The following is a 72,089-nucleotide window of genomic DNA, read 5'->3' as shown; positions in this document are numbered from 1 at the left end:
AGGATGGTGTTGAGGTGGATATGACACATTTAACAGGACAGGTCATGACAGCCCTCAGTGGCACTGTTTTGAACTTCAGCAATAAGGAGGAAAATGACCCCGACAAGAGGGAACTGCTTTGTGTTGTTGCTGACCATATGAAGATGCTTGAAGCTTGTAAAAGTCCTGAGGAGATGCTAAAACAAGGAGAGAGCAACCTCAATATCAAAGGTGCCAAATCTAGTCTTCGTCTGTCAACACAAAGTATGGACAGACTACTCACTGAGGAGTTTCAGACCAAGGCCACTGAATCGATCCGGGAGATCGTTAAAAGATTCAGGGGTTGTACATCATGTTGTTCTGGCACTACATCATCTTGTCCAACTCCTAGGATAGGTGAGATCAGAGACCTTATGATTGACCCTGAGGCCTCTGAGTTGGTAAGTACCTTTGTTTCAGACATGGACAATCTTACCCAGTCTATCAGGGCATCCTGCTCCCTTGCACAGAGTGAGCAGATCCTTCTTGAAAACCATCAAAGTAAGATCTGGTCTTACACTGTTGGTTGTTACTACGACATGAAAAATACGCTGAAGAGGCTTCTTACCTGTCCAGAAAAAGGGGATCTCGCAAGTACATTTGTGGAGAGCACAAAATATTCTTTCACAATGGTTCCAACTTTGTGCCTGGACGTCGGTCATTCCAGTAATGGTGAGGCTGACACATCAGACTCCATTTCTTGTAAACCACTTTTAATAACCCCCTCATCTATGAATGAACAAAAAGGACAAAGTGAGACCCCAAAACCTCTCTTGGCTCAAAAAAAGTATTTGCAAGACCAAGTCCTCCTTGACACCACAAAAGCGATTGCCAGCCAGGTTCTTGTCTTGTATAAGACTGAGGTGATGGAGAAGTTCTCATCTTCTGTTGGAGAGTGTGATTCTGAAGAGTCTCTGGAGGCCATTCTATTTGTGGATGGCATCATGTCTGACTTGAATGATTTCACCAGTTCTTGTTCCGCTTCACCATCTGAGTTGCTAGACAGTGAACAATGTCTCTCCCATCTCACTTTTCCACTTGGTCTGCAGGACAGCACCACCAACAGTGAATCTACCCAGAGTCTTCCAGTTATAAATATGAAGAAACTCTCCAGTGTGTCTTTCCAGACAAAGGCTAGAAAGGCAGTGAGTGAAGCTCTGAGATCTGTCAACCCTTTTACAAACAGCTTACTGGGAGACTCTGAAGCGTCTAAATTACTGGACACTTTTGTAACAGATGTGGAGACTATTGTTCAGTCCATGCAGGCACATCACTCTGAAAATGTCAGAATTTCAAAAGTGAGCACCCTTTCTGCTGCTCGTATTATATATCATAGATTTCGAGAAATGCTGAGGCGGTTTCTCACTCCCTGCCAAGACTCTGTAAAGGTCATCGATGGTGTTACACCAATACATGATGAGACTCTCAAACAGGCTCCTAGTGAAAGTTTAGATTCTCAGGTGACTTGTAATAGTGATTCTCCTGAAATCCAAGCGGACCTTCAAACCTGTACCAAGGAAGTCATTAGTCAGATCCTCACTGTGTATCACTCTGAGGAATCCATGGATGAATGCCTCTCTAGCCTAAAAGGAGATACAGAAGACATGTCCAAGCTTTTGGATGCCGTTGTTTCTCAGATTGACGTCCTTGCCGCCTCCAAATCATATTTATATGTTGATGACTATGCTGTCAATACACAGGACAATTTGCATGGTGAGATCAACAATGATGAAGAGGAAGCATCCTCTAGAAGTCTTAAATCCACAGCCTTTGACAAATTATGTACTGATGAGTTTCAAACTAAAGCCTCACATTTGGCTGGTGGAATCCTTCAATCAGGGTTGATTGGCATTGTAAATACCAGCCTTGATGGTAGAAGTGCAGACATTTGTACAGAGTCCAGTAATGATGGTGATGATAGAGATTTCAAAATCCTTCAGAACCGTGGAACTCCACCTGTGTTCACCTCTTCTCTGCACACCAATTCTGCAGCATCCAACATCGTCATAAGCATCACTAAAGACCTTAATAGCTTCACCCAGATGACTAAAATGTCTGATGCTTCAGTGTCTGGCCAGTTAGAGAGATCCCTGTCAGCTTCAACCCTTCCTGTCAGTGTTCACAACGGGGTCAATGTGAAAGGAAAGATCATTTGGCCAGGCACTGTTAACCTGTTCAACAATGTGTTCATCAAGGTCAAGGATTTTTTTGCCCAGCAACAACCGGTACTCCTAGACAATGTGGTTGAGGCCCCCAAACATGCCGAATCCATATGCAGAACAGCTACTTCTACACAAATGACTTACAATGAACATGAAGGCAGCCAGACCAGCATGGTAAATTATTCCAAAGCCTTAATTAGTCAGACTCTGATGACAATCCAGAGGAGAGTGTCTATGTCAGAGAGGATGAGCACCTCAGAGAAAGCCCTCTTGACTCGTTCCATCGTGGGCTCCATGTTGGAGGATGTTGACATGGTGAGAAGTGATGGACACGAGATACACCGGCCATCCTCCTCAAAGTCCTCCCTGTCCATCACCTCTGCCATGACCAGAGGGTCCCAGAGTGATTTGACAAATTCTCTTCCAGGCACTCCAGTCCCCAATGAGTGGCCTGTTGAAATCTATTGTCCTATCATTAGGAGTTCGGTCATTGATATGAGTGACTCCTCAACTCATTCACAAGGGTCAACAAATTACACAAGGCAAACCATCTCTGCCATAGTTGACACTGTTATGGAGGTCATTCCAAGAGAAGATACGGAACACATAGCCACTGCAGATGATGTCACTTCTTTTACAAGAAGACTTGCGAGACTCAGCCCCAGGGACGGTCTTCAGAACTTCTCACATGAGCTCACTGACAAAGTTTATGAGCTCATAAAAAGTCACAACACCCCCCAGGCTCTTTTTGTGCCAGCTGGCAAGAGCGTGTCTGACTCTATTCTTTTGAAGCTGAAGACAGGATTGAATGCTTCTGAAGAATCCAGGGAGTTTCCATCTGACCTTGTGTACTCCTTTGCTACGGAGTCAATAAAACGTCTGCTACAGCAGATTGTCGTCTGGCTTCCTCCACCATCACAAGGATCCGATTTCTGCCAAACTATCATCTCTGATGGTTCTCTGCAGGAAACAAGTTGGCTTATGCCGAGCTCTTCTGCCATCTCCATTAGTTCCTCACAGGTTTACTTTGACACAAAGAGCCTTTTCACCAATATAATGGTCAATCAGGTCATGGATACCTGTTCTGTGGCCTCCAATTCATCAGAAGAATTATCAGAGTTGATGAACATAATCAATGGGTTGTCCCCAACTGATGCTGGAACACTTGACTCTGACAGACCGGCTCTCATGACCACTAGCCGTCAGTCTAGTTCCAAATCATTGCCTAGACCCTCTCTGTCTGGCAGCAGCACACACAACGGTGGAACTGTGGATATTCAAGTTTTAGGAGAGGTGGAATCCAAGATGGACAACAAAGATCTGGAGATGTCTAGTGTCTCTGTGCATCCATCAACTCCATCAGCCATGGACTCTGATACACATGCATCATTTGACTCCACTAGCAATGACGACACCTCTTTGGTACTTTTACTGATTGTTAGATTGCTGTCAATGATCACCCCTGTCACATTACTGGAATCCTCTGACATTGGTGAAACATCAAGAGTTCTCACAAAGAGGATTCTGTCTGAGTTCTGTGGCACCTCAGGCCTTGAACCAACTCAAGCCTACCCCCAGAATCTGAAAATCAAAAAGATTTTCAAGGCAGTCTACAAGGGGCTTCTTCAAGAATTTGGGTCAGAGAAGATGCTCCAGGTTGCAATGAAGTCAACGGATTATGCATTTGACGATGCCCTGGTCAAATCACTAACTAGGGAACTACTAGCTAAATGCAATGAGGCTAGCTCTTCACCTCCCTCCATGACACAGTTGTCATCACACAATGTACTTGGCAGTGACGAGGTAGGTAATTCTGGGCTTCCAACAACTTGTAGAAAGGAAAAGAAGAGAGGAAGATTCAGCGCTCTCTGTGGACTCAACCCAAAGGTACATATGTCATCAAAATACACATTTTTAAGATTATTTTTATTCATTACGTACAGTATGATGGTAAACACTGATACTCTTTGTGTGCAATTTCTCCTACTGTATAAATGACTGTTTGTTACCCAGTGTACAAAGAAGGTCAACAAGAAGAGCCACTGCACTCCAACACCTTCCCAGAACCAGACCCCTGCCGTCAGTGAAAAAGGTAAGTCAATACACTCAAATGTGTACTGAACAAAAATATAAACGCAACATGCAACAATTTCAAAGATTTTATTGAGTTACAGTTCATATATGGAAATCAGTCAATTGAAATACGTTCATTAGGCCCTTATCTATGGATTTCACATGACTGGGAATACAGATATGCATCTGTTCGTCACAGATACCTTAAAAAAAGGTAGGGGCGTGGATCAGAAAACCAGTCAGTATCTGGTGTGACCACCATTTTCCTCATGCAGCGTGACACTTCTCTTTCGCATAGAGTTGATCAGGCTGTTGATTGTGGCCTATGGAATGTTGTCCCACTCCTCTTCAATAGCTGTGCGAAGTTGTTGAATATTGGTGGGAACTGGAACACGCTGTTGTACACGTCAATCCAGAGCATCACAAACATGCTAAATGGGTGACATGTCTGGTGAGTATGCAGGCCTTTCGACATGGGGCCATGCATTACCATGCTGAAACATGAGGTGATGGCGGCGGATGAATGGCACGACAATGGGCCTAAGGATCTCGTGACGGTATCTCTGTGCATTCAAATTGCCATTGATAAAATGCAATTGTATTCGTTGTCCGTAGATTATGCCTGCCCACACCATAACCCTACAGCCAACACGACGCCATATACGTGGTCTGTGGTTGTGAGGCCTGTTGGACATACTGCCAAATTCTCTAAAACGACATTGAAGGCAGCTTATGGTAAAGAAATAAACATCCAATTCTCTGGCCACAGCTCTGGTGGACATTTCTGCAGTCAGCATGCCAATTGCACGCTCCCTCAAAAGAAGTCAACCAGCATTTTTCCTTGCTCCTATTTCTGAGACAGAGACAGAGTTGCGTTGTGTGGTGTGACAAAACTGCACATTTTAGCGTGGCCTTTTATTGCCTCCAGCACGAGTTGCACCTTTGTAATGATCATGCTTTTTAACCCACAAGAGTCTACGCCCTGTCTGGGCCGAGGGGTTTGTATCGGCCTTACTGCTATTTGCCCATACAAACGCATTGAATAACAGATTCACTACATGGAACTGAAGTGTCTGTCCTAAATCTGAGAGATATAAGAAAGTTGACGAAAAATATATATATATTTATTTATATGTATATATATTTTTTGCATGTTTTTATCCCCTTCTTTTTGGCACTAAACAGTCTAAGCCCTGGGGTGGCCTATGTAACACTTCTGCGTTAAATAGGCGGATTGAGACTGCTAGGCTACCTGCTGCCCGACATTTGTAAATTATGTAGAATATTACAATTTAAATAATAATAATGCAATACTAATTCTTCACACTAACTAACAGTTAAAGAAAATGTTATGTTTACATTTTACCCCCAGCAATTGTCAATGATCAACAATCCTGCCGAACAGAGAGTGTATGCTCCACCAAGAAGAAACCAAGGAAGCGTTCGCTCATTTCCAGGATGTTTTCAGCTATAGGCAAAGCCTTGTCCAGTCCCTTTACTTCCTGCTATAAAAAGAAGAGCACCTAATCTATATTTCAAAATAAATATTTGAAATTAACATAATTGCATTAATTCTTCATGTTGAGTGTTTTTCATTATATATTATTGGATGATATAAAGTGTAGTAGTAGTAGAAGTTGTATAGTTGACTATAGTTGACTATATACATACATTAAAAAATAATAAGAATAGTGTGCACTTCTAGGTACAGTTGAAGTCTGATGTTTACATACACCTTAGCCAAATACATTTAAACTCAGTTTTTCACAATTCCTGATATTTAATCCTAGTAAAAAATCCCTGTCTTAGGTCAGTTAGAATCATAACTTTATTTTAAGAATGTGAAATGTCAGAATAATACTAGAGATAATTATTTATTTCAGCTTTTATTTCTTTCATCACGTTCCCAGTGGGTCAGAAGTTTACATACACTCAATTAGTATTTGGTAGCATTGCCTTTAAATTGTTTAACTTGGGTCAAACGTTTCGGTTGGTCTTCCACAAGCTTCCCACAATAAGTTTACTGAATTTTGGCCCATTCCTCCTGACAGAGCTGGTGTAACTGAGTCAGGTTTGTAGGCCTCCTTGCTCGCACACGCCTTTTCAGTTCTGCCCACACATTTTCTATAGGATTGAAGTCAGGGCTTTGTGATGGCCACTCCAATACCTTGACTTTGTTGTCCTTAAGTCATTTTGCCACAACTTTGGAAGTATACTTGGGGTTATTGTCCATTTGGAATACCCACTTGCGACCAAGCCTTAACTTCCTGACTGATGTCTTGAGATGTTGCCAATATATCCACATCATTTTTGAGGATATCACATCAAATAAAACTATAAATAATGTTATCTAGGCCTCCCGGATGGCGCATAAGGGTACTGCAGCGCCAGCTGTGCCATCAGATGTTAGGCTCTGTCGTAACCGGCCGCGAATATATAGGGAGGGCCGGTACATCGCGCACCAGCGACTCCTGTGGCGGGCTTTACGCCAGCCAAGGTGGCCAGGTATCCGGCGCACGGATGTGCGCTGTGTTAAAGAAGCAGCGGCTTGGTTGGTTGTGTATAAAACGGGAGTTGTATGAGACAAGATAGTAGCTACTACAACAATTGGATACTACTAAGGGGTAAAATTCAAAAAAATAAATAAATAAATAATCTTATCCTTTACAATTTTAGGGGGTAAGTCAAGTGACAACGAGACATAAACCAATCTGGATAACCCTTCAGCTTTGGATAATAATACTCAACCGTATAACGAAATATCTCTCATCAACCAGAGGTTCAATTAGTTAAAGTTCAATTCAGTCCTTTGTTTTTCATCCTTGCATATAACCATTTCAATATAAGTAACCTTATCTTTAATTGGGATACCAAATACTTCCTGTAAAACACAATCCTTGAATGGAAATAAGACTGACTTACTGATATTCATTTTCAAACCCGAAACTAAGGAAAAGTCTTCAATACAGGAAACTGCTTTATAAACCTCATTCCTGTCTCTTAAAAATATTACGATTCGCCTAGCATTAATAGAAAAAACAGAAATGGACATTTACTATCACAGTGACTAGATGAAGAATATTAAACTTGTATACGTTCACATGAACCAGGGTCTCACAAAAAGAAAAGTTCTTACTAGTTGCAAATAAAAACAGTCCTTTGCACCACGCAAGTGGGTGACCTAAATTATATATATATATATATATATATATATATGCAATTGCAAATAACATTGTACCATAAATTAGTAAAAACGAATAGCCATCAAGCTAACATTAAGTGTCAGTGCGAATTTCCCTGCCATAAAATAAATATATATATAAAAAAAGTTTGGCTCACACAAACAATGCTCTTTCCTCAAGAAATATAAAGTTTTATCAGATGCAAATAAAACTCAGTCCTGCACAACTCACTTGATAAATCCAGCCACAGACGATTCTGAGCTTCTTTGTCAAATGCTGTCAGATCCTCCTTGAACCTTCTTTAAATAGTCATTTTTCCATGTCATGTCCCTCACTGTCCTGGAGATGAATCTCATGATCACTGGTCGTGGTGGCTGGTTGTTTTCCCCATCTCTCAGCCTACCCAGGCGGTGCACTACATCCAGAGAACCTGCAACAACATTTCGCTCCTCCTATTGCCCTGCAAATGTCCTTCACTCTTGCTTTGATGTTCTCGTCAGATTTTTCTGCTATTCCATAAATTTGAAGATTCCATCTCCGACTATACCGCTCCTGCTTTGCAACCTGAATGTTCAATGTTGCGTTTTGCTGCTTCAGAGTTTTTACTTCCTCAGCACTGAAATCAATCGATTTCTTCAGGTTAACGATACTGACAGTGTTCTTTTACACCAAATTCATGATGTTATCTGTACTCTCTTTGATTTTAGCCGTGAGGATGCGGACGATGTTGTCCTGTAGCTGGCTCATTGATGGTTCACTTCTCAGCTTCTTTGGAAGTTGCTCCTTGGTTGGGGTATTCGGGTATGAATCGCATTCACCCCCCTTTTTTACACTGCAAGCATATGAGTGAGTTTCAACAATGCCTCTTTTCTCCTTGGAAGTTTCAACATCCATTATCTCAGCAACAGTTTGGTCATGTCCTGATTACATGCTACTAGCTATGAAGACGTTAGCAGGCTAACTTAACGGCACACGCTGAAACGTTTCGATAGCTAGCTTGTTCGTTGGAAATCGTCAAAAATATGTCAATGGTTTGAATAATTACAAAATTATTCATTGTATGGTTAGATATCATTTTTGTGAAAATAACAAATTGCAACTGCAGTCTAAAACTATAAACTTTGTGAGAAAACCCAAAAATTGTTCCTCAGCTAGAAATGTTCCACCCTCTCATGTCGCCATCTTGACCATGTCACTGATTTCATGGAGCTCTCCTGCACATCATTTACTTCACAAAATCCCGCAAATGTGAAAGCGCCAGAAAGAAACATTGCGAGATTGTAAATATGTGTGAAAGTCAGAGATTTGAAAGCAGACGCTTTCATCAAAAGCGATGTACAGTAATGCGTACATACATTTGACTTTTGAGTGGCCCAGGGAAATTAGACTTTTTCAAGCTTTTCTAAGCAATTTTTGTATCTCTTTCTTTGTAATACTGTATGTATTCAATCATTTCGAATTGATCACTTCCCACTGGGCACATACATCAATTCAATGTTTATTCCACGTTGGTTTAACGTAATTTAATTGAAATTACATGGATATTCTGTCACAGGTCATTTTGTAATCTGCAGTCAATTTAATTATGTTTTCATGTGCCATGATTCTGACATTTCACATATGGTCCTCATAGGATTAGGCTACATAATTACAGTGGTGCAGTAAATGTAATCTCAATTCAATACGAGATGCATATACTGTACATATAGCCATTATAGCTATTAAACCCATGTTCAGTGACTGTAATCTGTGACGCAAGTGGCCTAATATGTTTGTGACGTTCCATGGAACCCACAGTGTTGTTTAAAACTAGATTCTGATTGGCTTGCAGGTCATTCTACAGTGTAAATTATAAATGAAAACGTGCTTTTATATCAGTGTTACAGATTCACATTACTGAACGTGTCTCAACCCGTACCGCGCTTTTATCTGCCTAAAGGTATCTTCACGCACGACTGGATAGGCCTTTTGGATACGCTTGTCCAAGGTAAGGATATGCGTCAAGCTATAGCCTACTTTTAATGTTTTAGTTCCGAACTCAAATTACTCCAGTCAAGTGATTCATCATAAAAGTGAGTTGTTTTGACTGAGCAGTCCAATGACCAATGCTGTTTTTGGACTATGAGACCCTCGGCTATATACTATGATGAGCCAATAACATGCATAGATTGTGCATTAGGCATTGCACAAGTTAGTGTCTAGGTCAGAATATAAAGTTGCTACTTCCGTCAACTCAAGTTACTCAAGTCAAGTGATTAATCGTAAGAGTTAGTTGTTTTGACTGTCAAAACAAATAACTTTGATGGAATATTCCAAATTACAATGGCAATTATTCATCACAAATTCACAATATTACTTGTATTTCAATGATTCATCCAGGCCCAAGACATAAAGTCTCCTGAAAGCTGTGTAGCAATCATTCCATTGCTGACCCATAGGATGGTAATCACATACATGATTGGCTTCATCTAGAGTCATGGATACCTTTCATGTGAGTACTCACACACAATATTTTTTTTACATACCTCAGAAGGAAGATACCTCAATATCTGGAAGCACTGTCTCGTGTACAATTGCTAATGCTATCTCTGAAATGTCTAGCAAAATGTTGACTTGATCGTTTCATCAAGACCTTCTCATCACAAGTTGAAACTAGTGGTCAACATTGGGACAATGCAGCCATAAATAACATGGACCAATATTTTCATGGAGGTAAGCACTATACTTCTGATGGGTTTAAAGATTGTATTACATTATCTTACCATAGATATTTTTCCTCTAATTTGGCTCCCGTTCCTCCAACAGTGAGCATGACCTGCCAGCAGAGCTCACTGGAGCAGGGAGACATGCCGTCATCCTTTTGGCGCCTGACAAAGTACACTTTTTCTCTTCTAAATAACACTACAGTAACATCTTCTGCACAAAGTTACATTCCTAATTAGATTGGTGTTAAGTGAGAACGAATCCTAAAGATGGTCCAATGGGCATGGTTTGAAGCCTCTCGTCATCTCAGTGTGTTGAACCACCTGATTTCTTGCAGGCTTGAGATTCAGATCCTGCTGAATGATGTTAAGCATTCGATTAACCACATGCAGGGGACGCTGAACACCATGCAGGGGCAGTGTATTGAGTTGCAGACTGCCATGTCTAAGGTAGTGTCAGATGAGTCTCAGATACAGAAGAATAAGTCTATGATGGTATGGTGATAATGATTGAGATGGTGATTATAATAATGATGACTAGCGGTACCCCACCCTAAGGGCAGTAAATCATTGGATCTGATTAATTAAATTCAATGCAATTCAATCTTTGAGGAGTGCAACCATAGAAATACAATGACTTTACACTAATAATAAGCTATTGTCAACTTGCCGTCTATGCTTATCTTGCTCATTGCTCACTGTCAATTGCTGACTGTTACCCTATGAGTGCAACTATTATTGATTTCTCACAGAAAAATTATTTGGTTGCAAATGTACCTGGGGCCATGTAAATAATTGTTAGGCTACTCATTTTGAATCCACCGGTGGCAACTTGTGTGACCATAAAAGTCTGTGCGACTTGGCACAGTAAAATAATTTGGTTACTGACCTGCCCTACATCATTGAAGGCCCTTCAAGTCGAACTAGGAAATTCTGACATACTAACTCGTCATGCAATGACTAACTCGTCATGGAAAGTTTCCCACTTGTGAAGTATTAGAATCAACCAGTAGGAAGCTCTACGCTAATAACGTACATTCATTTTAACTCTGAGGTTCCAAGTTTCCGATGACATGTGAATGCGTCAATAATTCTGTTGGTAATTTTGAATGTTCAGTCAGTGAGCATTATGTGTAATTATCCTACATACTTACATCAAATACTTTATGATAGCATCATCTCCTGTAGTAGCAGTGCCATTCCAAACACAATAAATGTAAAAATGAACAAAGATACAAAATATTGCTAAAGTGAAGAAAATCAGCTCAAAAGTGTAGGAGGAAATGCCCCTGCAGCAGGGAGGCTTACGGTATTATAATATATTGTAGATAACATTAATATAATTTGTGTATTTACAGTATCAGTACACATACAAATGAAAGTATATGCTAGGGAATGATCTACACTGAGTGAACAAAACATTAAGAACACCTTCCTTTTGAGGTCCCCCCCTTAGTGGTGGACCATTGTTGATACTCAGGGAAAACTGTTGAGCTGAAAAACCCAACAGCTTCTGGCACCTACTACCATACTCTGTTCAAAGGGACTTAAATGTTTGGTCTTGCCCATTCACCCTCTGAATGACACACATACACAATCCATGTCTCAATTGTCTAAAAGTCCATCTTTAACCTGTCTCCTCCCCTTCATCTACACTGAGAAGAAGATTTAACAATTAACATCAATAAGGGATTATAGCTTTCACCTGATTAGTCTGTGTCACAGAAAGAGAAGGTGTTCTTAATAATGTTTAATACACTCAGTGTACTATGTGTCAATGATGCTATAGATTCCAAGTGGTTGATTTTTTAGGGAATGACTATATGCTCTATTTTATACCTGCAGATCATCACAGCAGCTGATGTTGCTGTACAGAGGAAGGAGATCCTCCGAGCATCAGGCCTCATCCCTGAACAAAAGGAGTTGATCCTCCTCATGGCCAGTGTCACTGCGCAGAGGAAGGGAATCGTCCCAATGTCCAGCGTCCCTGCACACAGGGAGGGGTTCCTCCTCACAGCCAGTGTCCCTGTGAAGAATGGAAACAATCATCCACAACCACCTCCCATCATCCCCATGGTGGCACCACTGTGGAAATGGGATGGTGGAGCGTGTACTCCACCTGTGGATTTCTATTCCAAGAGAAGAGGTCACTTAAACGTACCTAATTAGTAAAGAAATTACCATTGTGATAGCGTGATGATGTGACTATTTTATGCAGAAATAGTTTGGCGATTGGTCACATTTGTAAGCCCTCACATAATATGCAGGGAATTGTTGATTTTGCAACCAAAACAATGCGATGGCAGAGTACTGGAGTAAACTCCCAGTAATCCCCGTGACTGCGTGTAGGTTAAGATTGGGTTGTAACAGAGTATCAGAGCGAGACGTTCCTACCTGTCAGCTAGTAATTGTTCTGTGTGGTGACATGATCAGAGTGGCCTGACTTCTTCCACTTATTACAGATGTCCGACTTAGATATGTTGAGCATCCTGCTATGATGTCCATTACCAAGCCGGAACACTCCGAGGCCAACCCTCAGTGCCAGACTGGCAGCCGGCCGGCCGGTGGCTGGGTCTTTGGGAGTGGAAGAGTTAATAAGAAGGAGGTTCATCTACCTGAGGACAAAGACAGATCTGTAAGGAACTGGTTATTAACACTATATTCTATGTAGAGACAATTGAGTGGATTAAAATTGGTACAAATTGTGGCTTGCTTCATATTGCTAATATCTTCTTCCTCAGATTGTCTGGGATCCAACTCTGCACAGATGGGTTAACAAAACTGAGCCCAAGGCTGAGGTACACACTTAAATTCAATGAAATTAAAAACAGTGAACAACCATTGTATTTCAACTGTGATAATATTACTAACAATTTGGAAAATGTGTTTTACAGAACAAGTGTGTACAACCACCTCCACGAATGGGGACATATGGATATCAGGAGAACACTGGCAGTGTCCCCAAAGGAGTGAATCCTTACTCTATGAAAGCAAGTGAATATTGCTTTAGAATACATGTGGTTTAACCAAGACCGTGTCAGCCGATCATAGATGTCCCTGGTGGTCTCCTGCTAACACCTTTCCCACTACCAGCAGGTCTATGGGGCAGCAGATACCCTACAATGCATTACAATGATGGGACCAACTCAAAGCCTCAAAGCCGTGGGCCTGGACTGCTTCCTAGACAGCTCTCTGGCTTGCTCCCTCCTTCACACTTTGACCTCATGGCACCAATGGTTGTACCACCTGACACTCTACCCTACTGAGGTATGACTCTGGAAAATCCTTCCAAATTGTATCCATTCATCATTAAATGAGATTTTACTTTAACATAGCAAATGACTGAAGTAGCAAGGATGTTATCTAATTTGTATTTTTGTCCAACAGGCCATTTGCCCAGATTGGATTTGCAATACATAGATTTTTTCAGCATTAAAAAACTTCAGCATTAAAAATGTATTAAAAGATGATCTTTCAATTAATCTCTCCTTTGTGTCCTCATGTTCATTAATTTGATGTGTTATATCATCATTTACAATGCTTATTGCTTCTGCATTGCTTTACGTTACAGAAAAGTATATACACTGCTCAAAAAAATAAAGGAAACACTAAAATAACACATCCTAGATCTGAATGAATGAAATATTCTTATTAAATACTTTTTTCTTTACATAGTTGAATGTGCTGACAACAAAATCACACAAAAATTATCAATGGAAATCTAATTTATCAACCCATGGAGGTCTGGATTTGGAGTCACACTCAAAATTAAAGTGGAAAACCACACTACAGGCTGATCCAACTTTGATGTAATGTCCTTAAAACAAGTCAAAATGAGGCTCAGTAGTGTGTGTGGCCTCCACGTGCCTGTATGACCTCCCTACAACACCTGGGCATGCTCCTGATGAGATGGCGGATGGTCTCCTGAGGGATCTCCTCCCAGACCTTGACTAAAGCACCCGCCAACTCCTGGACAGTCTGTGGTGGATGGAGCGAGACATGATGTCCCAGATGTGCTCAATTGGATTCAGGTCTGGGGAACGGGTGGGCCAGTCCATAGCATCAATGCCTTCCTCTTGGAACTGCTGACACACTCCAGCCACATGAGGTCTATCATTGTCTTGCATTAGGAGGAACCCAGGGCCAACCACACCAGCATATGGTCTCACAAGGGGTCTGAGGATCTCATCTCGGTACCTAATGGCAGTCAGGCTACCTCTGGCGAGCACATGGAGGGCTGTGCGGCCCTCCAAAGAAATGCCACCCCACACCATGACTGACCCACCGCCAAACCGGTCATGCTGGAGGATGTTGCAGGCAGCAGAACGTTCTCCACGGCGTCTCCAGACTGTCACGTCTGTCACATGTGCTCAGTGTGAACCTGCTTTCATCTGTGAAGAGCACAGGGCACCAGTGGCGAATTTGCCAATCTTGGTGTTCTCTGGCAAATGCCAAACATACTGCACGGTGTTGGGCTGCAAGCTGTGGACGTCATACCCCCCTCATGGAGTCTGTTTCTGACCGTTTGAGCAGACGCATGCACATTTGTGGCCTGCTGGAGGTCATTTTGCAGGGCTCTGGCAGTGCTCCTCCTTGCACAAAGGCGGAGGTAGCGTTCCTGCTGCTGGGTTGTTGCCCTCCTACGGCCTCCTCCACGTCTCCTGATGTACCGGCCTGTCTCCTGGTAGCGTCTCCATGCTCTGGACACTACGTTGACAGACACAGCAAACCTTCTTGCCACAGCTCGCATTGATGTTCCATCCTGGATGAGCTGCACTACCTGAGCCACTTGTGTGGGTTGTAGACTCCGTCTCATGCTACCACTAGAGTGAAAGCACCGCCAGCATTCAAAAGTGACCAAAACATCAGCCAGGAAGCATAGGAACTGAGAAGTGGTCTGTGGTCCCCACCTGCAGAACCACTCCTTTATTGGGGGTGTCTTGCTAATTGCCTATAATTTCCACCTGTTGTCTATTCCATTTGTACAACAGCATGTGAAATCAGCTGTGTCAATCAGTGTTGCTTCCTAAGTGGACAGTTTGATTTCACAGAAGTGTGATTGACTTGGAGTTACATTGTGTTGTTTAAGTGTTCCCTTTTTTTTTTTGAGCAGTGTATATATTATATATATATATATATATATATATATATATACACAGTGCCTTGCGAAAGTATTCAGCCCCCTTGAACTTTGAGACCTTTTGCCACATTTCAGGCTTCAAACATAAAGATATAAAACTGTATTTTTTTGTGAAGAATCTACAACAAGTGGGACACAATCATGAAGTGGAACGACATTTATTGGATATTTCAAACTTTTTTAACAAATCAAAAACTGAAAAATTGGGCGTGCAAAATTATTCAGCCCCGTTACTTTCAGTGCAGCAAACTCTCTCCAGAAGTTCAGTGAGGATCTCTGAATGATCCAATGTTGACCTAAATGACTAATGATGATAAATACAATCCACCTGTGTGTAATCAAGTCTCCGTATAAATGCACCTGCACTGTGATAGTCTCAGAGGTCCGTTAAAAGCGCAGAGAGCATCATGAAGAACAAGGAACACACCAGGCAGGTCCGAGATACTGTTGTGAAGAAGTTTAAAGCCGGATTTGGATACAAAAAGATTTCCCAAGCTTTAAACATCCCAAGGAGCACTGTGCAAGCGATAATATTGAAATGGAAGGAGTATCAGACCACTGCAAATCTACCAAGACCTGGCCGTTCCTCTAAACTTTCAGCTCATACAAGGAGAAGACTGATCAGAGATGCAGCCAAGAGGCCCATGATCACTCTGGATGAACTGCAGAGATCTACAGCTGAGGTGGGAGACTCTGTCCATAGGACAACAATCAGTCGTATATTGCACAAATCTGGCCTTTATGGAAGAGTGGCAAGAAGAAAGCCATTTCTTAAAGATATCCATAAAAAGTGTTGTTTAAAGTTTGCCACAAGCCACCTGGGAGACACACCAAACATGTGGAAGAAGGTGCTCTGGTCAGATGAAACCAAAATTGAACTTTTTGGCAACAATGCAAAACGTTATGTTTGGCGTAAAAGCAACACAGCTCATCACCTTGAACACACCATCCCCACTGTCAAACATGGTGGTGGCAGCATCATGGTTTGGGCCTGCTTTTCTTCAGCAGGGACAGGGAAGATGGTTAAAATTGATGGGAAGATGGATGGAGCCAAATACAGGACCATTCTGGAAGAAAACCTAAAGGAGTCTGCAAAAGACCTGAGACTGGGACGGAGATTTGTCTTCCAACAAGACAATGATCCAAAACATAAAGCAAAATCTACAATGGAATGGTTCAAAAATAAACATATCCAGGTGTTAGAATGGCCAAGTCAAAGTCCAGACCTGAATCCAATCGAGAATCTGTGGAAAGAACTGAAAACTGCTGTTCACAAATGCTCTCCATCCAACCTCACTGAGCTCGAGCTGTTTTGCAAGGAGGAATGGGAAAAAATGTCAGTCTCTCGATGTGCAAAACTGATAGAGACATACCCCAAGCGACTTACAGCTGTAATCGCAGCAAAAGGTGGCGCTACAAAGTATTAACTTAAGGGGGCTGAATAATTTTGCACGCCCAATTTTTCAGTTTTTGATTTGTTAAAAAAGTTTGAAATATCCAATAAATGTTGTTCCACTTCATGATTGTGTCCCACTTGTTGTTGATTCTTCACAAAAAAATACAGTTTTCTATCTTTATGTTTGAAGCCTGAAATGTGGCAAAAGGTCGCAAAGTTCAAGGGGGCCGAATACTTTCGCAAGGCACTGTAAGTAGTGTATGAGACAAAGTCTGAAGAAAATTAACAAAATGCTATATTGAAATTAATGTGTGTACAAAACAGCACTGGTCATCTCATTGGATATACTCACACTGGACAAAAATTTGAACGCAGCATTTAAGATATTGGTTTCATGAGCTGAAATAAAAGATTCCGTAATTTTTCGTTGGCACAATAAGTTTATTTCTCTCAAATTTTGTGCACAAATTTGTTTACATTACTGTTAGCGAGCATTTCTCCTTTGCCAAGATAATCTATCCAATCGGACAGGTGTGTCATATCAAGAAGCTAATTAATCAGCATGATCATTACACAGGTGCACCTTGTGCTGGGGACAATAAAAGGCCACTCTAAAATGTGCAGTTTTGTGACACAACACAATTCCACAGATGTCTCAAGTTTTGAGGGAGCGCGCAGTTGGCATGCTGACTGCAGGAATGTCCACCAGAGCTGTTGCCCAATAATTTGATGTTAATTTTTCTATTATAAGCCGCCTCCAACATTAATTTAGAGAATTTGGCAGTACGTCCAACCGGCCTCACAACCGCAGACCACGTGTACGGCGTTGTGAATTGTTGGCAACTTGAATGCAGAGATACCGTGACGAGATCCTGAGTCTCATTGTCATGCCATTCATCTGCAGCAATCACCTCATGTTTCAGCCTGATAATGCACGGCCCCATGTCGCAAGGATCTGTACACAATTCTGCTGAAAATGTCCAACTCCTTCCATGGCCTGCATATTCACCAGATATGTCACCCATTCAGCATGTTTGGGATGCTCTGGATCGACGTGTACAACAGCGTATTCCAGTTCCCACCAACATCCAGCAACTTCGCACAGCCATTGAAGGGGTAGGACAACATTCCAAGGGCCACAATCGACAGTCTGATCAACTCTATGCGAAGGAGATGTGTCGCGCTTTATGAGGAAAATGGTGGTCACACCAGATACGGCTTGGTTTTCTGACCAACAGATGCATATCTGTATTCCCAGTCATGTGAAATCATAGATTGAATTTATTTCAATTGACTTATTTCCTTATTGTAAACTCAGTAAAATCTTTGAAATTGTTGCAAGTGGCATTTATATTTTTATTCACTATGAAAGAAAACTGCATACCCAACAGGTAAAGAACAATGATCACACAAATAAAGTAACAAATGAATCAGTCATGTACATGGTGTAACTTGCATAGCAATTCTCAAAATCACTTCTCATATTCCTTAGGAACAAACACAAATAAGTTCATTTTAAGAACTTCACGTTTAAAACAATATAATTGTACAATTTGTACAAAGCACACATACACGGTCAGAAATCATAGTTTTCATATTGACACAAAATAACAGAATGACGTCTCAATCACAAGACCCATTCAGATGCATTTCTTTAAGAAACAAACTTGTATAAGATGCTTATACAGTATATCATGTATCTACAGAACATCCCACAAGATGTCACTGATTCCACTGTTAGCCAGAGAAACACAGTGTTACTGAGTAACACATCTCTTACGTCCAATGAGCCGCTGCATTGTTGAGAGATGGCAAATTAAGGCAGCTACAGAAACCACTCTTCAGACACTGGTCAATTTCATTACACGAGTCCAGTGCCATTGAAGTGCAGGCTATTTACTGTCTCTATCCAATTTTCTGTCCTTCTGGTATCTCTTTCCAAAAGCATCAGTCACACCTTCACCATTGAGTTTTCATGCGTCCCGAACTCAACTTCTTGAGAGTCTCTGACCTAACAGTTCACCAGTACCAGGCTAAGGCGAAAGGTAACAGTTGTCTCTGATATCTTTACCTCTGAAGGAAATACAAATTTCCTTCAGAGGTTAGGCTCAGGGTTAGCCATACTCTGTGGCAGGGGGACCTCTCACTAGATTATAGTATCCGGCCATTGCCCCCAAGTCGATGTACAGGGATCCCTTTCTCCTCAGGTGGGCAGAGTCCTCAGGCTCAGAGTACAATGAGGATTCTGTGAAGAGAAAGAGAATAGTTGTTGTATTAATAGGTGCCCTCATATGCACATTTTTGAGTGTGTACTCTGTCATTTGAATATCAGAGAAACATGCACTTTAAAACATCTCAGATGTACAGTTTATTAGCATATCCCTAAAAGTCCCTACCCTGTGAGGAACAGTATATAAAACAGTTTATTTTAGGGAACAACAATGATAGAGAACAGTAAAATATAGAAGTCCCTACCCTGTGTGGTGTCAGGCTGCTGGCTATGCTGCCTCAGTAGAGGGTGGGAGGCCTCCACCAGGGCTGAGTCTAGGCTCCAGCAGCGTGGCTGTTCCTCTCTGGGAGGGTTGATGGCCTCGTCCCTCAGGAGCTTGGCTGCAGAGCTGCGCTTGGCAGGGTTCCTATCCAGGGCTGTCTCTAGGAAGGACCGCATGACATCACTGCAGTCCTCCGCTATGTCCTCCAGGGGAGGGGCCTGCTTGTGGATCTGAGGGGAGAGAGGAGGATATGGTCAGAGGTCTGAAGTAATACCTCCAGGTAAGGTGAGTTTAGATGGATGGGCGTTTGCACTTTTGGGACTATTCCATTGCGCCAGGCAAGTTCAATCAAGCACAGCTAAAGTATTTGAAGAAAAACAACTGATCGAATCTACTCCTCGATGCTTTCTTCCAATCTTGTTAAATACATTTTCTGGTAGGGTGAAACTAATAGTTATCCTGCATTGAATCTGCACCTCTATGCTATCTGATGGCTCCATCTATTGAGTGTAATATCTTGTAAAATAAGTTTGGTGTACAAGAAAGGGCATCCCTGAAGAATGAGGAAGTAAGTCCTTCCTTAAAGCAGAGATGACTAACGCTTCAAAAAGAGAAACAGGACATATTCAAATCAGGAACATGATCATGGAAAAACACTGTTAAAAGTAAAAACGGAACTGCTGTACTGAGACCGAGGGAGTAAACTACTAACGTGTCATAGACAGAGGCTGACTCCCAAATGGCAACTTATTCCCAACATAGTGCACTACTTTGACCAGGGCCCATAAGACTTTGGTCAAAGGTAGTGCACTATAATAGGGAATAGGGTGCCATTTAGGATGAAGACAAAGTCACGATAAGGGACCTGCCTCTCGTGACATTTGAGAAAAAAAATCCTGTTGCAAGAATCTAGGTCTATGCCGTGGAAATCTGTACAGGGTCATGGAAAAAATGTGACTTTTAGGTGGGTGCAGCAAAACAGGTGTTAATGACATTCTACTAGGTATAGTCCACTTTGCCTCTGACCTACCTCTATCATAAACAGTTTGTTTGATCTTCAGTGAATGTCAAACTGCATTTGTCTGTTTCAAGGAATAACTGGCCACAAACAAGCGAGGGGTTTACCCTCCTTCGGCCCCGTCAGTGAAGCAAGAGGAAGGCCTGTAAGTTCACCATTCACTCGTCTATACACTTCATCCATCCACTTTTCGTTAATACTTGGTGGAGTTGTCACTGATTATGTCCCATGCAAAAACAGCTTCGGCTTCACAGCTCCATATGTGTTCTGTCAATTTCCATGCATCTATTGGAAGTGTACAGAAGTCATTTGTGAACTGTCAGGATATGCTTACTATGTAGAGGTAGGATGGGTAGGGAGGGAGATAGGTAGGGTGGTACTTACTTTGTAGAGGTAGGATGGGTAGGGAGGGAGATAGGTAGGGTGGTACTTACTATGTAGAGGTAGGATGAGTAGGGAGGGAGATAGGTAGGGTGGTACTTACTATGTAGAGGTAGGATGGGTAGGGAGGGAGATAGGTAGGGTGGTACTTACTATGTAGAGGTAGGATGGGTAGGCGGTGCGTGGGTATCTCCTGACCCAGGGTGGGCTGCCAGTCTGCATATGGATGATGGTGGTGCCCAGGCTGTAGATATCTGTCTTGGTGTTGTGTCCTCGACAAAGAACCACCTCCGGGCTCATATACATCTGGGGAAGAAAACACAAGACAACTGTTACTCACAGGGTCAACGGCATAATCCCAATTGTAGAAGAAGAAAATAAGTGTTTGGAAAGTACACATATTTTTCTTTATCAAATGTCATTTTTTGTTATGTCGTCATGAAGCCAGTGATAATAATAACAATCACAACATGAAAAAAGCAAAGAGAAGAGTTTTCTCTGATAATGCACAGTGTCTCTATGACTATGTAATAATACAGGAACCCTAAGAGCAGCTGGCCTTATGTTAGGCTCTGTACTGTATAGCTAATATGGTACTTGTGGTATGGTCTGTCAACTGGAATTTCCAGCAGCCTCAGCAGCTCCACTCCTTTGGCTAGCTGTCTGTTTGGTAGCCCTTTCCCTCCCTGTTATTAATGCTGTGCTGGGTGTCTAGCTCTCTGCTCTGGGACTTTCCCACTCTGTCACCAAGGGTATAGGTTACCACAGAGGGTAGTGGAGTGAATTGGGAAAATATAGATGAGGCAATCACTATGATCTTTCTTAAGACCCTCCCTCTCCTGATCCTCCTGATCCTCCTGTTCCTAACTACATTTGAATCTGAAAGTGCTACTGTTCAAAGGCATTCAACCTTAAACACTGTACATTTTGTAGCCTATGCAGACTTTTGTAGCCTATGTAAAACTCTGTAGCCTATACATTACACACAAAAAACAATAGTCCACCGTACAAGATCTCTGTCACGTCCTGACCTTAGTTCCTTTTTTTATGTCTCTATTTTAGGTTGGTCAGGGCGTGAGTTGGGGTGGGCATTCTGTTTTGTTCTATGTTTGTATTTCCATGCGTTTGGCCTGGTATGGTTCCCAATCAGAGGCAGCTGTCAATCGTTGTCTCTGATTGAGAACCATACTTAGGCAGCCTGTTTTTCCACTATGATTTGTGGGTAGTTATTTTCTGTGTCTGTGTTTCACCATACAGAGCAGTTTCGGTTTTCATTTATTTTCTCTTGTTTTCTGTGTTCAGTTATATTTCATTAAAATATATTATGGTCACTTACCACGCTGTGCATTGGTCCGATCTCTCATATTCCCATTCAGAGGAAGAATGTGATGATTTCATTGCACCTTTTTTTGACTGAGACACTGTGAGAGGAGCACTGACTTGTCTTCTGAATAAATCATTATCAGACTGTGCTGAGGCATTGCGTGATCTCAATCCCAAAACTAGAAACAGCATTTTTATCTTCTAGTTAAACACACTTATTTAACTTATCATGGAGTAACCGGAGTAGGATGGGTCTTCCAATTCATTGCTCTTGTTGTTTGTCATGTCATAGGTCATCATGGTTCGGGTCAATTCCATTTCAATTCAGAAACCGAAATTCCAATTTAAAAAAATGTTGATTGACTGAATTGAAAACGAATTGACCCCAAACCTCTAGGTCATGGCATAGACCCGAGGGTGTATTTTGTTGTCATGTCATAGGCCTGAGGGTGAAAAAAAAAGCAGAATCACTCACCTCTGTGCCTCGTAGATCCCTAGGGGTGTATACCTGCTCTGTCATCTGTACCGTCAGGCCAAAATCTACCAGAACCGCTTTGTCTGACATCAGGACGATGTTGCTGGCTGAAGAGAGAGGGGGAGGGAGGGAGAGTGAGATTCACCATAAAAGCTGCTTAGTTCAGCCATCTCATACATAGCTAAAGAATCTTTGTTGCAAGATACAGTATAGTCTCAGAACCCAGAACCAAATATAGTGTGGACTAACTAGCTACTGTTATTAGTCAATCCCGAAAGATTAGATACAGCACTACCTTCAAAGGTCAATACTTATTCTATGTGATGAGAACTGTAAATACATTCAAAGGAAATGAGAAGTACATTAGAGGGAGCTCCGTGGTTTCTTAAGGTGTCAGCGGCTGAGTTTCCTATGAAGCCGTTTCTTTAAACTGCGGTCTACTCTAAAGCCCTTTCCTGGTTACATTTGTAAAGTAGGTGGTGTAAAGTGTAAACATGTAAAGTGGCTGATGACAGTCACAGGCCCCAAACACACTAGCGTGCGTGCATGTGTAGACATACCTGGGTTCCATTTCTGCTGTATTTGGGGCTAGAATTTGAGAAACCCTAGGTTTCTAAACCCTGGTAAAAGTAGAGGCTGTATGCCTTACTCTTCTTCTCCCTCTTACGCGTACTCTTACGCTAGTCTCTGTCTACTAATGTGTGTTTTTCAACAGTTTGTTTTGAGCTCTTACTCACGTTTGATGTCGTGGTGGATGACATTGTGAGAGTGTAGGTACTCCAAGCCCCGGAGGACTTGCTTGGTGACCCAGATTATCTCAAACTCCCTCATGGGCCCACAGCTGTCCAGTTTCTCCAGAACCGACCCTCCCTCGCCGGCTTCCATGAACAGGTGGATGTTTTGGTCCCAGAGGAGAGCACCATAGAGCTCTGCAATGTTCTCGTGACGGAACCGTGCCTGGATCTCCACATCGGCTGGTTTGAAGTGTTCCATGGGGATCTAGGAGCATGGATATAACCATTAAGGCACAAAGTCTTTAGGACGTCAACTTTCCAATGACTATTGAATAACCAGACCAGGAAGCCACTCTCATCATGTGTAACTATTTGTGGGCTGACATAATATCAATGCTATCCTCACCCCAGGTGAATACCAGCAGGCCTAATCATTAAGCTCAAAATGAAAACATAGATATCAAATGAGAACTTTAGCGGGGAAAACATGTGTTAATGGTGATATTCTATAATGCCGTTTGATTCTTTCCCACTGCATTTGTTATTGTCTAAAACCAGAGCTGTTACTGTGGGGGGTTTCTGCTGAGTTTCCTGTGGGGTAGGCAGCCAAATACTTTCAGTTTCCATCCATATGCAATGCTGGCTTTTTTGTGTCACAGTGAAAACAATGATCTTCTTGCATAGTGTTGTTGCAAGTTTCAAAGTGTCTGTATGCAAACTGACTTGACATGCGACATGATGCTTTGACATGGGTTTTTGTCCTAACGAACTGGTTGCTTCGAGAAATGTATTCTGCAAAAACATGCCAGACATTCCAGCACGGGGCTCATTGACTCACCCGTTTGCATGCCATTCTCTTCCTGGTTATGGCATCCTGGGCCAAGTGGACTTTCCCAAAAGAGCCCTTTGGAACATGGCCGCCGGAGCCAGGAGTCTTATAGGTCCACTTCCATGGAAACAGTAACACATCTGAATCGATGCGATAGTGACCCTTCTTCAGCCCCATGTGTTTCTGCACGTAGTGAAATACAGTGTGAGAGGTGCTTCTGACCCAGTAAAGGCAGTTAAAACCTTGTACAAAGAAGTATACTCTTCTTAACTCTACCCATGATCAGACAAACACAGAAAGAGACACACACATGCAGTGTCAATTCTAACACTAGGAGTCCCTTTGTGAGTAGAATCCATCAACATAGTCTGCTCAAAAGACTAACCAATGTCCTGAAGTCTCACCTTGTTCAGTAACACACCCATCTCCTCTGGCAGGTGCTGCAATACTTCTGGCTGCATGTTAGAGATCTGGTTGACAAAAGAGAGCAAGTCCGCCACCGTCCCGTACCTTACCCTGCCACCACTGTTCCTCTGCTGTGTCCCCTGGGACCCTCCTGTCACTTCGCCCCACGAATGATCCACTGTCTCCTCGTTCTCGTCCATCTCCTCCTGAGAGAGACCCTCCGCAAACGACGCCCCCGCCTCTTTTTCCTCTTCCGTGGTGTGGTAGAGATGTTCCACCACGTCGATGATGTCCTCTATGTTCATGTGAGCCAGCAGGAGTTCTATTCCAGCATTGTCATATTTGTAATCCATCTTGTTGGATTCACTGCTCCAAAATGGTTTCTGAAATGGAAAGTTGAGATTCCATGATGGAAAGATCCTTTGATATTCTGATCCTGGTACAGCTTGTTGGGGAAGCAGAGCAAAGGGGGGGGGGGGGGGGGGGGGGGGAATCTAATCTATAGATGAACCCAGATAAAGGTAATTTCACAATTAGTTGGGAAGCCTCTGGTGAAATTGCACCCTCATGTTAGGGACTTCAGAAGCCTTAATAAAGTGATAAAAATAACAGGCTAAATTTCCACTTCTCCTAAATCACATGATGTGTTCTCATTGTAACCAAGTGAAGAAGTGCAACTAAATAAATTGACACGTTTTGGAAAAATAAGGTTGCAAGCAAATAAGGCGAATCAGGATTAGTTTATAAAAGCGTAATATCAATATGATTACCTGAGTCTTTGTAATAACTTAGGATCAGGTCTGACTGTGCTCACTCCATTCTTGCGTCTGTATGCAGTCAACTCTATTGCTCATTGAAGCCTACGGACCCTCACCAGTGAGGAAGTTGTCAACAGAGGAAGTCCATATCAGTCTCCGTGTGCAGGTGTGGTACTGTATTAATGAAAAACTATGCGAATGCTGTGAGTGTTATAGTCATAGGGTTCCTTTGTAGTTCCGTTTTTCTTTTTCATTCTCCTTAATTTCCCCGTAATATTTGTTTTCCATAGGCGAACGTATTCAGGTGAAGGAAGCTCAGAGAAAGACTTGTGGTTCATCAGATTCAATAGAATAGTTCGGTATATTCCAATGGTGTGAAACTGCAGCCAGCAATTCGGGGCGTTCCTGCTGCATGTGGGCAGTCTTTCATCATACTCCAGTCCAGCTGGTTAAGCTAGCACCCAGTGTCCTTCGCTCCCGACAACTAAAAAGCTTCCTTTACCGTCGTTTACAGAACTGGGGGAAACCAGTGCCCAACAAGCGGGACGATGGACACTGTCTAACGTACTTGTGTATGGCTAGCTATCTACCGTTTGCGCCCCGGCGGGGTTAATCAGTTGCTGGCATCCAACATTATTGTGCATTAATTCCCACATACAGGAACGTAATTTAACCCTTCTCCGATTTTTCAACCCTTGCGCTCTATGTGCGTCAATAACAATACTGTGTTTCGCAATGTCTCGTGTTGTTGAAGTTCAATAACAGTTATGTGAGAAATTACTTAAGTGATAGAAGTGTAGAGAAATTACGTAAGTGATAGAAGTGTAATGAAACTAAACGCAGGTGGTTGCATTACAGAGAGCAAACAAAGTCATTTCAATACAAACAATTAAATTGATCAGTTTGGTATTGCACATGAGTAAAAACCCAATATTAATATTACAGCTGACTGAGCCTTCTTAGTTCTGTTTGAGCCGTCTCTGAACAGGGGGAACACGCATATGCGCTTTAATGCCACTCAGGGCATCAATGGCGTACTCCTTTGGCGTGTAGGTTATGTATGAGAGGAAGCGGTAGCCTCTCAAAACGCTTCCAATAACTAGATTCATGCTTTCAAAGAAAGATCGGAACTAGTACTGCTGCCAGGAAGACCAATGTACTCAAAAAGAAACATGAAATCGGTAGGTTTTTCATCCAACGATTAGACGCATCCTGTAAGTAACATGAGCTAGCCATTCATTGTAGGTAACGTTAGCTAGCTAGCTGGCAGTTGCCCCAAGACTACTGCAGTTCAAGCTCCCTGCCACTTGTTAATTTATGTAGTTTAGCTGATCATGCTCAACATTAAAGGCATAGGGGCCACAAAGTTGTGGCAAGTAGCTCGCGAAAACACCATACTAGCATGGCATCTGTGTAGTTAGCTAGATGGATTAGGCCTACATTTCCATGTCAAAGACGGAAGTGTCGGTCTGTTTTTATTTATTTTAGAACCAAAGGAGGGAGACAAATATTTTTACACATTACAAGAAGAGAGGATAGAGCAGGCAGAGAGATCTGTCCTAATCAGCTGCCCTGCTAAAACCAACAACAAAAAGTTACTGAAGTATTTATCCAGACATGGAAATATCAACACATTTTATATAAGCTATGTAAGTATTTCAGTTGTGCTAAGATATGAATCTACAAATCAACACGAATGTATGGAAACAAAAGCAATGCTGTCTGTATGTAACTACAGTATGATGGGAAATAGCATATCCAAAAATAACTGAACATAATTAAATTAATTGAAAATATTGTATTGTTAAGGGAGTAATTTATAAGGAGGTCTATCTTTTCTCCTACACAATGTGGGAATTACCACCCCCTCTCAATACTAAACTGTGACCTAATGATATTGTCTAAAGTCTTAACAAAAAAGACTAGAACGCTTTATAAGCAACCCGGTTTACCCTGATCAGGTTGGCTTTTTCCAACACCGGTACGGCGCTGATAGCAAACAAATAAAAGTATATAAAAGGGGCTATGAGGACCTGCCAAACCCCTGCCATAGCTCTGTCCCTGGATGCTGAGAATGCATTTGATAGGGTGGAGTGGGGTTTCCTTTTTAAAGCCCTGGAGTCCGATGGATTTAGCCCCCACTTTATATGATGGATCAAAACCCTGTATTCCGGGGGCCAGTGCCACAGTTACCACCAATGGAACTATTTCTAAGCAATTCAGGCTCCATACAGCCTGAATTGCAGGTGTCATAATACCCATAAAACCTAGCGGTCAAACAGGGAAATGGTTCCAATCGTTTTCCCACCATCTATCAAATAAAACTCCTGGAGTGTATAGAGTGAACCTTGGAGTAATATCATCTGACTCCAGGCCGTGAAGAGAATATGGGAAATAGACTTGGACTGCGATATCACCAAGGCAGAATGGAATGAGGTTTTCGGCAGATGTCTCTAAAGCTAACGCAATCGAAAACGATACACCTTTACCATTCGACTCCTAGTAAGCTTCACAGGGTCGGTCTGAAGCCCACAGACGCCTGCTGCTGGAGATGTTCGTCTGTAGAGGGGACTTATGGTATGGGATTGTGAAAAAAATCGGGAGGTTTTGGACTGAACAGTCACAAAAACAAGTGTAACCCTGGCCCTAGCAGTTGCCAAAAAACAGCTTTTCTGAAAATGGAAGGAAGGGGCTACATCAAATATACTGTATACAGCTGGACTAATCGACCATATAATGTGTACATAATTTTAAGAACGCTTGCAAAGTATATTTTATATATTTATGAACACATTCTGCTAAATGTGCAAAAATGTGTACGATTATGTAAGAACAACAATCTATAATGTCAATTGTCCTCAATATTATTTATTGTATTCTTTTTTCATCTGTGTCTGAAACAAAAAATAAAATGTAACTAACATAAAAAAAAGCTCTATCTTTAATGTTTATTGAAAGGAGGTTTTCAAAGATAACTGGTGGAGTTTACCAGCAAGGAGAGCCTCACTTCACTACATGAAATGACCATCATCCCCAGCCAGTCTGCCAGTCAGTGCCAACCACAGACAACCATCCCCATCAACGACCTCATACAGAGACTGTCCAAAGAGGACAGTGTAAGTCGACATGGACTCGTTTCTAAAATACTAGGCTGTCTGAAGTTGTCTAACTGACTAAATTAAGATTGCTAGAATGCAGATTAAGATAGCAACATATATGATGTCCCTGGGAACACACATAGGTACAATGTCAGCTTTAGTGCTAATTTAGGTAACAAACATTTATACCAAGACAAAGTTGAATATAAATTATAGAGATTTCAAGAGATCCCTTGCTTTAAGCACAAATATTGTTCATTCCAATGAGAACGCTGTGTCTGTCTTCTCTTTATCTCAGACCAACAAATCACCTCCCTTACAGAGACATACCAGCTAACAGAAGAGAATGTCTGCGCTTCCTGGTCTGCTCGCTGCTGAACGACATAGCTGCTGCATATTTCCCAGAATGCAACATTCTGCCCTCCTCCATGAACGGCTTCCGGAAGCTGGGCTGTGAACTAGACATGTTTCACGACCTGGATTACATCAATGGAAGGAATCTTAAGGTGAGGATGGGGATGGAGGAACCACATCAGGGTCATGTTCAGTAGGGCACAACGTAGCAAAAGGTCTTGCAACGGAAAACAAAAACAGTTTTGTTATTGAAATAAGTCCAGGTAGGAATCTAAAGGAGAAGGACATTTTAACCCTTTTTTTACAAGGGGTGGGCAACATTGATGGGGGTGGTGGCCACAGAAAATCTGAACTCATCATGAGGGGCCACAGTCAGAGCCAGCCCTAGTCTTTTGGGGGCCGTAAGTGAAGCAGAACATTTTAGCGGCCCCCCTCTTGACAGTGGAGAGAGTTAAGTTAATATCCTACAATTCTTGGTCACTGATAAGCGCCTAAATTGGAACTTACTGGCTATACTGTAACATACTGTATATATAACGTCCCTTTATAGCGCTGTATGGGATTCAACTGACACCTGTTCAAAACGTGTGTACCATGCACAACAAAAATGTGCTACTTTTGGAAATATTTTTGTTGTCTTGAGTGAGGATGAGACATGAAGGATGAGACGTTGAAGATTATAATAAATACCGCTTTGATGCTGTAAAAGCAAACCACAGGCCCATCAGTCCAAATGTGCATTTGAAAACTGTCATTTAACAATATCAACAATTATGATCGCTATGTTTGATGTACAGTTACAAGGATGACACGCATCTGTCTGAAGAGCCTTGTGAAAGCCTAACACTGTAAAATTGTTTTTTATAACGTAGCTGGTAATACAGCAAGCTTTCAAATGATGCTCATCTGATCCAGATTTCCATTTTATAATGGAGAGTTTTTGGATTGCATAAACAACAACAGTAATTTTGTGATGGTTTGGCAGGGATGTGTTCCAAACAAAAAAACGACAAGTGTGCTTGCTTCAGTTCCTCACATGCAAAGCACCTTATTGTTGAAGGCCCTTTCCTTGAGTCATAAACGTGCATGGAAATGACTTAGGAACTGTGCACAGTTTGGAGAGGCGTGTGGCCACTTGGAGACACCAGTTAGACCTCTCATTCAAACCCTTGTAATATTTTTTTCTTACGTTACACCTACCCCAAAATTACCATGAATATTCGTATTATATTACTGAATAAATCCAGAGTATTTTCAGATTTCGTTATTGACAAATGCACATAACATAACAGTGTAATGTTTGGATTACACATAACAGTGTAATGTTTGGATTCAGTCTTGTCGGGTGAACTGTTGTCACCTTTGGTCTGATCATTTCCTAAGTGTTCTCTTTCAATTGCTACCATGGTCATGCATATGTTTTTATAGTTCTCCTGTTAGAAACATTTCAATTTGTCCCAACCCATATTTGACAATTTCCACAAGTGTGAAGGGTTAAGATAGAATCACTTTAGGGGTGTTTCCCAAGAGCTTCATAGCACTGATCATATGGACAATATATGCCTAGTACTACAAAGCTTTCAGGAAACTCACTCCAAGGGGTCTCTTCCTTTAATTACCAATTTTGACCTAGGGTTGTTTTCATATCATAAAACAGCTGTTGAGAGATTGGTCTCGTGTTTCTGCTGCATACACTCTCCTTTTAATTACATGTCCTTTTGTTTACATCTTTACAAGAACTCCTGTACGAGAGGAGATCAAGCAACTTGTTAAACCAGACCCCTACTGTCACTCTGTTGTTGTGCTGTAGAACATTTGTTCAGAGAGGGAGACGGGTGGGGGGGGGGACTCCCTATAGAAAATGTGTTTACCTTGACGTAGTGTGGGAAAGCCCACTGAGCCTGAGGTCCTTATCAGTCTCTCTCTCTCTCTCTCTCTCTCTCTCTCTCTCTCTCTCGCTCGCTCGCTCGCTCGCTCGCTGGGTAAACAACAGGCTGATAAAAAAAAGAGGTGACAGATGCACGCAGTGCTACAAATCACCACTTCCTCTTCTGTAGACAAGGCTGTTCAGTAGAAATGTAAGACCCTCGTGTATGAAGAGCTCTTGCAGAGCTTGTCAAAGTTGTATCTTTTCTATGTGAATGTTGAGTGTCACTCTGACTTCCAAAAATGTACTCAAAGGCCTAGGAGATTGAAAGATGCAGGGTTATGCACTTTCGTGTACGGGCACGTGCAACTGTTTGCATCTATACGCCGTCGACAATAATTTTACAGCCTTGGCCCACCATCTTCACTCGCATACTCACTGTGATCCTATGCATTTAGAGCCTATGTTTCTGTAATTAAAAATGCTGTTCAATAAATGGTCTTAATCCCATCTGCCCGGCCAAAAGCAGGTACCAGACGACAAAGAGGTCTGCGTCTGAGCGGGCGGCGACCCAGAGTATCCTGTCTGTGATTGGGGAGTGTGTAGACCAGTTTGGGAACTGGCTGTGTCGGGAGGCAGAATATCCTCAACGCTCGCTGTCCCCTGGTCCGCTTCACCCACCAACCATTAGGGTTCCAATGTGACCTCACAGCCAACAATAGGTAAGACAATGACACACATATGGACTTGTTTCCACAGATACACACATGCTGACAGACACGCACGCATGCATGGTAGCACGCAGACACACACACACACACACACACACACACACACACACACACACACACACACACACACACACACACACACACACACACACACACACACACACACACACACACACACACACACATTGAAGAGTCACTGAGCAAACTCCTTTATTGGTGTAATCCGTCTCAAATACATCATCAGTATGATTAAATCAGAAAGCCTTCTATAAAGCTTGACCTGTTCCTGTTAAACAATTGTGAATCATTAAAGCAGATCATTAAATCCTACAAACATACTTCTGCCTGCCTAGTTCTATATAAACGGACCAATTTGTTAGGATTTTGAATTGTTGAAGTTGTTTAAAGTTCACCTGTCCACATAACTAATAGTCACCGTTTAAATGTCAGTTGCTGTTTGTCATTTTGCTCTAATGCTTCATAGAAACTCTGTTGCCTTTCAAAACCTACTGGTGTTGCACAAAGCAAACTGAAACTCGAGTTGCGTAGAAGGAGAGAGAGCAGGAGAGAGAGGGAGAGAGCGCAGAAGATCGATGGGTCATGTGTTTCACTTCTTCTTTCCTTGGCCCTAAGGGTTTCTGTGGTCTCTAAAGTTAGCCTGAGAGTGAAGCAGCCAGATACACACACCTGCTAATGATTAGAAACAAACACATCCACGCCTCAGTTTGTAATGAAATCGAGTAGGGTAGAGTGGAGACACCCTGACTGTGTGTTTATGTTAAAAACATTGAAGAGTATGGTTATACACAGTTTATCATCCTTGCAAAACAGAGGGATATTTTGGAAGTGAGAATTACGATGTCCAGCTAAATGTTGCCCCCTGGTGGATAGTGTGTGCCACTGACTTTTTCATTTTCTCTGCTCCTACCTAGCATGTTATAAATGTTCAATTCAAAAGTCCCAGACAGTATCAAGTCTCTCAGATAATGAGGGTATTCTGCTTTAATATCCTATATGTTGTCTTGACTACCATTATTTGTGTATCATCATCATATTAAATGCTTAGGAATGGTGATAGAAATGAATGTGTCAGAAAGATCAATTTAAAAATCCCAGATAGTATCAAGTGTTTCAGCTACAGTGAATGCGTACTGCACTGTGTCTTGACTGTCATTCTGTATGTGTCCACAGGGTGGCGATGAAGAGCTCTGAGTTTCTGTACCTGTATGGGCGGCTGGATCGGCGGGTGCGTTGCTTGGTGTTCAGTGTTCAGTGCTGGGCCTGGGCCCACAGTATCACCAGCTCTATGCCTGGATCACCAATTTCTCTCTCACTGTCATGGTCCTGTTCTTCCTGCAAAGGAGGACTGTTCCTATACTTCTCACCCTGGACCACCTCAAGGAACTAGCAGGTAGAAGCACACACCCACACCCACAAGCAAGCCCATACTGCCCACCATGGACTGCCTCAAAGCAGGTAGCGAAAAATGGAGCACTGAGCAGCAACTTATTTTAACAAAAGTCTATACTATAAGTATCATCTCAAAGAGCTGGCAGGTAGTCGTCTTGCATTGCTACACATCCTAGTTTTATTCAGAAATTTGGAAATTGATGTTCAGCCGGTAGCAATGGACCACTGAGCGAGTGGCAATTGGGTTATTAAATTATTATTTATTGAATAGATCGGATTGCTGATCCTAATTGGCAACAAAAATATCTGTGTTGGTGTAGTCCAGTCATGCTTCTCTTCCCACCGCTCGTACTCCTGCTTCCCTTGTCACCTTGGCTCTCAAATAATTGCATTCCAAAAGCAATCTATCCCCCCTCCATCTTAGCACAGACATAGACACTATCCCAGGCATCATAGGGCCTTCATCACAATAAAGGCCCTATCACTCTGGCAGAGGGCTTTGACCCTCCCAGCACTATTTAACCTTGTGCACACACACACACACACAACCAATCTCTTCTACTACCCTCGGCTGACATGGTCAAGGATTCTGATCAGGACTCTCACTTTTTCTCCCTCTCTCTCGCTCTCTTTTCTCCATGATGAACTGTATTGACTCCCTCTATTAGAGCTGGGACGATAAGTTGAAAATGATCCAGAGCGATCACTTATCGCAAGAATTTTGCTCATATTGTTCATTTTTGATAAGTAATCTATACTACAGAAATGTGTTTGAATTGCCTGCGATAAGTTTGAAATGAAATAAGTTTGATAATATCGGCGATTCGTAATGGCACAATTGATGGCTACAACCATAAAACTAAACTCAGCAAAAAAAGAAACGGCCCTTTTTCAGGACCCTGTCTTTCAAAGATATTTCGTAAAAATCCAAATAACGTCACAGATCTTCATTGTAAAGGCTTTAAACACTGTTTCCCATGCTTGCTCAATGAACCATAAACAATGAATGAACATGCACCTGTGGAACGGTTGTTAAGACCCTAACAGCTTACAGACGGTAGGCAATTAAGGTCACAGTTATGAAAACTTAGGACACGAAAGAGGCCTTTCTACTGACTCTGAAAAACACCAAAAGAAAGATGCCCAGGGTCCCTGCTCATCTGCGTGAAGGAGGCATGGACTGCAAATTTGGCCAGGGCAATAAATTGCAATGTCCATACTGTGAGACGCCTAAGACAGCGCTACAGGGAGACAGGACGGACAGCTGATCGTCCTCGCAGTGGCAGACCACGTATAACAACACCTGCACAGGATCGGTATATCCGAACATCACACCTTCGGGACAGGTACAGAATGGCAACAACAACTGCCCGAGTTACACCAGGAATGCACAATCCCTCCATGAGTGCTCAGACTGTCCGCAATAGGCTGAGAGAGGCTGTACTGGGGGCTTGTAGGCCTGTTGTAAGGCAGGTCCTCACCAGACATCACCGGCAACAACGTTGCCTATGGGCACAAACCCACCGTCGCTGGACCAGACAGGACTGGCAAAAAGTGCTCTTCACTGAAGAGTCTCGGTTTTTCTCACCAGGGGTGATGGGCGGATTCGCATTTATCGTCGAAGGAATGAGCGTTACACTGAGGCCTGTACTCTGGAGCGGGATCAATTTGGAGGTGGAGGGTCTGTCATGGTCTGGGAAGGTATGTCGCAGCATCATCGGACTGAGCTTGTTGTCATTGCAGGCAATCTCATTGCTGTGCGTTACAGGGAAGTCATCCTCCTCCCTCATGTGGTACCCTTCCTGCAGGCTCATCCTGATATGGCCCTCCAGCATGACATTGCTACCAGCCATACTGCTCGTTCTGTGCGTGATTTCCTGCAAAACAGGAATGTCAGTGTTCTGCCATGGCCAGCGAAGAGCCCGGATCTCAATCCAATTGAGTACGTCTGGGACCTGTTGGATCGGAATGGGAAGGACTAGGGCCATTCCACCCAGAAATGTCCGGGAACTTGCGGGTGCCTTGGTGGAAGAGTTGGGTAACATCTCACAGCAAGAACTGGCAAATCTGGTGCAGTCCATGAGGAGGAGCTGCACTGCAGTACTTAATGCAGCTGGTGGCCACACCAGATACTGACTGTTACTTTTGATTTTGACCCCCACCTTTGTTCAGGGACACATTATTCAATTTCTGTTAGTCACATGTCTGTGGAACTTGTTCAGTTTATGTCTCAGTTGTTGAATCTTATGTTCATTCAAATATTTACACGTTAAGTTGGCTGAAAATAAACGCAGTTGACAGCGAGAGGACGTTGTAGTAGCAGTTTAAAACCTGTTAGGGATAGGGGGCAGCATTTTCACTTTGGATGAATTGCGTGCCCATAGTGAACTGCATCCTACTCTGTCCTAGATGCTAATATATGCATATTATTATTACTATTGGATAGAAAACACTCTGAAGTTTCTAAAACTGTTTGAATTATGTCTGTGAGTATAACAGAACTCATAGGGCAGGCAAATTTCCAAACAGGAAGTGGAAATTCTGGCGCTGGTCGAATTCAAGTCATCGCCTATTCACATCCAAACAAGATATGGATATGTTCGCATTTCCTACGCCTTCCACTAGATGTCAACAGTCAGTAGAACGTGGAATGAAGCCTCTAGTGTGATGTGGGCCCGGATGGGAGGGGATTGAGTCAGTGGTCTGTCAGAATGGCAGTTCCTGGTTGCGCACATTACTGTTGATCTCGCCTGCGTTCCATGACTCTGTAGACAAAAAGGAATGCTCCGGTTGGAACGTTATTGGATATATATGATAATAGCATCCTGAAGATTGATTCTCTACTTAGTTTGACCAGTTTATTCGACCTGGAATATAACTTTTTGAAGTTTTCGTCCGAGTTCGCCTGGACCAGCACCAGCTTTTGGACATGTGAACTAACAGTGCTAGCAAAAGTAGCTTATTGGACACTAGTAATGGACATTATGGAACAAAACAACGATTTATTGTGGAACTAGGACTCCTTGCACTGCATTCTGATGAAAGATCATCAAAGGTAAGGGAATATTTATGATGTAATTTCGTATTTCTGTTGACTCCAACATGGCGGAGAAATATATTTACGTCTTAGCGCCGTTTTAGATTATTGCATGGTATGCTTTTTTCATAACGTTTAAAAAAAATCTGACACAGCAGATGCATTAAGAACCAGTGTATCTTTAATTATATGTAAAACATGAATCTTCGTCAAAGTTTATGATGAGTATTTCTGTTATCTGGCGTAGCTCTCTGTAATTACTCCTGATATTTTGGAGGCATTTCTGAACATGGCATCTGTCATGTATTGTCATGTTGTGTCTCTGTCCTTTCCTTTCACCCTGTCTCCCTCTGCTGGTCGTATTAGGTTACCTTTTCTCCCCCGCTTTCCCCCAGCTGTTCCTTGTCTCCTCCTGACTACCTCGTCACCCCGTTTCCCACCTGTTCCCTTTTTCCCTCTGATTAGTCCCCTATATCTCTCTCTGTTTTTGTTCCTGTCCTTGTCGGATTCTTGTTTGTTGTGTTTCATGCCTGAGCCAGACTATCGTCATGTTTGCTGTAACCTTGTCCTGTCCTGTCGGAATCTGCCGGTCTATCTGAGCCTACCTATGTTTGGTTATTAAAGAAGCTCTGTTTAAGTTAGTTCGCTTTTGGGTCCTCATTCACTCACCGTAACAGAAGAATCCGACCAAGAATGGACCCAGCGACTTCGGATCCTCTCCACTCAGCCGTCGAGATCCAGGGAGCGATGCTAGGCAGACACGAGCAGGAATTGTCTGCTGCTCGACATGCCGTTGAGACCCTGGCCACCCAAGTCTCCAACCTCACAGAACAGGTTCACCATCTCCGCCTCGATCCACCGGCCACTTCCAGGGCTTTCGAATCTCCGGAGCCCAGAATCAATAACCCGCCGTGTTACTCTGGGGAGCCCACTGAATGCCGCTCGTTCCTCACCCAGTGTGATATTGTGTTTTCTCTCCAGCCCAACACTTACGCCAGGAGCACTGCTCGTGTCGCCTACGTCATATCTCTCCTTACTGGACGGGCTCGTGAGTGGGGCACGGCAATCTGGGAGGCAAGGGCTGAGTGTACTAACCAGTATCAGGACTTTAAGGAGGAGATGATACGGGTTTTTGATCGATCTGTTTTTGGGGAGGAGGCTTCCAGGGCCCTGGCTTCCCTATGTCAAGGCAATCGATCCATAACAGACTACTCTATTGAGTTTCGCACTCTTGCTGCCTCCAGTGGCTGGAACGAGCCGGCTTTGCTCGCTCGTCTTCTGGAGGGTCTCCGCGCAGAGGTAAAGGATGAGATTCTCTCCCGGGAGGTTCCTTCCAGCGTGGATTCCTTGATTGAACTCGCCATTCGCATTGAGCGACGGGTTGATCTTCGTCACCGAGCTCGTGGAAAGGAGCTCGCGTTCTCCGTTGCCCCCCTCTCCGCATCACTACCATCTTCCTCTGCCGGCTCGGGAGCTGAGCCTATGCAGCTGGGAGGTATCCGCATCTCGACTAAGGAGAGGGAACGGAGAATCACCAACCGCCTCTGTCTCTATTGCGGTTCTGCTGGTCATTTTGTCACTTCATGTCCAGTAAAAGCCAGAGCTCATCAGTAAGCGGAGGGCTACTGGTGAGCGCTACTACTCCTGTCTCTCCTTCAAGATCCTGTACTACCTTGTCGGTCCATCTACGCTGGACCGGTTCGTCAGCTTCCTGCAGTGCCTTAATAGACTCTGGGGCGGAGGGCTGTTTTATGGACGAGACCTGGGCTCGGGAACATGACATTCCTCTCAGACAGTTAAGGGAGTCCACGGCCTTGTTCGCCCTGGATGGTAGTCCTCTCCCCAGGATTCAGCGTGAGACGCTACCTTTAACCCTCACTGTTTCTGGTAATCATAGCGAAACCATTTCTTTTTTGATTTTTCGTTCACCTTTTACACCTGTTGTTTTGGGCCATCCCTGGCTAGTTTGTCATAATCCTTCCATTAATTGGTCTAGTAATTCTATCCTCTCCTGGAACGTCTCTTGTCATGTGAAATGTTTAATGTCTGCTATCCCTCCTGTTTCCTCTGTCTCTTCTTCACAGGAGGAGCCTGGTGATTTGACAGGGGTGCCGGAGGAATATCACGATCTGCGCACGGTGTTCAGTCGGTCCAGGGCCACCTCTCTTCCTCCACACCGGTCGTATGATTGTAGTATTGATCTCCTTCCGGGAACCACTCCCCCCCGGGGTAGACTATACCCTCTGTCGGCTCCCGAACGTAAGGCTCTCGAGGATTATTTGTCTGTAGCTCTTGACGCCGGTACCATAGTCCCCTCCTCCTCTCCCGCCGGAGCGGGGTTTTTTTTTTTGTCAAGAAGAAGGACGGGTCTCTGCGCCCCTGCATAGATTATCGAGGGCTGAATGACATAACAGTTAAGAATCGTTATCCGCTTCCTCTTATGTCTTCAGCCTTCGAGATCCTGCAGGGAGCCAGGTTTTTCACTAAGTTGGACCTTCGTAACGCTTACCATCTCGTGCGCATCAGGGAGGGGGACGAGTGGAAGACGGCGTTTAACACTCCGTTAGGGCACTTTGAATACCGGGTTCTTCCTTTCGGCCTCGCTAACGCTCCAGCTGTCTTTCAGGCATTAGTCAATGATGTCCTGAGAGACATGCTGAACATCTTTGTTTTCGTTTACCTTGACGATATCCTGATTTTTTCACCGTCACTCCAGATTCATCTTCAGCACGTTCGACGTGTCCTCCAGCGCCTTTTAGAGAATTGTCTTTTTGTGAAGGCTGAGAAGTGCACTTTTCATGCCTCCTCCGTCACATTTCTCGGTTCTGTTATTTCCGCTGAAGGCATTAAGATGGATCCCGCTAAGGTCCAAGCTGTCATTGATTGGCCCGCCCCTAAGTCACGCGTCGAGCTGCAGCGCTTTCTCGGCTTCGCGAACTTCTATCGTCGTTTCATCCGTAATTTCGGTCAGGTGGCAGCTCCTCTCACAGCCCTTACTTCTGTCAAGACGTGCTTTAAGTGGTCCGTTTCCGCCCAGGGAGCTTTTGATCTCCTCAAGAATCGTTTTACATCCGCTCCTATCCTTGTTACACCTGACGTCTCTAGACAGTTCGTTGTCGAGGTTGACGCGTCAGAGGTGGGCGTGGGAGCCATTCTTTCTCAGCGCTCCCTCTCTGACGACAAGGTCCACCCATGCGCGTATTTTTCTCATCGCCTGTCCCCGTCGGAACGTAACTATGATGTGGGAAACCGCGAACTGCTCGCCATCCGGTTAGCCCTAGGCGAATGGCGACAGTGGTTGGAGGGGGCGACCGTTCCTTTTGTCGTTTGGACTGACCATAGGAACCTTGAGTACATCCGTTCTGCCAAACGACTTAATGCGCATCAGGCGCGTTGGGCGCTGTTTTTCGCTCGTTTCGAGTTCGTGATTTCTTATCGTCCGGGCTCTAAGAACACCAAGCCTGATGCTTTATCTCGTCTCTTCAGTTCTTCAGTAGCCTCCACTGACCCCGAGGGGATTCTCCCTGAGGGGCGTGTTGTCGGGTTGACTGTCTGGGGAATTGAGAGGCAGGTAAAGCAAGCGCTCACTCACACTCCGTCGCCGCGCGCTTGTCCTAGGAACCTTCTTTTCGTTCCCGTTCCTACTCGTCTGGCCGTTCTTCAGTGGGCTCACTCTGCCAAGTTAGCCGGCCACCCTGGCGTTCGGGGTACGCTTGCTTCCATTCGCCAGCGTTTTTGGTGGCCCACCCGGGAGCATGACACGCGTCGTTTCGTGGCTGCTTGTTCGGTCTGCGCGCAGACTAAGTCCGGTAACTCCCCTCCTGCCGGCCGTCTCAGGCCGCTTCCCATTCCCTCTCGACCGTGGTCTCACATCGCCTTAGATTTTGTCACCGGACTGCCTTCGTCAGCGGGGAAGACTGTTATTCTTACGGTTGTCGATAGGTTCTCTAAGGCGGCTCATTTCATTCCCCTTGCTAAGCTTCCTTCTGCTAAAGAGACGGCACAAATCATCATCGAGAATGTTTTCAGAATTCATGGCCTTCCGTCAGACGTCGTTTCGGACAGAGGTCCGCAATTCACGTCTCAATTTTGGAGGGAGTTTTGCCGTTTGATTGGGGCTTCCGTCAGTCTCTCTTCCGGCTTTCACCCCCAGTCTAACGGTCAAGCAGAACGGGCCAATCAGACTATTGGTCGCATCTTACGCAGTCTTTCTTTTCGCAACCCTGCGTCTTGGTCAGAGCAGCTCCCCTGGGCAGAATACGCCCACAACTCGCTTCCTTCGTCTGCGACCGGGCTATCTCCTTTTCAGAGTAGCCTCGGGTACCAGCCTCCGCTGTTCTCATCTCAGTTCGCCGAGTCCAGCGTCCCCTCCGCTCAGGCTTTTGTCCAACGTTGCGAGCGCACCTGGAAGAGGGTCAGGTCTGCACTTTGCCGTTATAGGACGCAGACTGTGAGGGCTGCTAATAAGCGTAGAACTAAGAGTCCTAGATATTGTCGCGGTCAGAGAGTTTGGCTCTCCACTCAGAACCTTCCCCTTAAGACGGCTTCTCGCAAGTTGACCCCGCGGTTCATTGGTCCGTTCCGTATTTCTCGGGTCATTAATCCTGTCGCAGTTCGACTTCTTCTTCCGCGATACCTTCGTCGCGTCCACCCGGTCTTCCATGTCTCCTGTATTAAGCCCGTTCTTCGCGCCCCCGCTCGTCTTCCCCCCCCCCCCCCCCATCCTTGTCGAGGGCGCACCCATCTACAGGGTCCGCAGGATTTTGGACATGCGTCCTCGGGGCCGTGGTCACCAGTACCTCGTTGATTGGGAGGGGTACGGTCCTGAGGAGAGGAGTTGGGTTCCCTCTCGGGACGTGCTGGACCGTGCGCTGATCGAGGATTTCCTCCGTTGCCGCCAGGTTTCCTCCTCGAGTGCGCCAGGAGGCGCTCGGTGAGTGGGGGGGTACTGTCATGTATTGTCATGTTGTGTCTCTGTCCTTTCCTTTCACCCTGTCTCCCTCTGCTGGTCGTATTAGGTTACCTTTTCTCCCCCGCTTTCCCCCAGCTGTTCCTTGTCTCCTCCTGACTACCTCGTCACCCCGTTTCCCACCTGTTCCCTTTTTCCCTCTGATTAGTCCCCTATATCTCTCTCTGTTTTTGTTCCTGTCCTTGTCGGATTCTTGTTTGTTGTGTTTCATGCCTGAGCCAGACTATCGTCATGTTTGCTGTAACCTTGTCCTGTCCTGTCGGAATCTGCCGGTCTATCTGAGCCTACCTATGTTTGGTTATTAAAGAAGCTCTGTTTAAGTTAGTTCGCTTTTGGGTCCTCATTCACTCACCGTAACAGCATCAATGTAAACCGAGATTTGCGGATATAAATATCCATATTATCGAACAAAACATAAATGTATTGTGTAACAGGATGTCATATGAGTGTATATGAGATGAAGATTATCAAAGGTTAGTGATTAATTATATCTCTAATTCTGCTTTTGTGACTATCTTTGTCTGGGAAAAATGACTGTGTTTTTTTTTTTGATTTGGTGGTGATCTAACATAAATATATGTTGTGTATACAGACAATGCCTTCATCAAACAACACTGTTTCACGACGCATCAGTGACATGGCAGGAGATGTTTTGAAACAATTACTGCTTCGCATACAAGCCAGTGAGTTATATGCGTGACAGCTGGATGAGTCAATAGACGTGGCGGGCCTGGCACAGCTCCTGGCATATGTCCGTTACATTTATACGGTGTCAATTAAGGAAGACATTCTCTTCTGGAAACCAGGACAACATGAGAGGATATTTTTTAAATACTGTACAGCTTTGTGACATCAAATGGACTTTGGTGGTCAAGATGTGTTGGTATCTGTACTGATGGCGCAAAAGCCATGACAGGGAGACATAGTGGCGTGGTAACGCGCATGCAAGTAGTTGCTCCTGACGCCACTTGGGTAGACTGCAGCATCCACCGAGAGGCTCTTGCTGCCAAGTGGTGGTGATCTAACATATGTTGTGTTTTCGCTGTAAAAATGTAAAAATTGGACACGATGGGAAGATTAAAGGATACATTTTTTAGAATGTCGTGCACATTAATGTTATAAACGTATCGTTCTATTTATCGTTATCACATCAATTCAGGCAATTTATTACAATATGGATTTTGTCCATATCCCCCAGCTCTACTCTGTTTATTGTCTCTTCCTCCTTTATGTTCCCTCCCTCTACCTCTCGCTCACCTTTTCCAGTTTGTAATCGCCCTCACTCTCTTATTTGACCTCTTCCTCTTTTTTTTGCTCTATCCATCCCAGTTTTGTTTGAAATCTCTCTATCTTCTCCCTCTCTCTCTCTTTGCTTGTCTGTTTTTTGTGACACCATCCATCTTTGTTTTGTTTATGGACATCGTCACTGTGTACATGAACATATGTTGTATGTCATTTACCTTGTGCTCCCCTCTTTCCCCTACAAGGCCCGAGCTACAGTGCATTTGGGAAGTATTCAGGCCCCTTGACTTTTACCACGTTATGTTACGTTACATAAGCTTGTAGCGTCATACCCAAGAAGACTCGGCTGTAGTCACTGCCAAAGGTGCTTCAACAAAGTACTGAGGAAAGGGTCTGAATACTTATGAAAATGTGGTATTTACGTTCTGTTTTTTTACATTTGCAAAAATGTCTCAAAACCTGTTTTCACTTTGTCATTATGGGGTATTGTGTGTAGATTGATGAGGATTTTTTATTTTCTTTCATCCATTTTAGAATAAGGCTGTAACGTAACAAAATGTGGAAAAAGGGAAGGGGTCTGAATACTTTCCGAATGTCATTTACCTTGTGTGTAGTGTATGTGTGTACCATGTCATTAACATTATGTTCCCCCTCTCCCCTTTTTTGTGGGTTTTGTCTTTGTCTGGTATTTCCAGCATTATCCACTGGGTTTGCTGCAGGCAGAAAATCTTAGGAAATGCTCTTTAATTGACATAAGCGGTCTCTAATCTTTCAAAGTCTGGTTGTGCATGAGTGTTTTGTGGGGGGGGGGATCGCCTAAACGAGAGGAGGTGTAGCATATGAATCTTTATTGCACAAAGCCTATTATTTGGCAGGGAATAGTATTTGTAGATCAGTGATTCTTCACTTTTCTCAATCCCTGATCATCAGAGGTTATAAAAATGGGTCAAATACACAATATTGAAATTATGCTTGAAAAAACAGTGCCAATACCCCACTGGGACGCTCTTTGCAGACAACAATATATTCTGCAATTTACCATTACATTATAAACGGAAAGACAGGATAGACAGCCATCTGAAAAATCATATATCAGCCAGAACAACTTTAACGTCTTCACTCAGCACCTACAATATGTTCAGAACAGATTGGTCTTGTGTGGTCAGCATATTCGTCCGTTATTATGCAGATTTTATTTTGATTTTTTTAATTACCAGACTGCTCCTCTGTTCTTTACATGTGTTAATGAATGCACGCATTTTGAGATTGTCAACTTTTCCGAGAGAGATGTTGGAGCTTGCAAAAGCCATATCCTCAGAATTGACTTTGTTGCATGTATTGCTATAGCGAATGAAAATTGCTACTTTGTTCGCAAATAGGCTATGTTTTCTTATTATTCCCCATATAATGTTGATAAAAGACAATAAGTTAAATATTTGTTGATAATGTCCTTAAGATAGGCAAATCAATTTGGTGCATTAGGCTAAAGTGTAGGCTGCTGATGAAAATAATTGTTGGTCTCCACATGGTTGGGAATCTATTTTGGACTAATTGAATAATTACCTTAGATCAGGTATTCCCAAACTGGTGTGATTCCCATTATTTTTTTTATTTTATTTTTTTTAATTTTTTTGAATTTTACCCTTTTTTCTCCCCAATTTCGTGGTATCCAATTGTTGTAGTAGCTACTATCTTGTCTCATCGCTACAACTCCCGTACGGGCTCGGGAGAGACGAAGGTTGAAAGTCATGCGTCCTCCGATACACAACCAACCAAGCCGCTGCTTCTTTAACACAGCGCACATCCAACCCGGAAGCCAGCCGCACCAATGCGCCGGAGGAAACACCGTGCACCTGGCCACCTTGGCTAGCGTACACTGCGCCCAGCCCGCCGCAGGAGTCGCTGGTGCGCGATGAGACAAGGACACCCCTACCGACCAAGCCCTCCCTAACCCGGGCGACGCTAGGCCAATTGTGCGTCGCCCCACGGACCTCCCGGTCGCGGCCGGTTACGACAGAGCCTGGGCGCGAACCCAGGACTCTGATGGCACAGCTGGCGCTGCAGTACAGCGCCCTTAACCACTGCTCCCATTTTTAACAAAATATATATATTTTCCATTACATTTGGGTGACTTTTGTTTCTCTCGCCTGAGTAGCTTCGTTTCACTGCCAAAAATAAAATGAAACCATCTAGTGTTCAGCGAAGTAACACCACAATGTCACATACAGGTAGCCTTGTCAAATAATGAACATCCAATCACATTAACCGTTACTCTCTCACGGGAAACCTTTACTCTTGTGCAAACATTTAGAAACAAAACATGACAATTTGAAAAATAAGCCAGGAGAGTTTGTGCGAGAATAAAGACGACTTTCGAGTAGTAAAACGTATAAAAGCAACAGAAGAGGCTAGAAGCGTCTTATATGGTGAGCTAACGAGTGGCTAGGACAGGCAAGCCCCATACTATTGTGGAGGACTTTATTCTTCTTGCTGCCGTGGATATGGCTGGGACAATGCTTGGAGAAAAGGCCACCAAAACTATACAGACAATGCCTTCATCAAACAACACTGTTTCACAACGCATCAGTGACATGGCAGGAGATGTTTTGAAACAATTACTGCTTCGCATACAAGCCAGTGAGTTATATGCGTGACAGCTGGATGAGTCAATAGACGTGGCGGGCCTGGCACAGCTCCTGGCATATGTCCGTTACATTTATGCGGTGTCAATTAAGGAAGACATTCTCTTCTGGAAACCAGGACAACATGAGAGGATATTTTTTAAATACTGTACAGCTTTGTGACATCAAATGGACTTTGGTGGTCAAGATGTGTTGGTATCTGTACTGATGGCGCAAAAGCCATGACAGGGAGACATAGTGGAGTGGTAACGCGCATGCAAGTAGTTGCTCCTGACGCCACTTGGGTAGACTGCAGCATCCACCGAGAGGCTCTTGCTGCCAAGGGAATGCCAGACATCTTTAAAGACGTTTTGGACACTACAGTGAAAATGGTTAACTTAGTTAAGCAAGGTGCCTGAAGTCTCGTGTATTTTCTGCATTATGCAATGATATGGGCAGCAACCATGTAACACTTTAACAACATACAAAAGTGCACTGGTTATCAAGGGGCAAGGTATTGGCAATTTTAAGAAAAAATTGAGACAAGCTTAAAGTCGTCTTTACTGACCATCATTTTCACTTGTCTGACCGCTTGCATGATGACTAGTTTCTCACACGACTGGCCTATCTGAATGATCACCTGAATGATCTGAATCTAGGATTACAGGGACTCTCCCCAACTATATTCAAAGTGCGGGACAAAATTGAGGCTATGATTAAGAAGTTGGAGCTATTTTCTGTCTGCATTAACAAGGACAACACACAGGTATTTTCGTCATTGTATGATTTTTTTGTGTGCAAATGAACTCCAGCTTACGAACAATGTCAAATGTGATATAGCGATGCATCTGAGTGAGCTACTTTCCCGAAACGGATGACACAAACAACTAGATTCGTCATGCCCTGCCTCCAATCCACTTACCAATATCTGAACAAGAGAACTTCATCGAAATTGCTACAAGCAGTTCTGTGAAAATGTAATTTAATCAGAAGCCACTGTCAGATTTCTGAATAGGGCTGCGCTCAGAGTTGCCTTGGCAAATCGCACTGTTAAGACACTGATGCCCTTTGCAACCATGTACCTATGTGAGAGTGGATTCTCTGTCCTCACTAAAACTAAATATAGGCACAGACTGTGTGTGGAAAATGATTTAAGACTGAGACTCTCCAATACAATCCAACATGGCAGAGTTATGTGCATAATTTCAAGCACACCCTTCTCATTAACCTTTGGTGAGTTATTCACAATTTTTGATGAACAAATAAGGTTTTATATGTAAGATGGCTAAATAAAGAGAAAAAGTATTAATTATGAATATATTATTATTTGTTCCCTGTTCCTATAAGAGCTCTTTGTCACTTCCCACGAGCCGGGTCGTGACCACAACTCACACTCATTCTTATGTGTAATAAATATATTGTATGTGTGTGTGTGGCAGGCTTACAATGATGGCAAAAAACAACATTTGAAAGTGCGCTGACCCTGGTGCTAGAGGGGGTACCAGCTGGAGGTTGAATGTTTGAAGGGGTACGGGCCTATAAAAAGGTTGGGAACCACTGCCATTGATGACCATGGTATGCAGACACTACAATTCATTCACACATGGAGCAAGAAGGTGCTATATCGGCCTCTTGAGGTCTGATGATTGAAATGTGTGTGTGTGTGTGTGTGTGTGTGTGTGGGGGGGGGGGGGGGGGGTGAGAACTACCTAAGCCCCTGTCCCTTAACCAGAGCATACATACTAATATTTTGTATACGTTTCATTTCCACATTAAAACGGGTTTATTGATCATTATAAATGTGGTATTTGTTATCATACTCTTTGGGATTCCTTTCAGAGCAACTGCTGCAGGAGTTCTTTGAGTTCTACGGAACCTTCACATTCGGCCGCATGTCCATGCACAACAGAAAGGTAACAGGCACACACAGCCCATTCTGATTTAATTAGTACCAAGTCATTCTATGTTGATCGGACACAAGATGAGGGTGCTGCGCTGAGAGCTTTAAACAGAAATAGCCTTCTCTGGAACCCTTTTAGCTGTAAGCTGTAAACTGCCAATCCTTTCAGAAGGGATTCCAGCAGCACTTTCACCCCTGTGCATAATTGCCATTGTTTCATGGTCGTAGTTTATAATTGGCGGGGGAAAAAGGACTGCAGATACCATCAGAACCAGATTGGAGAGTTAGCTAACGGCGTTTGAGATCTTTCATTGGCTAGCTCTCCCTAGTCGCAGGGGGAAGGGGGAGGGGAAGCTGTTGGTAATAAAGTGGGTTTTTGGTGGATCAAACACACACACACACACACACACCAGCATCGCACGAATGTCTCTCCGTGCCAGCTAAGACTACAGCTGTCATAGGACTGTGTGATTGATAGTTGCTCCTCCCCTCTACCCATCTCCAATGAACACAATCAGCAGTTCATCACACTCGATAAGAAAACATAATCAACACGTTTATTCAATCTTAGACACGTATGTGTTCATTTAGTTACAGTTCACCCAGTTTGTTTTTCATTTAATTCCTTTGCAGGCCAAGGTTGTCCCAAATGGCACCCTATTCTCTGTATAGTAGGGATGTGCATCTTTCCCTTTCAAGACGATTCAATACGTATCTAGATAGATGGGCTCCGATATGATACAGGAACGATGCATTTTTCTGTGCGATTCTCTTTGATTAGAGAACGAATCGATACGATATGATTCGATGCAGTAACATTTGTTGCATAAACACACTCATTTTCCATTCTAAATATAAGTCTGATGCTGATGGAGCTCATGAGCTAAGCCTCTGAGCTGGATCGCTCTGAGCTGACTTGTGTGTGTAAATTATGTTTGTCTATGGTGTATACTATGTATGCACCTGATCTGTCCCATAGGGGGAGACAAGGCATCTACCACCCCACTATCAGATTAAGGGGGACTATGTAGCCTTTGGTTCTGAAATCACCATCACCCACTAATTAACTTGTACATTTAGCAGATAGTGTTTGAGCTAGCAATGTATCAATATTCATCATTTACAAATGAACTATGACGTAACCAATTAATATATAGCACAATTTTGGATTTCACCCCCATCTCAAAATCGAAGGGTTTTGACCGTTTTGGAAGATTTTGGTGAACTTTTTTTCTCCACATTTTAGCTGTGCGGTGTTAGTCACAGATGCCTTAAAAAATATAAATATTGTAAGGGCGGGGATCAGAAACCAGTCAGTATCTGGTGTGACCACCATTTGCCTCAGTGCGACAAATCTCCCTCGCATAGAGTTAATCAGGCTGTTGATTGTGGTCCTTGGAATGTTGTCCCATTCCTCTTCAAGGGCTGTGCGAAGTTACTGGATATTGGTGGGAACTGGAACACGATGTCGTACACGTCGATCCAGAGCATCCCAAACATGCTCAATGGGTGACATGTCTGGTATGCAGGCCATGGAAGAGAGTATGCAGGCCATGGAAGAGAGTATGCAGGCCATGGAAGAGCTGGGATAGTTTCAGCGTCCAGGAATTGTGTACAGATCCTTGCAACATGGGGCTGTAACGCATCAGTTATCACAAAGGATTAGGTGTTGTCTCAAGGTCGAAAGAAAGTAATATGAGCAAAACATGTTAGTTTATCGGCGATTCATGTTTGGAAAATAATCTGGTGTCTGTGGACCAATGCAGTCTTATCTTAAACATTTGAATCGCAGGCTGATGTGTAATCGTTACATCCCTACTATATAGTGAGCTACTTTTGACCAGGGCCCATAGGGAATCGGGTGCCATTTAGGATGCAGGCCTCTGTTCTACATCATCTCCTCATGGCCCCTGAGAGTAACAATATTGTAAGGACGTTAACCCAGGGTGAGGTGTGTGTGTGTGTGTGTGTGTGTGTGTGTGTGTGTGTGTGTGTGTGTGTGTGTGTGTGTGTGTGTGTGTGTGTGTGTGTGTGTGTGTGTGTGTGTGTGTGTGTGTGTGTGTGTGTGTGTGTGTGTGTGTGTGTGTGTGTGTGTGTGTGTGTGTGTGTGTGTGTGTGTGTGTGTGTGTGTGTGTGTGTGTGTGTGAGTGAGAACCCAGGGTCAGGACTGAAGTATTAAAGGAAGGCCTGTAAGAAGACTTGTGGTCATGGCCTCTGCATATAATCTTTCACCAGTAGAGAAACCACCATTAATCATCTTTACTGTGTACTGCATCTCTCCTGTCTCCCTCCTCTCCCACACTCTCCTATTCCCTGTCTTCTGTGTCCTACCATTTTACATTGTAGTCATTTAGCAGGTTGCTCTTATCCAGAATGTCTCAGTTAGTGCATTCATCTTAAGATAGCTAGGTGGGACAACCACATGTCATAGTAAGTACATTTTTCCATCAGCAGTCAGAGCTGGTCCTCTCCTGTCCTCCTCCCTCTCTACCTCCCTCTCCCTGACAGTCTTACCCTCTCGCTCTCCTCTCGCTCTCCTGCACCCTTACCCTTTCCCTCTCTCTTTCCTTCTCCTGCCCCTCTCCCTCCCTCTCTACCTCTCTCTCCCTGGCCCTCTCGCTCTCCTGCCCTCTTACCCTCTCTCTTTCCCTCTCCTACCCTTTCTCCCTCCCTCTCCCTGGCCCTCTCTCCTCTCTCTACCCCTTTCCCTCTCTCGCTCCTGGCACTCTCCCTCTGCCCTGACTGATGGCTTTATGGTCCATGGTCATCTCTCCATCCCATGGAGCTGGAGGCTCCATCTCTGTTTCTCCATTCATTCAGCCTTTTTACAACCCGGCTTAGGGTATAATGTATTTAGGTATTGCATGCCATGCATGCCCTGGGTTCAAATAGTGTTTGATTTATTTCAAATACTTTGAGGGGTACACTTTAGCTTGCCTGGGGTGTTAGATTTGAGGCGTTTACACCTTTGGGACTATTCCATTGTTTCCATTGCGTCAGGCAAGGTCAATCAGGCGCAGCTAAAGCGTTTAAAAGAAAACAAATGCTATTTGAACCCAGGTGCATCTGTTGTTTGCATGGAACCTTGGAGGGCTCTGGAGATAGATCTTTTACCTAGGTTTTTATTGTCTGTGTGACAGTTACAGAATAGTACAGAGTCACAAATGGAACCCAATTCAATATAGTGCACTACTTTTCCAAAGCAGCAATGGTCTAGCCTAGGACACTGGGATCGCCAAAGAGTTAGCAAGATGGCAGAAACAGATCTTGGACCAGGCTAGTGATGTTGTGGTATGATTGATGATTGAACCTGTGTCTACCCTGCTGGTGCTGCCCCCAGGCCCGTTCATCACAGCTAGGCTGACACTATTTGCGTCCCAAATGGCACCCTATTCCCTACACACTGCACTACTTTTGACCAGAGCCCTATGGAGCCTGATTTAAAAGTAGTAGGGAATAGGGTGCCATTTGGGACAGAGCCTGCTAGCGAATGAAGAGATGAGATGTAACAGCCAGACCCTTTATAACTGGGTCCAGGTGGCCTACATAACAGCAACAACGCCTAAGATAGATGGACCATTTATAAAGCCAGTGTGTTTTTATGTTTTGTCCCTCTCTTTCTCACTCCCACCCTCTTTTAATCTCTTACGTTCTCCCTCACTCTTCTCTTTGCTCGCTCTCACAGGGCAGAGAGCAGAACAAACCTGAGGTCTCTCCCTTCACATCCAGAACCCCTTCAAGCCAGTGCTGAACGTCAGTAAGCACGTTAACAGAACACAGCCGGAGCACTTCGTGGCGTTGAGTCGGGAGAGCGCCTGGATGATGCAGCAGCGGGAGTTCAAAGTACCGCACAGCAGCGGCAGTAACAGGACCGGTACCGGGAACAATGCTCCCTGGGGCTTGGCTGTGCTCCTCATGCACTCCGTCTCCCAGGCGGCCGAGGTTAAGGATCGTAAGAAGGGGAAGAGGGAACCGGCCAGCAAGAGGATCAAGAGCCTGCTGGAGTCTCTAAAGAACAGGGAGGAGAAGAAGACGGGCAACAGTATCAACACCACGAGGAAGAAGAGCTAGAGGAGAAGATTCATTGTGTTTGTGGGGATCAGTCTGAGCCCAGGCGAGATGCAGAATCACTTATCTCGATCAGTAGTCATTTGGGATGCAAAATGATTTGTAGATCACTCATACTGTGCACTCTGCACACGGTTTTGCAGACCATCACCACTAGATGGCACTGGTGAGGTATAAGTCCAAGGGCAACACGCACTTAAAGTCCTACCCTTAAAGACACCACATTAGTGGACTTATGAGCCGAGCCAAGCTGTACTGAGCTGGCCTGTTTAGACATCCGCTATGGTAGCTGGAACTGTCCTGACGAAAATATAGAAGCTGGCGCAGTATGGTTTGGATTGGCATGAGTGTGTGAAATGGGGTATAAATGTTTCCGTGACCAGATGCTCTTGATAAGAAAGGACTTATTTACTCTCCATGCCAACCTTTGCAAATAATGTACTTAAAGAAGATATTAACTTCTAGCATCTGACTATACCTCTTTTTGTTTGTTTACGTTACATCCAATGTTTTCAGATGTTTTTTATTAAATCAGTGTCACAAAATTGACTTTTATACCAAAATGAAAACAGTATTTTGAAATGTGTGGTGGATAATGAACAGTCTGACATTTGTTATTTCAAGATTCAACTTTTACCGTCAACTGTCCAAAAACAACGATGCATCCTTGCTAGTCAGTCTATATTTAAACAGTCCATACCGTTGTTCATCAAGTCAGTTGTCTGGAGGAGAGAGGAGCCAGCGGCGTGGTTAGTCTGTAAAATGGATGGACCTCTTCCCGGCTACTCGTTGAGCTAACATGTCAAATATTTGGATAGAGAGTAGGCACATTCCATTTTAAACACAAGTCTTTAGTTTTCTCGGTGGAGACTGAAAGAAAGAGACAGGGCCTTAACTTTGTTTCCAGATCTGCTCATAATCCTTTATTGCCAATTTGGAAGTAGGCATTTCCAACCCAAACCTTAATGATAAGTTCAGTGAACGGAGTACACAAGGCCAAGATAATGTAAGTTATTTTTTTAATCAAAACTTCTTGCCACCTAAGCACTCTCTGTGAATGAACCCTACCACTGAATAGTTTGCCGTTAGGGAGAAGCAATGAGTGCCTTTTCCACTTACGGTAAGTTTCTGCCTCCTTTGCAGTTCTTCAAACCATAAAGGTACTACTGTAGGTCTTTCCATTTGTGCTTGTATGTTTGAGGGAGCAAGAGTTTGGGTATATTTGAGAGAGTGAGCGAGTGTTTGTGTTTGAGAGAGTGACAGAATATGCGTGTGTGAGTGGCTTTAGCAGCGAGCGTCCCAGGAGAAGTTGGTTCAGGAGCAGGAGTGTGTGGTGGCCCCACAGCTGTTATTCCACTCTGTGCAGCATGAGGTCAGGGGGTGAAGGGATCCAGTTTGAAAAGTTCCTCCTCTGCCACGGGGGCACAGCGACGGGAAGGAGAGGAGCGCCCGCTGCCGCCTCAAAAACATACATTACATTATAGGATGGCTTTGAATTTTTCTTCTCTACCCCTACCCTCTGAGTGACTTGGTTAAGAGAGCCATTGTGTGTCAGAGGTTTGTTCAGGAGGGTGCAACTGTACCAAACACTCTAAAATAAGTGAATAAGGTAGAACAGAACTGATCTGATTCTATCCTGTACCTAAATATGGCTATGGTTTACTATTAGACATTTATTCATACAAGGGAACAATGATTTAACATGACAAACTCTACTCTTGTATTTATCACTAGGTAGGTACTGTAGGTATTCATGTGTAATACAATCCTAGGTTTTGACCGTTTGTGGATATGAACCAAGACTTCCTGTACAGAGAGGTGGCAAGGTCAGGGTCAAAGTAATGTTATACCTTCTCTAAATGTCTACCTATGTTATGTAACTGACTAGTTCTTCCGTACCAGAGATGAGTATCTAGCCCACCCGAGTGTCTCTGTCTCAAATGGCACCCTATTCCCTTTACAGTGCGCTGCTTTTGACCAGCGCCCTATGGGCCATTTGGGACACACCCTCGCTCTCTGCTGAGGGGTACTCTTTCTGAAGTGGGTCTAGCACCTCTCCAGGGGTGTGTTTGGCTAACCTGCTTGCGTTGACCCCCATCCTCAGTGTCTCCGGGCAGCAAACCATAGGTTCTGATTTATGAGCCAACACTCAGAGGAATTCTGGCGGTTTTAGAGACAAAGGCGCTGTGGACCTTGTCAGACCTGGGTTCAAATAAAGTTGAACTCTTTCAAGTGCTTTCAGCATTTGCTTTAGCATGCCTGAAGTGACAGCTAGGAGGGGGTTTCAGTTTTGCGACTATTATTTTGGTTCTATTGCGCCAGGCAAGCTCAATCAAGCCCAGCTAGCATATTTGGATTGATTTCATATAGTTGAACCAAGGTCTGATCATAGTTTATGTTGCTGGGGCTTTTCCTTGGCTCCAAGCCTCTCCCCCTTCAGAGCCTTGAAAGAATTTACAAAGGTGGCTTGAGGGGTTTATAAAATGGGAGGGATTGTATAAAAAAGAAACTAAGGATAAAGAAGATATAAAAATGGTCTTGGTCTTGGATTTGGAATTCTACTTTTACACCTCTGCACTTTAGCGTTTTGAAACCTGCCGTGAAATAGTGGACCGAGGAAGGCCATTTTTATTGTAATTCTATTTTGCTAGAAGAAAACATTCCAGCATTCCAAGTCGTGTCCGCCAAATGTAATCCTATCCCCAATATAGTGCACCAGCACTACCTTTCAAAAGCAGTGCACTATATAGTGAATAGGGTGCCATTTAGGTTACATACCTATATTTCAAATCAAATTTTATTTGTCACATGCGCTGAATACAACAGGTGGACCTTAGCGTGAAATGCTTACTTATAAGCCCTTAACTCTATTTATTGAACTGCATTGTTGATTAAGAAAATATTTACTAATTAAACTAAAGTAAAAAATAAAATAAAACACAAAATAACAATAACGAGGCTATATACAGGGGGTGCCGGTACCGAGTCAATATCAGTCAAGGTCATTTGTACATGTAGGTAGGGGTAAAGTGACTACGCATAGTTAATAAACAGCAGGTAGCGGGGGGGGGGGGGGGGGGGTCAATGTAAATCGTTCGGGGGCCACTTGTTTAATTGTTCAGCAGTCTTATGGCTTGGGGGAAGAAGTTGTTAAGGAGCCTTTTGAACCTAGACTTGGCGCTCCGGTACCACTTGCCGTACGGTAGCAGAGAGAAAAGTCTATGACTTGGGTGGCTGGAGTCCTTGACAATTTTTGACACCGCCTAGTATATAGGTCCTGGATGGCGGGAAGCTTGGCCCCAGTGATGTACTGGGCCGTAGGCACTACCCTCTGTAGCGCCTTACGGTCGGATGCCGAGCAGTTACCATACCAGGCTGTGATGCAACTGGTCAGGATGCTCTCAATGGTGCAGCTGTAGAATCTTTAGAGGATCTGGGGACCCCTGCCAAATATTTTCTCCTGAGGGGGAAAAGGTGTTGTCCTGCCCTCCTCATGACTGTCTTGGTGTGTTTGGACCATGATAGTTTGTTGAACAGTGAACATGGAGTACAGGAGGGGACTAAGCACGCACCCCTGAGGGGCCCCAGTTTTGAGGATCAGCGTGGCAGATGTGTTGTTGCCTACCGTTACCACCTGGGGGCAGCCCATCAGGAAGCCCAGGATCCAGTTGCAGAGGGAGGTGTTTAGTTCCAGTGTCCTTAGCTTAGCGATGAGCTTTGTGGACACTATGGTGTTGAACGCTGAGCTGTAGTCAATGTACAGCATTCTCACATAGGTGTTCCTTTTGTCCAGGTGGGAAAGGGCAGTGTGGAGTGCGATTGAGATTACGTCATCTGTGGTGACTGAGGTGGTATACTCCTCAATGCCATTGCATGAATCGCGGAACACATTCCAGTCTATGCTAGCAAAACAGTTCTGTTGCGTAGCATCCGCGTTCATCTGACCATTTCCGTATTGAGCGAGTCACTGGTACTTCCTGCTTTAGTTTTTACTTGTAAGCAGGAATGAGGAGGATAGAATTATGGTCAGATTTGACAAAGGGAGGTGAGGGAGAGCTTTGCATGTGCCTCGGTGTGTAGAGTAAAGATGGCCTAGAGTTGTTTTTCCTCTGATTGCACATATGACATGCTGGTAGAAATGAGGTAAAACGGATGTAAGTTTTTCTGCAGTTAAGTCCCCGGCCACTAGGAGCGCCGCTTCTGGATGAGCAATTTCTTGTTTGCTTATGGCCTTATACAGCTCGTTGAGTGCGGTCTTTCCAGGGGGCCTTATCTCTCAGACCACTTTTACATGCTCTTTTAGCAAACCATCTGATCCATGCTACTAGCACGTACCTCCCCAGGCTCCACACACATGGTATGTTCCAAATGACACCCTATCCCCAATATAGTGCACTACTTTTGACCAGGGCCCATAGGTCTCTGGTTAAAAGTAGGAATAGGGCGCCATTTAGGACCAGTGCATAAGTGGGGAAAGTAATCTCCAATCACTTCCCCTCCCAGTTCCATGAATTGTCCTGACAACATTGTGAGAGGTTATAACACCATGCAGCTTCCGTAGGTTTAGGGACAACTATCCCAGGCAGTGTATCAGTGTAGTTCCCCCAATCTCACTACAACCCTTTACCCGTCAACATAAGCAGAGTTGACCCACTCCCAACACCCTCTCTTTCTCTCCCTCTCCCTTTTCCCCTCTTTCTATATGTGCCTCTCTCTCTCCCCTCTATTTTTCTCACTCTTTCACCTTTCACGTGGGAGTAGTGTAGTTGGAGCAGGAATGATCCTGACACACGCTCAGGTCCCTTGAGATTATCAGTGTGTGTATCTCTCTCCTCTAGAGTTATCCTACATTCACTGTAGTTACAGTGGCACGTCAGGCTTCCACTTTCAGTCACTGAAATCTGCCAGGTCTGACAAAAACAAGCTATCACAGTTTACATATCGGAAACCCCCAAAGAAAGCAGAATGGGGAAGCAACTGGCCCAATAACGTAAGCAGTGTGTGGAGTAAGGGGAAGCCTCAGTGTCACTGTACTGTACCAGAATATCCATTGTTTCAGGTCAGGGTTCAGGGTGCTCTGCTGCCTAATTGGTGCCTGGCACAGGGTTGGTGATTCAATTGAATGTTGGCACTATGGTGGTTGGCACATCCTTTATATCCATTATAGCACACCTAGGATGGATGAGTGAGAATGCCCCCATTTCAGTAGGCTATGGGCCATGGATGCAAGCCTCTATTGATATAATATCTGTATGGCTTTAATTAATAAAACAACTGGATTGCGGTCCTACGCCAGGCACAGACATACCCAGTTCCATTGTACTATATACCCTCCAACCCCACCGGAATGAAGGACAAGGGGTGAGTCCTTCCCATGGTAACATCTTTCAGAAAACTTGGTTTGCATCACAAATGGCACCCTATTGCCTATATAGTCCACTTCTTTTTGCAAGGATCTTGATCAAATGTAATGCACTATAAAGGGGATAGGGTGCCATTTGGGACGCATCCTCAATGTCCATTCCTCCCTCCAGTCGTCTCTTTTCCATGGCTGGGAGGCTGGCCTGGGTGATGGGCTTCTTATACTGTAGGGGTCAGCTGCTCACTTGAAAAGGATGAGATGGCAACGTTTGTACAACGTTGTTACTGTACATCCTGTCTGGTTAAATCCAGCACTGTTTGGGATGAGGACTGGGACTGGTAGGCTACTGCACTGTCCATGTGGATGCCCTATTAAGGCCAACTGTTTGGTCCCCCCTGGATGGTCTCAAAGCAAAGCTCTGTGTGTCCAGTGTGGGCCTTTATGTGGTTGGCGCTGGACACTGTCAGGATCCATGATGCATCCAGGGGGGCTGGAACAGTCTGTCCCTGGGCTGAGGGAAGGTAGATGGAGACCGATGGAGTATGGCTCTAGGCCAAAGAGATGATCAGCACCCCCCAAAATCCTCCCTCTCTTTCGTTAGCAGCCAGAACTAGCCATATCAGCTGTGAGAGAGCCCATTTTTATTTGAATTTCATGTAATGTACATACACAAAATAGTCCAAATTGGTGATGTGAAATGGAAAAAAATTAAATGTTTAAAAAATTTCAACAACAAAAAAAACTGAAAAGTGGTGCGTGCATATGTATACACCTCCTTTGCTATGAAGCCCCTAAATAAGATCTGGTGCAACCAATTACCTTCAGAAGTCACATAATTAGTTAAATAAAGTCCACCTGTGTGGATCTAAGTGTCACATGATCTGTCACACGATCTCAGTATATATATACCTGTTCTGAAAGGCCCTAGAGTCTGCAACACCACTAAGCAAGGGGAACCACCAAACAAGCGGCACCATGAAGACCAAGGAGCTCTCCAAACAGGTCAGGGACAAAGTTGTGGAGAAGTATAGATCAGGGTTGGGTTATAAAAAATATCAGAAACTTTGAACATCCCACAGAGCACCATTAAATCCATTATTAATATGGCACCACAACAAACCTGCCCACCAAAACTCACGGACCAGACAAGGAGGGCATTAATCAGAGAGGCAACAAAGAGACCAAAGATGACCCTGAAGGAGCTGCAAAACTCAACTGTGGAAATTGGAGTATCTGTCCATAGGACAACTTTAAGCTGTACACTTCACAGAGCTGAGCTTTTACGGAAGGGTGGCCAGAAAAAAAGCCATTGCTTAAAGAAAAAAATAAGCAAACACATTTGGTGTTCGCCAAAAGGCATGTGGGAGAATCCCCAAACATATGGAAGAAGGTAATCTGGTCAGATGAGACTAAAATGTAGCTTTTTGGCCATCAAGGAAAACACTATGTCTGGTGCAAACCCAACACCTCTCATCACCCCGAGAATACCATCCCCACAGTGAAGAATGGGTGGCAGCATCATGCTGTGGGGATGTTTTTCGTCAGCAGGGACTGGGAAACTGGTCAGAATTGAAGGAATGATGGATGGCGCTAAATACAGGGAAATTCTTGAGGACTGGGACGGAGGTTCGCCTTTCAGCAAGACAATGACCCTAAGCATACTGCTAAAGCAACACTCGAGTGGTTTTAGGGGAAACATTTAAATGTCTTGGAATGGCCTAGTCAAAGCCCAGACCTCAATCCAATTGAGAATCTGCGGTATGGCTTAAAGATAACCAGCAGAACCCATCCAACTTGAAGGAGCTGGACCAGTTTTGCCTTGAAGAATGCGCAAAAATCCCAGTGGCTAGATGTGCCAAGCTTACAGAGACATACCCTAAGAGACTTGCAGATGTCATTTCTGCAAAAGGTGGCTCTACAAAGTATTGACTTTTGGGGGTTGAATAGTTATGCACACTCAAGTTTTCTGTTCTTTTGTATTATTTCTTGTTTGTTTCGCAATAAAAAATATTTTGCATCTTCAAAGTGGTAGACGTGTTGTGTAAATTAAATAATTCAACCCCCCCCCCAAAAAAAATCCATGTTAATTCCAGGTTGTAAGGCAATAAAATAGGAAAAATGCCAAGGTGGGTGAATACTACATTCATAATGTGATAAGTAGATTGGATAGTCATAATTTAGGCTAGTAATATAACTCAATTACTTTTCGCAAAAAAAGTCTGTTCAATGCATGGCTGAGCATGTATAGCATAGAGTAGGCCTAGGCTATAGGCCAGGATTCCCTAACTGGCTGGATTTTATTTGACCCACAAAGTTTTCTGAGCAAAACAAATTACAAAAATATATATTTTGTAGCATTTTCATTGTTGCACATAAAAGACTGTAAAAACACCAGGAAATCAGCTCCAAGTGATTTTAATTTAAGAAATGTATTCCCAAGTTTTCATGATATGATTATGACATGATATAAGCAAGGTTTGAAATGATGTTTTAGTCAAACATGTCTGTTTGAGCTTCTATCGGTCAATTTGCAGTCTACAAATGATATGGAATGTTGTTCCGGCCCCCCGACCATCCGCTCAAGACAATTGTCCCATGTCTAGTTCTTCTGGCTGTGTGCATTAAGAGCTGTGAGTGTGTGTGTGTGTCTGTCTGTGTGTGCATCAGCAGGTTTGTGCGTGTGTATGCGTACGTACATCTGTGTGTGTGGGTACGTCTGTGTATGTAGACATGCACTTCTTATCTTGGTCAGCTTAGCTCAGACAGAACAGAGCAGTAAGGGTGGGTGTGGTACGAAAGAGGCTCTGTTTGAAAGCTGTTTTCACAGCCTTTGTCAGTAGTAGGGTGGCTTTTCTGTCTGGGAGACATAACTATTGTTAGCTGTGCATTGTCTCAGTGAGCAATCAGTGGTGTAGATACAGTAATTGATCATTGGTCACTCCCCCACAGTGTAATGTGTTTTGTGTCCACTCTACAAGACCTGATTGGCTGACAGAACCGAGAGTAAGAAAATACGAAGTAAATGACTGTCAAATGATGTTCACAAGTCATTCTCCTCTTTCCCCAGATACATCCTTGTTCTTTTTCTTCACCTCCACGTCTAATATCCTCTAGATCAGCGACACGCTGATACTTTTGTCTTGCCCATTTACACTCTGAATGGCCCACATACACAATCTATGTCTCAAGGCTTAAACATCCTTCTTTGACCTATCCCCTCCCCATTCATCTACACGGATTGAAGTGGATTTAACAAGTGACATCAATAAGGGATCATAGCCTTCACCTGGATTCACCTGGTCAGTCTATGTCATGGAAAGAGCAGGTGTTCTTAATGTTATAGTATACTCAGTGTAATCTTATTTATTATGATCTGAAAGGTGAAACTGATTGTAGATCAGCACTCCTTAAAGATGTTAGTGGCTCATTAAATGGGCATCTGTGGCAGCAGCCCAGTCCCAGTGACAAGACTGATTGGGCTTCAAGCGTGACAGGCTGTGCTGGAGAATCAGGTCTGTGATCCTGTGATGTCCCAGGTGGAGCTAGCTACTGTGGTAGCCCACAGCTACTGCTTTGAAAAGTTGTGCTAAGACTTTATGTGGCCAGACAGAAGATTTTGGAGACCCATACAAACAGTCCATCCTATCCCAACCATCAGCTGCAGGGCTTCAGCTGCTCACAATGCAGCTCCTGTTACCAAGTATTTGGATTCTGGAATTCGCAACGTGGCCCAGGGCTGAGCCAGGAAAACAACATCAACATCATGCTGATTCTTTGCATAGCCTACTCTCCTCTTCCTCTACTACTATACACAGACAGAGCTATCGTGTTACCTTAATGAACCCTATTAGGAAGAGTAATCTCTGTTGGTCCTCCGGTGGAGCTGCTCTGTACTCTCCATCCTTCCCCCATCCCCTCCCTCCATCCCTCCATCTGAGCTGTCCCATGCTCCCATAGCTCCATTGGCTGGCTGGGTTGCTGGGTCACATTACTGTCCGTCTGTTTGTCTGACAGCCTAATGAACTCCACCCCAGAGGAGTGAAAACACAGACGCAGACCGTCTTTCTCTAGAGCGCCAGACAATGATGGCCTGTTTTAAGGGGCCCTCAAGATGGGAAGAAGGACAGTGACGCGGGACGGTCTGCTTCGGGCTGGGGGGTGATAGACAGGCTAATTTAAATGGCATAAGTGATGTGGTCCATAATAAACAACAGGCTGTGTGTGTAACCATGGGTTACTGCATGTCACGCGACCTTGAGGATGCTGACCCCATGACCTGGCTGACCTTGTGACTCTGGGGAAGGTTGGCCATTATACCATGTTTATTCAATTAACCTTGTCGGGAGACGTCCTTATTCTTATACCTGACAACACAACAACATAGCTTTCAGCAACATAACTTAGTAGGGCTTTCTTTGCACAACTTTCCAAAGAGGTAGCCTTAGTGTTGTACTACTACAGAGTAATGGGCCTGTCCTTACACCTAACAAATTAAGCTCTTGAAGTTCTTACTCTGCCTAAATCTGACGCAACTTATCAGAATTTGTTGTTTCAAACATGTAACTTGATAAAACAGTATAACCTTTTCTTTTTTAGTTAATTTCCTTCCAGGTGATATGTGTATCTATGGTAAGCCATTCATCCCCAGTGCTGGGTCTGGGTGTGTCTCTTCCTTCCTCAGTGTGTTTAGGTAACAGGAGCGGGGGCCTGAAGACACAGACCAGGCCAGAAGCATGACTCCATGGTTGCATCCCAAATGGCACCCTAGCTCTTGTCAAAAGTAGTCCACTATATAGGTAATAGGGTGCCGTTTCAGAAGCAGCCTGAGTCTCCATACCTAAACCTCAGACAGCAGGTTATAATTCTGCGGCTCAGCCAATATGGGCAGGTTGATTTACCCAATATTTGAATGTGGCCAGGTTTATTTTCTTTTGATTAAATAGGCATTTGGGGCATTTGGTGCAGTCAGGCTTTAGACAAACTCTTTAATGCCTTTATTCAGCTCCTAGACCCTAACAGGGGAGCAGGGAGCTGAGGGGGGGATGAGGAGAGGGCGAGGATGAGGGGTAGGAGGGTGGGGTGGTGGAGGAGGAGGATGGTGGAGAAGGGGGGGGGGTTGAGAAGGAAGTGGAACAGGGGATGAGGTGGGTTGAGAAGGAGGTGGGGGAGGAGGAGCACATGTGTTTTGTATCGTGGTAGTGTAACAGCACCCCACTTCTCTTCCCTCTCCCCGTTCTCTTTACTCTTTCTGCTCCTCTTCCTCTCTACCTGTCAGAGCTCTGGCACAACATTCCACACGCCTTTCATTTGGAGAGAAAGGAGCCCTAGAGTGAAGTTATCTTACTGCTCTGGAATGTTTCACCCCTCGCCTACCTCCACTGTTAACTCAGATGCAATTAGAGTGAAGGGAGGTAGATGGGGTGGGGATATTGGAAGAGGGGTGCCTAACTAACGATTGTGTGTGAAATAAATGGACCTCTTTCAAAAATCTGTCCCATTCGTTTGTCTGTCACTCTGTCTATTTGTTCTAGCCCGTCCGAATTGAATGGTGTGAGAGTGAACGGATGGGCAGATAACATTGGAAAGGTTATTATAACAAGACAGTTTTACGTTTTTGTTTGTTATGGTGTTCGGCAGGTTTTTTTTTCTGGCTGTTCGTACGCACACGTTTTGTTTCGTGAGGCAACTCGAAGTTCGGTAGCTGAAATTTACGCCCATTCGTTGGTCATTGATCAACAGTACTACCACAGATAGAACAAGGAGCCAGATATTTCACCGGATGTATAAATGCTCAGCATCCTGTTGGCGTATCCACTCACAACCAAATTTGGTGATGAGAGGAGCCCAGTGGCCGGCAGTGGGAGAAGATGGACCAAAAATGGATTTTGGCCTACACTTTGCTAATTTTGTCAACTATGAAACAATTGACCTCAATACAGTTTTCTGTTTCCAAAACGAGAATATTTTACGAACAGAGTGGACTAAGTTTGGTAGGCTTTACCCTTTGCCAAAGTTTTAAGACATTGCGCTCTTTAGAATGAGTGCAAGGGCAAATTTAGTTATTGCGCACGTGCACTACACAGACTAACGGACATATGCAAATACATGCTAGAACGCACCAATAGGATCTTGCTAGCTCGTGCTTGGCCTGCCCACCTCCTTGCTTGTTCTGCGCACTATGATTAATTTGCTTCCATTGGAAATGACAAGCTGTGGTCTATCATGGGTAAGTTATACAAATCTTTGGTACTACTCCTAGTGGGAACAATGGACAAGATTCTTCAATTAAGTGTTTGTTGTCATTCAACGAGTTCACTTGAGAAATACTGCACAGAACATATTATACAACGTAGTTAGATGTAAAATTGTGCGACTAAGACGTGCTTGGCAAAAACGTCAGTTATTTACAGATTTCTTGTAGATTAATTCTGATTATTTTGAGGAAGTGTATACTGGCTACAGTGCCTTGCAAAAGTATTAATTCCCCTTGGTGTTTGTCCTATTTTGTTGCATTGCAAACTGTAACTTAAAAATATTTTTTATTTGGATTTCATGTAACAGACATACACAAAATAGTCCAAATTGGTGAAGTGACATAAAAAAATTACTTGTTTAAAAAATAACTAAAAAAAATAAAAAAAGGAAAAGTGGTGCGTGCATGTGTATTCACCTCCTTTGCTATGAAGCCCCTAAATAAGATGTGGTGCAACCAATTACCTTCGAAAGTCACATAATTAGTTAAATAAAGTCCACCTGTGTGGATCTAAGTGTCACATGATCTGTTACATGATCTCAGTATATATACACACACCTGTTCTGAAAGGCCCCAGAGTCTGCAACACCACTAAGCAAGGGGCACCACCAAGCAAGCGGCACCATGAAGACCAAGGAGCTCTCCAAACAGGTCAGACAAAGTTGTTGAGAAGTACAAATCAGGGTTGGGTTATAAAAGAATATCCGAAACATTGAACATCCCACAGAGCACCATTAAATCAATTATTAAAAAAATTGAATGAATATGGCAGCGGCTGGATTAACAGAAAGTTAAGCTTTATTTTGATGTATAACATTTGTATGTTTTATGAATTTTATTATGACCACAGCAAACCTGCCAAGAGAGGGCCGCCCACCAAAACTCATGGACCAGGCAAGAAGGGCATTAATCAGAGGCAACAAAGAGACCAAAGATAACCCTGAAGGAGCTGCAAAGCTCCACAGTGGAGAGTGGAGTATCTGTCCATAGGACCACTTTAAGCCGGTACACTCCACAGAGCTGGGCTTTACGGAAGAGTGGCCAGAAAAAAAGCCATTGCTTAAAACCTCTTCGGGCTAGGGGGCAGTATTTTCACGTCCGGATGTAAAGCGTGCCCGAAGTAAACTGCCTGCTTCTCAGGCCCAGAAGCTAGGATATGCACATTACTAGTAGATGTGGATAGAAAACACTCTGAAGTTTCTAAAACTGTTTGAATAATGTCTGTGAGTATAACAGAACTGATTTGGCAGGCGAAACCCCGAGCACAATCCGAAAAATGTTTTTGAGGTCAATGTGTTTTCCATTAGTTTTCTATGGGAATCCCTTTTTTTTAGGAAACTGGTTGCAGTTCCTATGGCTTCCACTAGATGTCAACAATCTTTAGAAATTGGTTGATGTTTTTCTTTTGAGAAATTAAGAAGTAGTCCTATTCTTTCCATGTGTCCCTCAGATGGACTCAAGTCTTTTGGTGCGCGTGGCCTGGATCACGCTTCACATTGTTTTTATCCGGTATTAGAAACAGTTCATTCCGTCTTAAATTTGATAGGTACCCTAAAACATAAATAATCTAAGGTTGGATTAGGAACGTTGTTTGAAATGTTTGGACCAAGTTTACAGGTAACTTATTAGATACTTTGTAGGCATGTTGGGTGAGTTGTATTTCTGAATCAAATGTGCCAAATAAATGGATAGGGACGGGGATGGGGACAAAAAGAAGGACATTATCGAACAAAATGACCATTTGTGATGTTTCTGGACATTCTGGAGTGCCAACAGAAGAAGATCTTCAAAGGTAAGGCATTAATTATATAGCTATTTCTGTCTTTTGTCGCGCACCTACCTGGTTGAAATCTGATGTTCATGTGTTTGTATGCGGGGTGCTGTCCTCAGATAATCGCATGGTCTGCTTTCACCGTAAAGCCTTTTTGAAATCTGACACAGCGGCTGGATTAACAGGAAGTTAAGCTTTATTTTGATGTATAACACTGTATGTTTTATGAATTTTTTGAATGAGTATTTCTGTTTTTGAATTTGGTGCACTGCAATTTCACTGAATGTTGTCAAATCAATCCCGTTAATGGGATTCGAACGGGAGTGGGGTATAAGGGATCCCTGAGAGGTTTAAAGAAAAAATAAGCAAACACGTTTGGTGTTAGCCAAAGGAAAACGCTATGTCTGGTGCAAACCCAAAACCTCCCATCACCCCGAGAACACCATCCTCACAGTGAAGCATGGTGGTGGCAGCATCATGCTCTGGGGATGTTTTTCATCAGAAGGGACTGGGAAACTGGTCAGAATTGAAGGAATGATGAAGGGTGCTAAATACAGGAAAATTCTTGAGGGGAAATCTGTTTCAGTCTTCCAGAGATTTGAGACTGGGACGGAGGTTCGCCTTCCAGTTAGACAATGACCCTAAGCATACTGCTAAAGCAACACTCGAGTGGTTTAAGGGGAAACATTTAAATGTCTTGGAATGGCCTAGTCAAAGACCAGACCTCAATCCAATTGAGAATCTGTGGTATGGCTTAAAGATAGATTGCTGTACACCAGCGGAACCCATCCAACTTGAAGGAGCTGGAACTGTTTTGCCTTGAAGAATGGGCAGAAATCCCAGTGGCTAGATGTGCCAAGCTTATAGCGACATACCCCAAGAGACTTACAGCTATGGTTGTTGCAAAAGGTGGCTCTACAAAGTATTGACTTGGGGGGGGGGGGGTGAATAGTTATGCATGCTCAAGTTATATTTTTTTGTTTTATCTCGTTTGTTTCCCAATTAAAAATATTTTGCATCTTCAAAGTGGTAGACGTGTTGTGTAAATCAAATGATACAAATCCCCCCAAAAATATTTTAATTCCAGGTTGTAAGGCAACAAAATAGGAAAAATGCCAGGGTCGGTGAGTACTTTCGCAAGCCACTATATGTTGTTGCTATGGCGTCTAAAGAGGGACAAACATATAATCTTCAAGTGGTCTTTTAAGGGATTATGCGAGGCACAGACGTTTGCTTTGCCTAGCCGAGTTCTGTGAGGAGCAAATTGAACCTACTATGTGGGCGCCTTTACTGTATCCAGAATTCCAGATCCTCCCCATCTGTACAGTACACAGCTCAGCAGACACACAAGACAGACACAGAGCACTGCAGAAGAGTAAGAGGAGGAAATCAGTACTACAGTTTGGATCTTTCTTTTTTTTTGCCAGGATCGTCCACTCGGTAACAATTTCCACTGTTTTCCAGGGAGTCCTTGGTTAATTCTGATGAAGAATGTTTGCTGGAGTTGATTGACATTCTTCTCCTTGCCTCGTTAGATGTTTCTCCTTCGGCTATGACTGGGGTAGGATACTCTCTCTCTCTCTCTCTCTATTTCTTCCCACTGTGCTTTGAACGGAATCCACAATGAGTCCTGGGTAATAGACCCTGCTCAAATGAGTTCTGATGGTGATGTTTCAGTCAGTGAATAAGTCTGACATTATTTCCTCCTATTCTATTCTTCAATCCCACAATGTCATTATTTTACCCATCATCCATCTCTCTCTTCTTCTTTTGTTTGTTTGTTTGTTTGTGAACCTGATTACTGCATCATATGTCACATTATCACCTTAGTGAGTCCCAAATGACCTCCTATTTCCTACATAGTGCACTACTTTTGACCAGAGGGTAAATGCATCTTTTGTGATGCGTCTGACAGATCTGTTAGATCAGTTAGCTCAGTGTTCCACCACATCAGTGGTATAAAGTACTTAAGTAAAAAATACTTGACAGTACTAATTAAGTCGTTTTGGGGAGTATCTGTACTTTACTATTTATATTATTGACAACTTTTACTTCACTACATTCCTAAAGAAAATGATGTACTTTTTACTCCATAAATTTTTTCCTGACACCCAAAAGCACTCGTTACATTTTGAATGCTTAGCAGGACAGGAAAATAGTGTAATTCACACATTTATCAAGAGAACATCCCTGGTCATTGTGTCTGATCTGGCGGACTCACCAAACCCATGCTTCTTTTATAAATAGTGTCTGAGTGTTGGAGTGTGCCCCTGGATATCCGTAAATTATTTAAAAATTATAATAATAATTGTGCCATCTGGTTTGCTTAATATAAGGAATTTGAAATTCGTTGTTTCGAGTTGCCTCACGAAACAAATATTTAAATTTTGATACTTAAGTATATTTTAGCAATTACATTTAGTTTTGATACTTAAGTATATTTAAAACCAAATACTTTTAGACCTTTAATCAGGTAAGATTTTACTGGGTGACCTTTCCTTTCAGTTGACCCCTTTTCTGTTAAGGTATCTAAGTATGACAATTCGGTACTTTTTCCACCACTGCACCACATAATCTGCTACTCTTGCACGCTGGCCTCATCTATAATGGTACCCTATTCACTCTATAGTGCACTACTTTTGACCAGGGCCCATATAGAGAATATGGTGCCATTTTGGATGCATACTCTGTCTTCTTGTCCTTGGTTTGATTTCTTTCTGCTCCCCTTTTGTTTAACGGAGAAGAAAAGCTGGGTTAAAGAATATTACCGACTTTGATGTTCTAGAGAATAACTTGTGTGGAGGAGAGGAGGAGATTGGGGAAATGGTTGAGTCCCTTGAAATACTTGAAATAGTAATTGCAAAAAACGCTTTGATATTTTGGATACTGGAGGCACACAAGTCGGTAGGGTAAACCCTACTATTCACACTGCGGTAATAGAAGTTGTGTCCCAAATGGCACCCTATTCCCTTATTAGTGCACGTAGACAGAATTTCCTGTTCCTCTCTAATAACCACACTGATCTTTGAGATTTCCATCTTTCCAATTCAAATTACTGTAACAGACAAAGTGGATGGATTTAAAGGAGGCTTTTCTTTTCATTTTGTTTGTGTTCAGAAACGGGGTGAGATTTGAAAGCGCTAACTAATATCTCTAATGACAGACCTTTTCATGACATGAATGTACAGTAAAACAAAAAAAACTCACCAGAAGCGGGCGGGCGGAGCAACCAGAGCGATGCAGGTGGAAAGAACGGGACAGGCAGAGCACTGGCTGTATGCAAGTAGGATAGTCCATATCTCCAATTTGATCTTTGCTGATAGCAATGTTGTGTTTCCATAAGTGGATGAAATGGTCTAATTTAGCATGCATGGTAAACCCCTTAACCCTTAGCTACCTCTTCCAATTCAAATGTGAATAAAAAGTGAATAATGACAACAGTTGTATTGTTCTGTGTGACTACAGGGTCAGCAAAAATAGAGACACGTTCTAATTGAGCTAGGAATCAAAGTCGACAACCCGCCCGCCTGGCTTCGTTTGGGTCATTAATCATTTAAAACAATGCATTCTAAAATAAATCACACAGACAGCTCCATAACTACAGTTGAGATATTTATGATTTTATAATATAAGTAGCAATGTTCTGTACATTTATTTATACCATTAGTGTATTGATGGCATTACCAATACTGTGTTGATGGCATTACTGTTACTGTATTGTAGTGGATGCTTGTGACTTTAATAATTGAGGAGGATGGAATACCCATGGTATAGCTGCGGACCGAACAACAAAGAACATTTAAAAAATCATCAAAGACAAATTATTTGAACCTAAAACGTTTAACATTTAAGTCAAATTCAAAGGCTATTCAAAGGCTTTACTTCAGTGCAGGACAGGGTTGAGGTGTTTCAGAGGCTTCAGTGCAGAAAAAGGTTCATCATGGATGGAGGGATGGATGGTGTTGGAGAAGAGCCCAACTCCTCCACTAAGGGCAGGACAGGATTTGACTGGGAAGACAAAAAACAATAACACACGGTTAGACAAAAGCGCTAAGAATGAGTTAGTCCAAGCAAGGAGTAAAATCACATTGATGTGTAATAATGTGATCGTGTATGTGATTGACTCTACATAATAATGAAAGGAAATGTATAGGGTTACTCACAGTGCTTGGACAGGAAACATTCAATGTGCCAGTGGATGAAAGAGCATATGGGAAATGGGGAATAACCAGGGGATTCAGTTCTTCAGAGGGGCACAGACTGTTCAGTTCTTCAAAGGGGTTAATGGCTTTTCCGATCTCCAGAGGGCACAGGTCTGTTTAGTACTTCAGAGGGCCATGGGTGGAGCATGGGGGAATTACTGTTGAAAACAAAATTTAAAATGAATATCAATTCAAAATTGGTAACATCATTTCATTAACAATTAAACTAATGTAAACGTCATTATAATGGGGGAAAATAGTCTCATAGTAGTTAATAGTTCTCATAGTCTGGTTGACAAACTGTTCGATGGCCTTCTCGTACTAGTGAGGATTTTTATGCAGTGATTTAAGAATTCTCTATGGATAGTAGAGGTGAAACTGTATGCATATTCATATTCAACTGTTCGGTACAGGGTCCACGGTGCACGGTTAGGTACGCACTGCGAACCGAACAATACATTAATCATATATTATAGCTAGAAAATATCTGTATATTTAATTGTAAAACAAAATATTATTGCATAAACCAACGGCATATAAATTAACGTGGGAAAAAAATCCACTTAGTAATAAAGTTGTCTTTAAAAAAAAAAGTTGTTTAGTCATTAGTTATTTCACTCCAGCGAGAACAGAGCTGAGAGATCGTCGTAGCAGAAATTAGCTTATGAAGGAATTAGCAGTTAGCTAAATGCAAAGGAGCAACATGGCAAGCATTGGCGAGCCAGAACTAGAAGACGCCCCAGTATCATTCAGGTCTGTCGTCTGGGAACATTTCGGTTTCCCTGTAAACTATAACAGGGGTTGCCAACGAGTGTTGGATAAAACTTTTAAAACATGTAGGCTCTGTTCATTGCAGATAGCCTATTCGAGTGACATGACTACTCATTTGCGCCAACATCCCCCCAAAGGGCCAATCGGTATGACTAGGTGAAAAAATGAAACGACAACCACTTCTCCCCACAGCCTTCAACGCAGCGATAGCAAAATTCATAGCGGCAGATATGAGACCCTCCTCTGTGGTAGAGAATTCAGGATTGTGGTAGAGGTTCAGAAATATGTTTAAAGTGGTCGGGCCGCGCTTCACTATTCCTTCCCATACACATTTTGCCCAGACATTAATACCTGCCTTCCTAAAAAAAACAACTAAAGAACACCTTGAGAGCGAGTTGTCAGAAACGCGGTCTGAGCTACCTTATTGTAACGGCTCATTTCATTACGGCAGAGTGGGAGATAAAAAGCCATGTTTTTCAAACACGTCCCGTTAAGAGGAGTCACACCAGTGTAAAGTTGGGGGGAAGAGCTAAGGGAAGTAGTTGCAGTGGGGAAGTTGGAGAGGGATAATGTAATGATTCCTGTGACCACTGACAACGCTAGAAATATTTTAAATGCGGTTGCACTAGCTGGATTGGGGCCACAGATAGGATGCTTTGCTCACGTTATTAATCTAGTATCTCAAAAAGCAATGTCAGTGAATCCAATCTCTCGCCTCCTAGCAAAGATCAGGAAGGTGGTATCCTTTCACAAAAGCAGAACTGCTGCACATATTTTCAAGACAAACCAGGAGATGCTGGAGCTGCCAAACCACAAACTAATCCAAGATGTCCCTACTAGATGGAATTAAAGCCATGACATGGTTGAGAGATACCTTGAGCAGAAAGTTGCGGTGTTTTCTACACTGACTGATCAAGCTGTGTAGAGGAATGTCAAAGATATTGTGACTTTGTCTGAAAATGACATAAGACTAGCAGAGGAATTTATCAAAGTGTGCAAACCTCCCAAAACAGTCTCAACACTGATATTCACTGAGAGCATTCCGTCAGTTTCCATGGTCCTGCCTATGAAAACAATGATCCTGAAATCAATGGTGACATCTGATGAAGATGAACCTGCAATAAGGGATGTCAAGACTGCTATCAGAGTTAACCTGGGGCCTAGATATGCTGACCCTGGTGTCCAAGACTTCTTACACAAGAGCACCGCTTTAGACCCCCGGTTCAAGTCCCTGCTGCACCTGGATGCTGCTGCTCGTCTGAGAGTCTACGATGAACTCACAGCAGAGATTGTGGCCAATATACAACAGGTATTGTATTTATTTTGTTAATGTGACATTTATTATTTTATTAATTTGTGATTTAACAATTAATTATAACAAACAACAAATCATATTTTTAAAGCCACTTCCGAGATAGTAATTTTCATCTAATTGAATTCTGCCGGGTCAAGCCACAGATACCACAGGAGCCAACCCCTCTCCAGAGACGGCAGACGACAGGGGTTCTCCTCCAGAAAAGAAGTCTGCCATGGCTGAGCTTTTTGGAGAGTTGTTCATGACCCAGGAGCAGGGAACCAAGTCAAAGGTCAAGGTCATAGAGGAGGAGGTGACCGCATACAGGGAAGTGGACTGTATTCCCCTGGATGCTGATCCACTTACATGGTGGAAGACAAATTAACATACCCTCATGTTGCCATGTTAGCAAGGAGCTACCTGGCTGTGCCTGGGACCTCTGTCCCTAGCGAGAGGGTATTTCACCACAGCGGCTGATATTGTCACAGCAAGCCGATCTATGCTCACTGCAGATAATGTGGCTAGACTAATCTTCTTAAAGACAAATGTGAAAATCTGATTTAAATTTTTTTTTTTTTTTTCAAGTAACCAGTCTCAAGTGGTCCTGTTTTGTTTAAGGCACTGCTATGTGACTTAATTTTCATATATGCTGCGGGACTATGAACTCTTGCTGAAGTTATGTTTTAAATGACTATTTTATTTCATGTTGTAAGGCAGGCACTGCTGTGTTTTGTTGTCCCCTTGTTTCCATATGCTCCTGGGAATTCAAGCTGCCCATGATAACTATTATAATAAATGGAAAATCATATTTCTCAGGCTTTTATTTTGTCGGTGTATCGAACCCGTACCGAACCGTGACACCACTGTACCATATCGTACCGAACCCGTGAGTTTTGTGAACCGTTTCACCCCTAATGGATAGGATTGCAAGGTTCCTCAGTCTCTCTTGTCCCATAGTGTTCCGAGAGTAGCTCTTCAGCCTCTTGAGGCAGGAGAAGCTATGCTCCACCCCAGCTGATGTTGCGCCCATAGTAGCAACACGGCACATGAGCCTGTACAGCTCAGGCATCGCTTCATCAAGTCCACTGCTCTTATAGTGCAGGATTGTGTCACTCAGCTTTGCAATGTTCCCTTGAATCTCCTCGTCGCAGTAAAACACTTGCAGCTCTGTTTTTCAGTCTTTCCTGATCAAAGAAATTGCCATAGGTCTGCAATAGGCTTGTCAGAGCATCATCTGGGAATTTCCTCTTGAATTAACCAAATTTACTACCATCTAACAACTCCAGGAATCACATGCTGTCCAGGCTTTTGTACCTCTGTGCTCTCTGAGACTTGCAGTTATCATGAATTGAGTCATACAGTGCCTTGTAGGTATGCCTTACATCCTGAGTGCCCTGCCGGCACTTCCTCCTGTGCATGATCTCTGGATCCTCTGTCATGCTTGCTGCCTTCTCATATATGGCACTGAATGCTACATCAGACTTGTGCTCCTCCATTCTGCTTATCATATTCTCTATTCTTCTCTTAAATTAGGCCTCACACGTGGCTTTCTGCTGCACTATGTCAAACAGCATCTGTGTGAGCAAATATCTACTAAAAAGTTAGTTCAATCAAAATTGAACCCATGTGCACATGAGACAGTATCGTCATCCATGGTAGGGTGCTCTATGATATGTGTGAAGGTGTCCTTCAGTGATTTTCCAACGTGTTGGTGCGTTTTTTTGGCAAGCCGGCACATCTAGCCTGTTCAAGCACCATCACCCACTTGGTCGACTTGCAAAAAAAAAGTGGTGAAGCCGCCCAGTGTCGCAAAGAAACCCTTAACTTTGGGAATGAACTTGGTGCTCTGACTCAAATCTAAATTGAGCCGGTGTGCATAGCAATGCACAAAAAGTGGCACTGAGCTACTTCTCTTACTTTTGCCTGCAGGCCATTTTAAGGCAGAAGCCATTACAGCAGCACCATCATAGGTTTGGGCAACACGTTTCTCCATGAAGTTCAACTCAGACATCTCAGAATTCACAAAGTCAAACACAGACTAAGCATCTCGC

At 43.4% G+C, this 72,089-nt stretch overlaps 1 protein-coding gene and 1 pseudogene across 2 annotated transcripts; one reads left to right on the top strand and one right to left on the bottom strand.

The window, feature by feature from the left end:
- Positions 1–18,008: 18,008 nt before the first annotated feature.
- LOC139367242 (mitogen-activated protein kinase kinase kinase 8-like) lies at positions 18,009–25,464 on the bottom strand. 2 transcript variants are annotated; one of them, XM_071105476.1, is made up of 8 exons: positions 25,101–25,464; positions 24,441–24,713; positions 23,935–24,108; positions 23,100–23,361; positions 22,363–22,469; positions 20,718–20,870; positions 19,149–19,395; positions 18,009–18,918 (listed from the first exon to the last, which is right to left on the bottom strand). In XM_071105476.1, exons 2-8 carry the CDS (start codon positions 24,681–24,683, stop codon positions 18,788–18,790), a joined length of 1,317 nt encoding a protein of 438 aa, XP_070961577.1. In that variant the 5' UTR covers positions 24,684–24,713; positions 25,101–25,464; the 3' UTR covers positions 18,009–18,787. The 2 variants fall into 2 exon arrangements, with proteins under 2 accessions (XP_070961577.1, XP_070961576.1); XM_071105475.1 differs by having other exon boundaries at positions 24,330–24,713; positions 25,101–25,451.
- A 2,644-nt stretch (positions 25,465–28,108) lies between these two features.
- Positions 28,109–50,388, top strand: LOC139366844 (poly(A) RNA polymerase, mitochondrial-like; annotated as a pseudogene).
- Positions 50,389–72,089: the final 21,701 nt, after the last annotated feature.

The sequence above is a fragment of the Oncorhynchus clarkii genome, chromosome 15 (assembly GCF_045791955.1).
Source record: "Oncorhynchus clarkii lewisi isolate Uvic-CL-2024 chromosome 15, UVic_Ocla_1.0, whole genome shotgun sequence".
NCBI lineage: Eukaryota > Metazoa > Chordata > Actinopteri > Salmoniformes > Salmonidae > Oncorhynchus > Oncorhynchus clarkii.
This window is presented reverse-complemented; position numbering and strand designations above follow the sequence as displayed.

What these genes read in the sequence shown, in the direction of transcription:
- LOC139367242 (XM_071105475.1), bottom strand. Translation starts at nt 24,683, where the DNA reads ATGGATTACAAATATGACAATGCTGGAATAGAACTCCTGCTGGCTCAC. An exon ending in TGGGTGTGTTACTGAACAAG is followed by an intron (nt 24,109 to 24,329) that starts GTGAGACTTCAG and finishes CACTACGTGCAG; the next exon opens with AAACACATGGGGCTGAAGAA. An exon ending in AGAGAATGGCATGCAAACGG is followed by an intron (nt 23,362 to 23,934) that starts GTGAGTCAATGA and finishes CCATGCTCCTAG; the next exon opens with ATCCCCATGGAACACTTCAA.